A 72,089-nucleotide genomic window follows, 5' to 3' on the forward strand; every position below is an offset into this window, starting at 1 on the left:
GTTTTTGTTTAAAGTCTACTTTGATATAAGTATTGGTAATTCATCTTTCTTTTGATGTTCATTTGCATGGTAAATATTTCTCTGCTCTCTCTCTTTAACCTGCTGGTGCCTTTAGATCTAAAATGAATCTTGTAGGCAGCATATGGATGGATATTGCTTTTTATCCATTCTGACAACCTACAACTTTTTTTAAGAGAGCGCACAAGGGAAGGAGCAGAGAGAGACAGAGAGACAGAGAGAGAGAGAATCCAAGCAGGCTCTGAACCACTAGTACAGAGCCCAGTGTGGGGCTCAAAGTCATGACTGCAAGATTATGACCTGCGCTGAAGTCAGATGCTTAACCAACTGAGCCACCCAGACACACTTGACAGCCGATAGCTTTTGATTGGAGCATTTAGACCATTTACATTCAAAGTATTTTTTTAACTTTATTTATTTTGAGAGAGAGAAAGCATAAGTGGGAGAGGGGCAGAGAGAGGGAGAGGCAGAATCACAAACAGGCTCTGCAATGTTGGTGCAGAGCCAAACACAGAGCTCAAACTCACAACCTGTGAGATCATGACCTGAGCCAAGATCCAGAGTTGGATACTTAACCGACTGAGCCACCCAGGTGCCCCCAAAGTAAGTATTGATAGATAGATATTTAGTGCCATTTTATTAGTTTTTGTTGTTGCTGTTTCTGTAAATTTTCTCTGACCTTTTTTGTATTGATTACTTTGCTCTCTCCTTTCCACTCAAAGATTCCCCTTTAATATTTCTTGGAAGGCTGGTTTACTATTACAAACTCCTTTAGCTTTTGTTTGGGAAATTATCACTCTCAATTTTGAATGACACCTCTGTTGGATATAGTATTCTTGGCTGCAGCTTCTTCCTATTCAGCACTTTGAATATATCAACCCCTTTCTGGCTTCCCAAGTTTCTGTTGAGAAATCTCCAGCTAGACTTATTGGTCTTCCCTTGTAAGTTAAGGACTTCTTTTGTCTTGCTGCTTTGAAGATTTTTTTGTGTGTATGACTATATTTTGCAAATTTAATTACAGCATGTCTTTGTGTTGGCCTACTCTTATTGATTTTGATGGGAATTATCTGTGCCTCCTGGATTTAAATATCTGTTACTTTTCCCAGAGTAGGGAAGTTTTCAACTATTGTTTCTTCAAATACATTTTCTGACACCTTTTCTCTTCTTCTTCTTCTTCTGGAACGTGGATAAATACAAATGTTATTATGCTTGATAGAGTCACTGAGTTCCTAAGACTATTCTTATGTTCCATAATACTTTCTCTCTTTTGATCAGCTTTCTTATTTTCTATAATTTTGTCTTCTATATCAGTAATCCATTCTTCAGCTTCTTCCATCCTGTTGTTCAGTGCATCAAACCTGTTTCCAATCTCAGTTACTATATTATTCATTTGTGACTGATACTTTTAACTCTTATCTCTGTGGTAAGGATCCCCTTGATGTCCTCATTCTTTTCTCAAGTCTAATGTGTATCTTTCTGATTGTTGCTTTAAATTCTCCATCAGTCATATTACTTATACCTGTTTCACTTAGATCTCTGGCTATGACCTTATATTGTTCTTTAATTTGGAATGAATTCCTCCTATTGACATTTTGTCTAAGTCTGCATTCTTCTCTGCGTTAGAAAAGACAGTTATTTTTTCTACTCCTGAGAATAATGGCTTTATGAAGAAAATGTCATATAGTGTGCAGGGCCTGGAGCTTCTGGAAGTATTCCTGGTGAGTGCTGTGTGCACCCTGCTGTGGTGTTTTAGCTGCTTTATGCCTCAGGCCAGTTGTCTGCAGAGGATCTCTTGCCTGCAGTGGGCAGTGTTTGGTCCTTGGCTAGAATGTGGTGAGTTTTAACTCCAGGTATGCTCTAATCTGCTTGTTAAATGACAATTGTTAATACTTCCACAATAACTGAAGCCCTTAGAGCTCTCTGGTTGGTTATGTGGTGTGGATAGGTGTTTCTGCTGGTTTTCTGGGGAAGGGGACTGCTGAGCTGGGACTGACACAAAGTTGACTGAGAAGGGCAGTCCTGTCAGAGTGCAGGGGTTTGGGAGTGGGTGTAAGCAAGTTAGGCAGCCTATGTTGGTGCTATTCTGTTTCCTCCAGGCTGCTCTGAGTTTATGCTGGAGCAGCAGTGGGAGATGGTGCCAAGCAGCTCCTTCATCCTTGGAGAGGCATCTCAGTGAAAGCTGCCTCTAAAGGAAGCATTCTAAGAAGAGAAAATAACCTTCCTTCTGTGTGTTTCAGGCATTTTTCAGATCACTGTCTCCACATTATCTGTGGGTTATTTTCCTGCCTTATCTCCACAAACAGTGCAGTCCATCCAGGCCCTATACCAGCCAAGACTACTGACCTTCAAAACCCCAGGATTTAGAGATATGATGTGCTGGGTCTTCTGGTGGAGACCAGTCTCACTGAGACTGAGGCAAGCATGAGTAAGAAGGACAGTCCTTCCAGAGCACAAGAGTTGTAGGGCTTGGTGTCAACAAGTTAGGTAGCCAATGTAGGTGCTGTACTGTCTCACACAGGTGGCTCTATGTTTATGATGAGGGGAAGAGAAGGAAATGGTGCTATCCCTGGAGATGTGTCTCTGTGAATGCTGCCCCCAGGGACATGGTCCAAGAGTGAATAATCTCCCCCATGTGCCCAGGCACTTTTCAAATTCTATTTCCAGTCTGTCTGCCCCCAGATTGTTTGCCTGTCTTCTCCCCAGAAGCAGGGCATTGTTTTCCAGGCTCCATCCTAGCAAAGTTTGTTGACCTTTAAAACTCTAGGATTTAAGCACCACTAGTTACAGAAACTTACAAAAAAATCAGTATTTATAATTTTCCCAGCTAAAGCTTTGGAGAAATGTTCTCTTGTTCATTTCCCTATATGCTCAATTCTCTCTTGCCTTCACTGTGACCATGGCTTCCTCCTCTCTGCAAAAACTATGACCCATTTCTCCCATAAACCACATCTTCACACCTCCTATTTTCTTTGATGTGGCCTATTTTCTCCTCTTAGTTGTGGAGTTTCTTCTGTCAGTCTTCAGGTTGATTTCTGAGGTTTATACAGTGGTTTAATAGTAATCTGGTTGTGTCCACCAGACAAGAGTAGCCTAGGGTCCTCCTACTCAGATGCCATCTTCTCTTCCTTCTAAATGTCCATTTTTATGCCAATACCATACTGTTCTGATTATTATAACTGTATAATATATTTTCATATCAAGAAGTGTGATGTTTAGCTTTGTGTTTTTTAAGATTGCTTTGGCTATTCAGGGACTTTTGTAGTTCCATCCAAATTTCAAGATTGCCTTTTTATATCTGTAAAACTTCTCATGGTAACTTTAATAGATACTGGATTGAATGCATAGATGACTTTGGGTAGTATGACCATTTTAGCAATAACTTTTCTAGTTAATAAACATGAGTTATATTTGTATTCATTCGTGTCTTCTATTTATTCCATCAATGTGGTTAAATTATTCCTAAGTAAACTATGGATGAATGAATGAAGAAACTTGGTATATACAAAGGAATAACTTTTGGTCATAAAGAAGAACATTCTGCTCTTTGCAACATGGACTAAAATTGGAAGTATTCTGTTAAAAGGAAACCATAGGCTCCGAATTGCATCATTTAGACCAAGTCAACAAACTTGCCCCCAAAGGAAAGTGACCTCACCTGAAATATTTTTTTTCTATTTATGACTTCCTTGTCTTGCCTTTTTTTTTATAAAATGATTTCTTCTACTTAGCCCTTTAGAGCTCCATTTTTCTTGCTAGATGTGATGTTGCCTGATTCCTGAATAATTTAATAAACCATAGTAGATCTTCAAATTTACTCAGTTGAATTTTGTTTTTTAAAAGATTATGTCACACCACGATCTGAAGGGAACTTCCAGTAGCATTCAGATACAAAAAGAAACAAGGTGTAATTCCCTGTAAACACTCTGAGTTTACAGTCTTTCCCATTATTTGTGAGGGCTGTGAGTAAATTCTCTTCAATGCTGAGCTCCACTGTTTTTGCATTTGTGCTCCTGATCTAATTGGTTTTCCTTTACTAGGCAGAACGGTTTAAGCTGGTTGGATGGTTATGCACAGAGCCCAACTGAACTGGCATATTTGCCTGCATCCCAATTGGCTGGCATACTCACCCAGAATTCAATTGAGCTGGCCATTTTTTTCAGAGCCAAACTGAGCTGGCAGAATGGTCTGCCCAGAGCCAACCTCCTAGGCTTTCAGACCGTAATTCTCCTGGTGAAAAACAACACACTTTAGCTCTATCTCTGGCTTTAATGCTGAGGACTGTTAGTGGTACCTGCAGTTAGTTCTCCATCTTGTTTTCGATCAGCCCACAGTTTCTCAAATTCTCAGAAATTCTTTGAGAATTTCTGGCCCAACAACTACCTTTGTCCAAAGTTCCATGGGAATTATTGGTGATGTGTTCAAGCTCATCTTATGGACAAGACACATTAACATTTCTTACTGATGATACATTACAGCACACGTATTTGTTTGTATTGATTTGTATAGGTAAAGATAATTGCTAACAGATACCTCACAGGTCAAAAGGCTGCAAAAATTCGTGGGCATTAGCATGCATTTGGTGACTTTCAGAGTGTTCACCACCTCAAGAAGACTCCTGTAATAAAATAAGTTGGTCATGGAATGAGTTAGATTGACACTAGATTAACTGCCAACTTCAAAAAACTTCTGTGAAGCAAGGTACACTGTAAAACATGCATAAATCCTTAGCCAGAGGCACATCCTTTTTAGGTATTAGTTCAGCTCCAAGAAACCCAAATTTTTGATTAAGGAGACACTTAAATTCTAAAGAGTTGGGCATGCTACCTTCTGACACATCCACTTATTTTATGTCTGAGAACTAGTCTCAGAAGTTGCAGATCATCTAGTAAAAATGGCAAAAATCTTACCAAGAGTAATCTAGAATTACAATTGTCATTATGGGAACTGTTCTAATTAGATATCACTTAAGAAGTGCATTTGAAAGCAACAGTCTCTGAATTAAACATAATGGGATACTTGTTTCAATTGGCACAGATTACTCCAAAAGTTTTCAAAATTGCAAAATATTTTCATTGAAGAACTCATTGGAAAAGACTAATGAAAAATTAAAGATATAAGAAGTAACTAAAATAAACTGTTGTAACTGAACAACAAGAGTTCACTCCTTGGTGAATCAGAAACCATGTTGAGTTGTCACACAAAGAAAAGTTTACTTGCAGCAAATGAGATCACAGGAAATAGTTTCTAATGATGTGACTCCCCATGTAAGGGTAGAATGGACTTATTTTATTTAGGGTTAAGGTGAGTATTTAGATAGGGAAGCCTTGCATCCTATGTAGAGATCGGCATAAGGCTATGCATGCATTGGAAACATGCCTATACACACATTGTATGTTATGTAAATGAGGCCAGTGCTCCACCTTGGGTGGAGATTTTAGTATTATAATGAGGTAAATGTAGTTTTCAGTCATTCTAGAGGTAATTTCATAGTCCATCTGCATAGGCAGGATTCAAAGGTTAAGCTCAAACTGGTCTGGGTGGTCTGGTCTGGCTGTAGGTCTTGTCAAGATAGTGACTATCACTCCAAGGATGGTTTCACTTTCCACTTGCCTGAGTTAAGAGATAAGCTTAAGAAAAAATGTGGGACAAAGGTTTATGAGTACAAACAGGTGGGCAGTAAAGATCTGATCTTGGGGTCAAGCTGGTGACAAACTCTTAGTTACTCTTCCTTTGAGTACTCATTCTGGATTGATTTTTTTTTCCATGCTAAAAGTACTGCATAAACATTAAAAAAAAAAAAAAAAAGGTCCACCATGTTATTGGCCTTATAGACACTCCCACATCTATCTCCAAAAGAAGGCCCCCTTAGGACTCCTCTCAGAGTTAATGTAACAGAGATTTTCTGATAAACTGCTACATTATTCCCTTAAAGAGCTAAAGGTAAACTCTGATGGATACTAGAGCCTATAAAAGGGATCTTGAAAAAAGTGGTACAAGACAACAAAAGGTGTAAATCCCAGGAGTAACTATTATCCAGTGGTTATCTCATTTTAACTGGTCTTGGCTTTCTTCTTGCCTGAGGCAGCAGATTTTTTTGTTTGTTTTCTTGTTTTGGCTCTTATTGTAAGTGGCTTTAGAGACTTGAGAAGGTAGTATACTTTGCTCCCTCTTTGGGGCCCTCTCTTACACCCAAAAGATTTATTCAATGCTTCCAAAATATTTAAAATTACAACTATGGACTCAGAAGATATGCAATCTGAAGATGATGTAGGTTAATAGGTAGGCAACTTTTATTTCATTTAAATCATTGAAATCAACTGTTTTTATCTTACAAATCTTTTCAAAAATAAGAATGCAACTTTTAAGACAATTCTAAATTTACCAGTTTCTTTACCATTCCCAAAGCTATCCTGGACTATCTCAAACTGCCTGTAAATTATTGACCTTAGGAAACCAAGATCTTTCTTGGAGAAACTTGCACTCTTTCTCTGTCCCTTAAACTTATATATCTTATCATGTTTTTGATATATAAACATAGCCCACAATCACCTGAGACTGATGGAGAAAAAAAAAAAGGAAAAAGTACTGATTTTATTATATATGTAATATTATATATATAATATATAGTATTAATATATATAATTTATATATATAAATTATACTTATATATATTTATACATAATTTTTAAATAGTATTTTTCCATATATATATGGAATATACATATATATGTATATAGTATTTTAAATAGTATTTAGTATATATTTCTATATATTACATAGTTTAAATATATATTTATATATTATATGTATATATAGTTATATATAATGTATATATACATGTATATCATATGCATATAAATATATGTATATAGCATCTGTATATATTACATGTATATAATATATACATATAAAATATATAATATAAATTATATATATAATATATGTATATATTACATATATAATGGGATATCTTTATACTTTCAGATGGTATTCCTGAAATTAATTTGTAAAAGAGCTCTATGTAATTGGTTTAAGACCAAGTGCTTATAAGAATTAGGCATTCAGGGCACCTGGGTTGCTCGGTTGAGCGTCCGACTTTGGCTCAGGTCATGAACTCATGGATCGTGAGTTCTAGCCCCGCTTGGGGCTGTGTCCTGAGAGCTCAGAGCCTAGAGCCTGCTTTGGATCCTGTGTCTCCTTCTCTCTCTGTTGCTCCCCGGGTTTCTCTGTCTCTCTCTGTCTCTCTCTCTTTCTCTCTCTCAAAAATAAATACAGATTTTTTAAAAAAATTAAAAAAAAAGAATTGGGCAAATACTTAGAAAGATAGAAACAAACTCAAATATTTCTTACAAGTTTATGTGGTCTAGGAAAATATTTAATATAAAAGCTAGTTTAAGGTTGATGATTTAATTAAAACAGGCATGTCTTCCAAGTTATCAACATTAAATATAAAAGTTTTATTCTACCTAAGTTTACTAGCCAAATTAATTTTATGTAATCTCTTAGGAGATCTGTATAAAAAAATAGTAGTGTGGATAATGTCTGACTTTGTCTAATGTTTTATAAAATTTATTTTATTTCATCTAAACATAATTATTAAGAACAAGTGAATAACATATATATGATATAAAATTTTATAAGTAAACATTTCAACAATACTCATGTCGACTTAAATAGCTTTCACAAATCTTTTTGATACTCTTAAACTTTAAAGATTATCTAAATTAAATTAGATAATGGGTAGTCATTAAATATCCACATCATTTCTAAATAAGATACAATATTAAATCATTGATTATGCAACATAAGTTTATGTTATTACAGAGAATCTAAAAGATACCTGGATGTGTCAATGCTACAATGGAAAATTTTAAAAACCATGTTTTTAAAAGTTATAAAATTTATTCATAAATCTGCAAATCTAAAGAATGCTAAAAAATAAATGATACACAATTGCTTACTGATTAGTTTTCATTAGAAATTAAGGTTTCTTGGGGCACTTGGGTGGCTCAGTCAGTTAAGTGTCCACATTCAGCTCAGGTCATGATCTCATGGTTCATGAATTTGAGCCTAGTATCAGGTTCTGTGTGGAGCCTGGAGCCTACTTTGGATTGTGTCTCCCACTCTCTCTGCCCCTCCCCAACTTGCACTCCGTCTCTCTCTCTCTCTCAAAACTAAATAAACATTAATAAAAAAGAAATTAAGGTTTCTTGGGGGTGACTGAGTGGCTCAGTTGGCCGAGCATACAACTCTTGATTTCAGCTCAGGTCATGGTCTCAGTGTGGTGGGATTGAGCCCTGCATAGGGCTCCCCACTGAGCATGGAGACTGCTTGTGTTTCTCTCTCGTTCTCTGTCTCTCTGTCTCTCTCTCTCTCTCTGTTCTTCTCTCCCACTCACACACAATCTCTCTCTATCTCTGAAGTAAAAATTAAAAAAAATAAATTATGGTTTCTAAAGGTTAACAATTCTAATAAATGTAATTATAGGCAATAACCTCTATGGAAAAGGAATATTTAGAAAAAAATATTAGGTAGTCAAGCTGGGTTTCACACAACAGCAACAGCAACAGAATCTATAAAGATTGTGGTACATGTGAATGAAATCCATTCTGCTTCTGCAAAAAATGGCCCCTCATGGAAGGATTTTTGCCATCATGATGCCCTTTTAACATGACAACAGTCTGGAAGCAGAGAAATTAAGGTGAATAAACAACGCTTGTAAATTAAATAAACAGCTGGGATCAAAACATCCATTTGGTTCTTCCTTGCTTCTTGACAAACCCCATTTTCAACTTTTACATTTCTTTACCTAACATAAGGCACTTAAAATGATTCAAGTTATGAGTAGATATTGGTGGGGAGACTTCTATAAAATTGCCAAAAGAGTCTTCCAGAAATGTCTGACTTGACAGGTTGTTTACATTCTTATAAAAAGGGGGGAACTGTCACAAAGGAAACCACAGGACCAAAATGACATCATTTAGGCCAAGTCACCAAACTGGGGCTTGATATCTAACCTAATTGCACTTTCCACCATCCCCAGAAATTGATCAGGCATGAATTTTCTGGTTAGCATCAATAATCTGTCAGATGGGCCCACTTCATCCCCAAAAGGAAGATGTGATAATGCTCTAAGACCAGTTTGTCTCCAAAGGAAGGTGATCTCACCTTAAATAATCCTTTTTTTCCATTTATGAATTCTTTGTCCTGCTTTTAAAAACCTTTCCATTTCTGTAGCCCTTTGGAATTTCCCTTTACTTACCAGATGGAATGCTGTTCAATTCCTGAATGGTTTAATAAACCCAATTAGACCTTCAAGTTTACTCAGGTGAATTTTTTTTTTTTTTAGCAATTCTAAGTAAAGTAAGTCAGAGAAAGACAAATACAGTATGATCTCACTTAATGTGGAATCTAAAGCAAATGAACAAACAAACAAACACCAGCAACAGCAACAACAATAGCAAAAACTTCCTAGAAACAGAGAAGTTTGGTGCAGAGTAATGGCTAATAGTGACCAAAGTGTAAAACTTATAGTTATAAGATGAGTAAGTTCTAGGGGTCTAATGTATAGCTTGGTAACTATAATTAACAGTACTGTATTTTATAGTTGAGAACTGTTAACAGAGTAGAAATTAAAAGTTCCCACTTCAAAAAGGAAATAACTATAGCAATGTGAGGCAATGGATATGTTAACTTTATTGTAGTCATGTATTTTGTTATATATATATATATATATACATACATATATATGTCACATATACATTAAATCATTATGTTTTACACATTAAAATTATGAAATTATGTCAATTATATCTTAAAGAGAGAAAAATGTTAAAAAATTTAAATAAAATTTATTCTGACAATTATTCTGAGGTAGGACGTTTAAGATGGCAGAGGAGGAGGGTGACCCTAAGCTCATCTCTTCCTCCCAACAGCTTGATAAATATCAAATCATTCTGAACACCCAAGACATTGATCAGAAGTCTTAGAGAACAAAGCTCATATTTACACAACAGCCTGTGGAAGGTAGGAACTACAGAGTGCAGTTGTGGGAGAAAAGAGCCTCAGGTGCTGAGACAGGGAAAGAGAAAGAGTGGGGAAAAAAAATAGAGTGAAAACACACACAGGGACTGCACAGGAAAGCAGTTCTTCAAAACCATTGACAAGGAAAAAAGAGAGGATTTCAATACCACCATATTTTTAAATAAACAGTGGCAAGCAGAGTCTGAAGTTTCAGAGGTCAACACCTGGCAGTGCTCTCCTGAGGAAGCAGGGCAGAGCCCCAGTAGCAAGCAGCACAGTCTTAGGATTCCCTGGGTTGCATGGGGAGAAGCAGTTCCCCCACTTGGAGTACATTGGGTAGAGGTGATAAGGCCTCTCCACAGGCAAAAGACCCTGTGGGCACCATTGAGGTTACGCATTCACCAGTATAGGAATAAAGATGCTGGCTAACGTCAGCAAAGTCTGGCACCAACTGTGTGTTAGGATTTACCATAAACTCTGAGTTGCTGCCACGGCACAGTGACTGCTTCCTGTGACATGCTGGGACCAGCCACAGTGGAGTAAGACCCGCCTGCAGAGGATCAGTGCACATCTGAGCTGTGAGGGTCTCCGAAGTGGGTGGTTTTGAAACACGCACACACCTGTGATAAAACACACGAGTGCTGAGGCGCCTTCATGTGGATAGCTCGATCAAAGACAGGGTGAAAGTGGGGATCTGACAGAACCCGGGGACACAGGAAGGGTGATTGGGCAATTGTTAAGGCCCAAACTTCATGCTCCAGAGACTAGACAGTGGGGTGAAACAATTTTCACCCATAGCCCACCAGCATTGATGAACCTCAGTGAGTTAAACAGTGCCACCAAGTGGAAAATTGAGCCACTATAGCAAGCTTCACCCCCCTGCCCCCCACCAGGCACATATCCACTGGGGAAAATACACCAGAGAATCACAGCAGCAGGCACCTCCCCCAGAAGAGCAGCACAATCCCCTCCTATGCACTAAGTCTAGTGATCATAGAGTGCTGCAAATCTTCAGCACTAGGGGAAGCTGGATCTAGTCTCCTTTGTTTTGCTTTGTTTTTGTTTGTTTCTTTGTTTCTTTGTTTTGTTTCTGTTTCTGTTCCACCCCCCCCGAAACAGAAAGAGCAAATTTATATATATATATATTTTTTTTTTTTCTATCAAAAGTCTCTTAACAAGCAGACCAAAAAAAAAAAAAAAAAAAAAACACCTGGGCTCTAGCTTCTTTTATTTTTTAATTAAAAATTTTTATTTTATTATTATTTTCATCCAAAATGACAAGATGAAGGAATTCACCCTAAAAGAAAGAAAAGAAGGAAATGATGGCGAGAGATTTAATCCAAACAGATATAAGTAAGATGTCTGAAGTAGAATTGAAAAAAAAAAAACAATTATAAGGATTCTAGCTAGGCTTTAAAAAATAAAAACATAGAAGGCACTAGAAAATCCCTCACTGCGATGAAAAAAATAACTAAAATTTAGTCAGGCAGAAATTAAAAATGGTATAACTGAAATGCAAGTGTGAATGCTGCAATACAACAATAATGGATGGATTAAGCAAAGGAACAGATTAGTGACACAGAAGATACATTTATGGAAAATAATGAAACTGAAAAGAAGAGGATAATAAAGGTAACAGATCACAAAGGTAGACTTAGGGAAGTCAGAGGACTATTAAAATGGGATAATATTCCTGACACAGGAATCCCAGAAGATAAAGAGAGAAAAAAAGTGATGTGGGGAAACAAGGTTTAGTTGAGCAAATTATATCTGAAAACTTCCATAATCTGGGGAAGGAGGAAGACATCAAAATCTGAAAAGCACAGAAAACTCCCATAAATTCAACAAAAGCTGACCGATGCCAAGGCATTTCATATTTCAATTCACAAATTACATAATCAAGGAAATAATTCTTAAAGCAGCAAGGGAAAATAGTCCTTAACATACAAATAAAGACAGATAAAGTTCATAACAGATATGTCTACAGAAACTTGGCAGGCAGGAGGGAATGGCAGAATATATTCAACTTGCTGAATGGAAGACATCCCAGGACTCCTTAATATTCAATCTTGACATATAGTCAAGAATATTAAATCCAGCAAGGCTGTCATTCAGAATAGAAAGAGAGATAAACAGTTTGCCAGGAAAACAAATACTAAAGGAGTTTGTGACCATTAAACCAGCCCTGGATAAATGTTAAGGGGGACTCTTAAAGGGGAAAATAAAAGACTGAAAACAACAATATTATAAAGGAACAGAGAACATCATCAGAGACACCGATGTTACTGGTAACACAATGGCACTAAACTTATATCTTTCAATAAACACCTTAAATGTTGGGGCCCCTGGGTGGTGCAGTTGGTTAAGCATCCAACCCTTGAACTTGGCTCAGGTCATGATCTCACAATTTGTGAGTTCAAACCCCACATCAGGCTCTATGCTCATGATGCAGAGCCTGCTTGGGATAGTTTCCTTCTCCCTGACCCTCCCCTGCTTTTTCTCTCCTCTCTTGCTCTCGTGTTCTCTCTCGCTCTTTCAAAATAAATCAATAAAAACTTAAAAAAATAAACACCCTAAATGTAAATGGGCTAAGGGTTCCAATAAAAAGACATAGGGTATCAGAATGGATTAAAAACAATCCATCTATATACTGCCTACAAGAGACTCATTTTGGACCCAAAGACTTCAGCAGATTGAAAGCTAGAATCATCTATCATGATAATGGAGGTCAAAAGAAAAGCAGAGTAGCCATGCTTATGTCAGGCAAGCTACATTTTAAAATGAAGATTATAACAAGAGATGAATGAGGGCATTATATAATAATTAAGGGGTATATCTATTAAGATATAACAATTATAAATATTTATACCCCCAACTTGAAAACCAAGTGTGTATATATATATATCACAAACATAACAAAAACTTATTGATAATAATACAATAATAGTATGGGACTTTAATACTCTACCAACAGCAATGGACAGATCATCTAAGCAGAACATTAACAAGGAAACAAAGGCTTTGGATGACACACTGAACTTTATTGGACTTAACAGATATATTCAGAACATTTTGTCCTAAAGCAGCAGAATACACATTCTTTTTGAGTGCACACAGAACTCCAGAACAGATCACAGAATAGATCACATGCTGCATCACGAATCAGTACCCAACAAGTACAAAAAGATCAAGATCATACCATGAACATACATATTGTCACACCACAAAACATGCTTTGACAGTTGAAGTCAACTATAAGAAAAAAATTGGAAAGACCACAAGTGCATGGAGGTTAAAGAACATCCTACTAAACAACAAATGGGTTAACCAATAGATTAAAGATAAAATAAAAAGCTACATAGAAGCAAATGAAAATGAAAACATGACCATCCCAAACCTGTGGTATGCACCAAAGGCAGCCCTAAGAGGGAAGTACAGTGTATTGTGATACAGGGCTACTTTCAAAAGTAAGAAAGGTCTCACGTACACAATCTAACTTTACACCTAAAGTAGCTAGAAAAGGAGTCATAAATAAAGCTAGAATAAAATAGTAGTTATTTTAAGTAAATAATAAAATAGGAACAATAATACCAATAATAATATAAATAATAATAATAAGTAAAATAAATAAACACAAAAAACTAGAGCAGAAAAAATAGTAAACAAACAAACAAACAAAAACAGTAGAACAGATCAAGCAAAGTAAGATTTGATGGTTCTTTGAAAGATATGGTTTTTTGAAAGAATTGATACAATTGAGGAACCCGTAGCCAGATTTAGCAAGTAGAAAAGAGAAAGGACCCAAATAAATAAAATCATGAATGGAAGTGGATAGCTCATAACAAACACCACAGAAATAAAATTATAAGAGAATGCTATGAAAAATTATATGTGGACAAATTGGGCAATCTGGAAGAAATGGATAAATTCCTAGAAACATACAAACTATCAAAAACATACAAACTGTCAAAACTGAAACAGGAAGAAATAGAAAGTTTGAAAAGACCTATAATCACCAAAGAAATTTAATAAAAGTAATATAAAATCTCCCAACAAACTAAAGTCCAGTGTCAGATGGTTTCCAAGGGGGAATTCAAGCAGACAAAGAAGAGTTAGCACCTATTCTTCTCAAACTATTCCAAGATTTAGAAATGGAAGGAAAACTCCCAAACTGTCTATGAAGCTAGCATTACCTAGAGTCAAAACAGACAGTCTCCACTAAAAAGGAAAATTTCAAGTTAATATCCTGATGAAACTGGATGAGAAAAATTCTCAAAATGATACTAGCAAATTGAATTCAACAGTACACTTAAAGAAGTATTCACCATGGCCAACTTGGAATTATTTTGGGGCTGCAGGAATCCTTCAATTTTTTTTAATGTTTATTTATTTTTAGCAGAGTGAGAGAGACAGAGCATGAGTGGGAAAGGGGCAGAGAGAGAGGGAGACACAGAATCCGAAGCAGGCTCCAAGCTCTGAGTTGTCAGCACAGAGCATGACGCGGGGCTCAAACTCACAGACTGCGAGATCATGACCTGAGCCAAAGTCGGACGCTCAACCGACTGAGCCACCAAGGCATCCCAGGACTCCTTAATATTCAATCACTCAGTGCGATACACAACATTAATAAAAGAAAGAATTAGAACCATATAATCCTCTCAACAGATGCAGAAAAAGCATTTGACAAAATACAGTATCCTTCTTGATAAAAACCCTCAACAAAGTATGGGTACATGGAATACACCTCAACATCCTAAACGCCACAGATGAAAGACCCACAGCTAATATCATCCTCAATGGGGAAAACTGAGAGCCTTCCCCCTATGATCAAGAATAAGACAATGATGTCCACTCTCACCATCACTATTTAACATGGTACTAGAAGACTTAGCATCATCAATTAAACAACAAGAAATAAAAAGCATCCAAATCTGCAAAGAAGTCAAACTTTCACTATTTGCAGACAGAAGATGTCCTATGTAGAAAATCCAAAAACTTCCATCAAAAAATTGTTAGAACTTGGGCACCTGGTTGGCTCAGTCGGTTAAGCATCCAATTCTTGGTTTTGGCTCAGGTCATGATCTCCTGGTTGGTAGGTTCGAGCCCCAGGTTGAGTTCTGTGCTGACAGCATGAGCCTGCTTGGTATTCTGTCTCTCTCTCTCTCTGTCTCTCCTGTGCTCACTCACTGTCTCTCTCTCTCTCTCTCTCTCTCTCAAAAGTGAGTAAATAAACATTTAAAAAAATTGTTAGAACTAATACACGAATTCAGCAAAGTCTCAGGATATAAAATCAACATATAGAAATTTGTTGCATTTCTGTATATCAGTAACAAAGCAGCAGAAAAAAGAAACCAAAGACTCAATCCATTTTTCGACTGCGACAAAAATAATTAGATAACTAGGAATAAACCTAATCCAAGAGGTAAAAGGTCTGTAGCCTGAAAGCAATAAAACACATAAAGAAATTGTCTCAGTCGGTTAAGCATTTAGGCACGGGTCATGATCTCACAGTTCATGTGTTCAAGCCCTGCATTCGGCTCTGTGCTGACAGTACAGAGCCAGCTTGGGATTCTTTCTCTCCCTCTCCCTCTGTCCCTCACCTTCTCATGCTCACTCTCTCTCTCTTTCTCTCCCTCTCTCTCTCTCTAAGTAAATAAGCTTTAAATTTTTTAAAAAATAAAAAAATGAAAAATAATATCATGTTCATGGATTGGAAAAGCTTATATTTTAAAATGTCTATATTACCCATAGCAATATACACATTTAATGCAATCCCACTCAAAATACTCCACAATTTTTCACAGATAAAAAACAAGCAATCCTAAAATTTGTATGGAACCATAAAAGACCCTGAATAGCCAAAGCAATATTAACAAAGAAAAACAAAATTGGAGGCATAATGATTCTGAATTTCAAGCTATGTTGTAAAGATATAGTCATCAAGACCATATGGTACTGGTACAGAAACAGACAAATAGATCAATGGAACAGAATAGAAAACCCAGAAACTGACCCATAACTTTAAGGTTAACTAATCTTCAACAAAGCAGGAAATAATATCCAATGGAAAAAAAAAAGACAGTCTCTTCAGTAAATGGTGTTTGGAAAAATGGACAGCAACATGCAGAAAAAGTTAAACTAGAATACTTTCTTAAACTATACACAAAAATAAGTTAAAAACGGATTAAAGACTTAAATTTGAGACAGAAAACCATAAAAATTCCAGAGGAGAATACAGGTAGCAAATTCTTTGACTTTGGCTGGAGCAACTTCTTATTAGACATGTTGCCAGAGACAAGGGGAACAAAAGCAAACATGAACTTTTGGGACTTCATCAAGATTAAAAGCTTCTACACAACAAAGGAAACAGCAAAACTAAATGACAGCCAAGGGAATGAAAGAAGATAGTTGGAAATGACATATCTGAAAAAGGGTAGAATCCAAAGTCTATAAATAACTTATCAAACTTAACCCTCCCAAAAAATAACCCAGTTATGAAGTGATCAGAAGACATGAATAGACATTTCTCCAAAGAAGACATCCAGAAGGCTATTAAACATGTGAAAAGATGCTCAACATCCCTCATCATCAGGAAAATACAAATCAAAACCTTGATGAGATTCTACCTCACACCTGCCAGAATGGCAAAACTTAACAACACAAGAAACAACAGGTGTTGGCCAGGATGCTGAGCAAAAGGAAACCTCTTACACTATTGTTGGGAATGCCAAGTGGTGCAGCCACTCCAGAAAACAATATGGAGATTCCTTAAAAAGTTTAAAATAGGACACCCTATGATCCAGCAATCACACTAGTAAGTATTTACCAAAATGATACAAAAATATAGATTTAAAAGTGTACATATGCCCCAGTGATTATAGCAGCACTATCACCAATAGCCAAACTAAGGAGAGAAACCAAATGTCCATTGGAATGATAAGGAAGATACGGTATATCCATACAATGGAATATTACAGAGCCATCAAAAAAATTGCAATCTGCAATAGTGTGGATGGAGCTAGAGTGTATTATGTTAAGCAAACTGAGTCAGGGGCACCAGGATGGCTGGTCCAATTCTTGGTTTTGGCTTAGGTCATGATTTCATAGTCATGGGTTTGAACCTGCATTGGGCTCTGTGCTCACAGTGCAGAGCCTGCTTGGGATTCTCTTTCTCTCTCTCTCTCTCTGTCTCTCTTTCTCTTTCTTTCTCTCTCTCTGTGCCTCCTTGCTTGATCTTTCTCAAAAATAAAACATTAGGAAAAATAATAAGTGAGTCGAAGAAAGACAAATACCATATGATTTCACTCATATGTGGTATTTAAGAAACAAATCAGATGAACATATGGGAGGGGGGAAAGAGAGAGGGGAACTAATCACAAAAGGCTCTTAAAGTAAAGAACAAGCTGAGGGTTGATGAAGGTAGGTGGGTGGGGGATGGGCTAGATGGGTGATGGCTGTTAAGGAGGGCTCTTGTTATGATCAGCACTGTGTGTGGTATGTAAGTAATGAATCACTGAATTCTACTATATTGCTCTGTATGTTAGCTAACTATAATTCAAATAAAAATTTGGAAAAAATATTTTGATGTTTTATTTTTATGTTATTATAAATGGGATTATTATCTTTATTTCTTTTTATTGTTAGTATTTAGAAATGCAACTGAATTTTGTATTTTGACTTTGTACTCTGAGTTTACTATTTTTTTTTTAGTCTTGTTTTTTAGTGATGTCTTTTGGATTTCCCTATACAAGATTGTGACATCAATAAACTGAGACAATTTTACTTCTTTTCTGATTTTGATAACTTTTACTTCTTTTCCTTTTGTAATTGCTTCTGGCTAGCATCTCTGGTACTATATTGAGTAGGAGATGTGAGACTCGGTACATTTGGTTTGTTCCTGGTTTTAGATGGAAAACTTTAAACTTTCACTGTTGGACATGTTTGCAGTTATTATGTAGATGTATTATATTTCTTTAGTCAATTTATTATTGGGAGTTTATACCATGAATATTTTTTTTGGATTTGTCGAATGTTTTACTACATAAATTTAAGATTATTATATTAATTGTTTTATTTTATTCCATTAATGTGGTGTATTATATAGATTGGTTTTAGTATGTAAAATCACCTGTGAATAAAAGGTATAAATCCCCCTTAATCATGTTGTGTGATCATTTGAATATGCTGTTAAATTCAGTTTGGTAGGATCTTAACTGAGAATTTTCATGTGTATATTCTTTAGGCATATTGGCCTGTATTTTTATTTGATTATGATATTCTATTCTGGATTTTTTATATGGGCAGTGCCATTATTACAAAATTAGTTTGAGAGTGTTTCCTCCTATTCAAATTTTTGGAAGAGTTTGAGAAGATTAGGTATGAATTATTTTTCAAATGATTAATGCAACTGACACATGAGACTGATCCTTGACTTGGTTACTGATTCAATGTCCTTTGTTGTTACTTATCAGTTTACTTTTTTTTTTTCTTTCTTCATGGTTAAGATTTGGAAGGATGTATGTTTTAAGGAATGTATCCCTTTTATGTAGGTTATCCATTCGCTAACATGATTTTTCATAGTCGTCTTTTTATTGTATTTGTGTATCCATTGCAATGCTTCCTCTTTCATGCATAATTTTATTTACTTGGTTCCTCTCCTTTCATCTTGGTAACTCTAGCTAAAGTTTACTCAATTTTATTTTTTAAATTATTTTTCTGTTTGCTGTTTCAATTATTTCTGCTCTGATATTTGTTATTTCCTTTCTTCTGCCAACTTTGGGCTTAGTTTTTTCTTGTTTTTCAAATTCTATGAGGTGTGATGTTACATTGAATATTTAATATTTTGTTATTTATATTTTTTTGTTTTTTTTTTTAATTTTTTTTTTTTAACGTTTTTATTTATTTTTGGGACAGAGAGAGACAGAGCATGAACGGGGGAGGGGCAGAGAGAGAGGGAGACACAGAATCGGAAACAGGCTCCAGGCTCTGAGCCATCAGCCCAGAGCCTGACGCGGGGCTCGAACTCACGGACCGCGAGATCGTGACCTGGCTGAAGTCGGACACTTAACCGACTGCGCCACCCAGGCGCCCCTATTTTTTTGTTTTTTAAATGTGGGCATTTTGCTATGGTTTATAATTTTTATGCTGTGATTTCATTTTTAATTGTTTCAAAACTTTTCCTTTCCTTTTTTGATTTCATCTTTAAACCACTGGTCATTCAAGAGTGTGTTGTTTAATTTGCTCATATTAGTGAATTTTCCAGAATTCCTCCTTTTATTGATTATCAGTTTCATATATTTGTGGTCATAAATAACACTTGATATAATATCAACTTATTAAAATTTCCTGGGACTTGTTCTGCAACCTAACATATGACCTATCCTGGGGATTGTTTGTTGTGCCCTTGAGAAGAACGGATGAATTTTCTTTTTTTTTTTTATATGAAATTTATTGACAAATTGGTTTCCATACAACACCCAGTGCTCATCTCAAAAGGTGCCCTCCTCAATACCCATCATCCACCCTCTCCTCCCTCCCACCCCCCATCAACCCCCAGTTTGTTCTCAGTTTTCAACAGTCTCTTATGCTTTGGCTCTCTCGCACTCTAACCTCTTTTTTTTTTTTCTTCCCCTCCCCCATGGGTTCCTGTTTAAGTTTCTCAGGATCCACATAAGAGTGAAACCATATGGTATCTGTCTTTCTCTGTATGGCTTATTTCACTTAGCATCACACTCTCCAGTTCCATCCACGTTGCTACAAAAGGCCATATTTCATTTTTTCTCATTGCCACGTAATATTCCATTGTGTATATAAACCACAATTTCTTTATCCATTCATCAGTTGATGGACATTTAGGCTCTTTCCATAATTTGGCTATTGTTGAGAGTGCTGCTATGAACATTGGGGTACAAGTGCCCCTATGCATCAGCACTCCTGTATCCCTTGGATAAATTCCTAGCAGTGCTATTGCTGGGTCATAGGGTAGGTCTATTTTTAATTTTCTGAGGAACCTCCACACTGCTTTCCAGAGCGGCTGCACCAATTTGCATTCCCACCAACAGTGCAAGAGGGTTCCCGTTTCTCCACATCCTCTCCAGCATCTATAGTCTCCTGATTTGTTCATTTTGGCCACTCTGACTGGCATGAGGTGATATCTGAGTGTGGTTTTGATTTGTATTTCCCTGATAAGGAGCGATGCTGAACTTTTTTTCATGTGCCTGTTGGCCATCCGGATGTCTTCTTTAGAGAAGTGTCTATTCATGTTTTCTGCCCATTTCTTCACTGGGTTATTTGTTTTTCGGGTGTGGAGTTTGGTGAGCTCTTTATAGATTTTAGATACTAGCCCTTTTCCCATATGTCATTTGCGAATATCTTTTCCCATTCCGTTGGTTGCCTTTTAGTTTTGTTGGTTGTTTCCTTTGCTGTGCAGAAGCTTTTTATCTTCATAAGGTTCAAGTAATTCACTTTTGCTTTTAATTCCCTTGTCTTTGGGGATGTGTCGAGGAAGAGATTGCTACGGCTGAGGTCAGAGAGGTCTTTTCCTGCTTTCTCCTCTAAGGTTTTGATGGTTTCCTGTCTCACATTTAGGTCCTTTATCCATTTTGAGTTTATTTTTGTGAATGGTGTGAGAAAGTGGTCTAGTTTCAACCTTCTGCATGTTGCTGTCCAGTTCTCCCAGCACCATTTGTTAAAGAGACTGTCTTTTTTCCATTGGATAGTCTTTCCTACTTTGTCAAAGATGAGCTGGCCATACGTTTGTGGGTCTAGTTCTAGGGTTTCTATTCTATTCCATTTGTTTGTGTGTCTGTTTTTGTGCCAATACCATGCTGTCTTCATGATTACAGCTTTGTAGTAGAGGCTAAAGTCTGGGATTGTGATGCCTCCTGCTTTGGTCTTCTTCTTCAAAATTCCTTTGGCTATTCGGGGCCTTTTGTGGTTCCATATGAATTTTAGGATTGCTTGTTCTAGTTTGGAGAAGAATGCTGGTGCAATTTTGATTGGGATTGCATTGAATGTGTAGATAGCTTTGGGTAGTATTGACATTTTGACAATATTTATTTTTCCAATCCATGAGCAGGGAATGTCTTTCCATTTCTTTATATCTTCTTCAATTACCTTCATAAGCTTTCTATAGTTTTCAGCATACAGATCCTTTACATCTTTGGTTAGATTTATTCCTAGGTATTTTATGCTTCTTGGTGCAATTGTGAATGGGATCAGTTTCTTTATTTGTCTTTCTGTTGCTTCATTGTTAGTGTATAAGAATGCAACTGATTTCTGTACATTGATTTTGTATCCTGCAACTTTGCTGAATTCCTGTATCAGTTCTAGCAGACTTTTGGTGGAGTCTATCAGATTTTCCATGTATAATATCATGTCATCTGCAAAAAGAGAAAGCTTGACTTCATCTTTGCCAATTTTGATGCCTTTGATTTCCTTTTGTTGTCTGATTGCTGATGCTAGAACTTCCAGCACTATGTTAAACAACAGCGGTGAGAGTGGGCATCACTGTCGTGTTCCTGATCTCAGGGAAAAAGCTCTCAGTTTTTCCCCGTTGAGGATGATGTTAGCTGTGGGCTTTTCATAAATGGCTTTTATGATCTTTAAGTATGTTCCTTCTATCCCGACTTTCTCAAGGGTTTTTATTAAGAAAGGGTGCTGGATTTTGTCGAAGGCCTTTTCTGCATCGATTGACAGGATCATATGGTTCTTCTCTTCTCTTTTGTTGATGTGATGTATCACGTTGATTGATTTGCGAATGTTGAACCAGCCCTGCATCCCAGGAATGAATCCCACTTGATCATGATGAATAATTCTTTTTATATGCCGTTGAATTCGATTTGCTAGTATCTTATTGAGAATTTTTGCATCCATATTCATCAGGGATATTGGCCTGTAGTACAATGCACTTTAAAACAGAGTTCTCAGCAAGACAAAGGACACTATATAATAATAGGAAGGACAATTTGACAAGATTATATAACAACTGTAAATATATATACACCCACATGGGAACATCCAAATACATAAAACAGGTAATAGCAAACATAAAAGAACTAATTGATAGTAACACAATAATAGTTGAGGATTTTAACACTCCACTTACATTGATGGAGAGATCATCCAAACAGACAATAAAAGAAGGAAACAGTAGATTGAATGACACACTGGACCAAATGGATTGAACACAAATATTCATAACATTCCATGCTAAAATACTGGAATACACATTTCTTTCAAGTGCACATAAAACATTCTCCAAAATAGATTGCACATTAGGCCACTAAACAAGTCTCAACAAATTCAAAAACATTGAAGCAATTTCATGCATTTTTATGAACACAACAGTATGAAATCATAAATCAACCACCAGATAAATCTGTAAAGAACACAAAAACATGGAGGTTAAATAACATGTATTACTAAAAAATGAATGGATAAGCCAAGAAATAATAATAATAATAATAATTGTAATAATCAAAAAGTACGTAGCAACAAACACAAATGAAAACATTATGTTCCAAAAGCTTTGGGATGCAGCAAAAGCCATTCTAAGAAGGAAGTTTATAGCAAGGCAGGCCTATATCAAGAAGCAATAAAAAACTCAAGTAAGCAATCAAAACTTACACGTAAAGGAGGTATAAAAGAACAATAAACAAAGTCCAAAATCAGTAGAAGGCAGAAATACTAAAGCTTAGAGGAGAAAAAGAAAATAACATAGAAAGAAAAACAAAAACCATAAAGCAAAAAATAAAACATATCAAGGAAACCCGGATCTTGTTCATTGAAAAGATGAACAAAATTGATAAATCTCTAGCCAGACTCATCAAAAGAATGTATGTATAGAGAGAAGACTGAAATTAAAGAAAAAAAATCACCGGTGAAAGCATAAATAACCAACACCACAAAAATACAATGAAATGTACGATAAGAGGTTATGAAAATGTCTAAGCCAAAAAATTAGAATAAATGCATAAACTCTTAGAAGGATGTAACCTATCGCAACTAAAGTATAAATAAATAGAAAATTTGAACAAACGAATTACCAGCACTGAAATTGAATCAGTAATCAAAACATTCTCAACAAACAAAACCTACAACCAGATATCTTCACAGGGAATTTTCACCAAACATTTAAGGAAGAATTAGTAGCTGTTCTACTTAAACTATTCTACAAAATATTAGAAAGAAATCTTAAAAATTCATTGTATGAGATATCACTCTGATACCAAAGCCAGATAAATATACCACAAAAAAGGAGAAACATAGGTTAATAGACCTGATGAACACAGGTCCATAAAACATCAACATAACATTAGCAAGCCAAATTCAACAATACATTAAAAAAATCATTCACAGGACATGCTATGCTGGCAGCATGGAGACTGCTTAGGATTCTCTCTTTCCTCCTTTCCCTCTTCCTTTCCTCAACTCACTCTCTCTCTCTTTCAAAATACATAAATAAACTTGAGGAAACAAAGTCATTCACCACAAACAAGTGGTATTTATTTCTGAGTTACAAGTATGGTTCAATATTCACAAATCCATAAACATGATACATCACATCAATAAGAGGAAGGATGAAAATCATAAGACCATCTCAATAGATTTAGAAAAATCACTTGACTCGGGGCACCTGGGTGACTCAGTTGTGCATTAGACTCTGGCTCAGGTCATGATCTCACAGCTCATGGGTTTGAGCCCCGTGTCGGGCTCTGTGCTCAGAGCCTGGAGACTTCTTTGGATTCTGTGTCTCCCTCTCTCCCTGTCCCTCCCCCACTTGTGCTCTGTCTCTCTCTCAAAAATAAATAAATATTAAAAAGTTTAAGAAAAAAAGGAAAAAGCACTTGACAAAGTACAACACTCATTCATGGTAAAAGCCCTCACAAAATAGGTTCAGAAAGATCATTCATCAACATAATAAAAGTCCTATATGAAAAACCCACAGTGAGCATCATACTCATGAGGAAAACTGAGAGTTTAACCCGAAAGTTCTCATGACAAGGATATCCGCTCTCAGCACTTTTATTCAACATTGTACTGGAAGTGCTAGTCACACCAATAAAAAAAAGAGTGGCATCCCAATTGGTAAAAATCAAGTAAAACTTTCAAAAAATAAAGAAAAGGAAATAAAACTCACTTATTTGCATGTTACATGGTGCCATGTGTGTGTGTGTGTGTGTGTCACCCTAAAGAGTGTATCAAAAACTACTAGAACTGATAAATGAATTAAGTAATGTTGCAGGATACAAGATCAATGTTCAGAAATCTGTTGCATTCTATACTCTAATAATGAAGCTGCAGAAAGAGAAATTTAAAAAGAATTTCATTTATAATTATAAGATACTTATGAATAAACTTAAACAAAGAGGTGAAAAATTTGTACTCGAAAGCTACAAGACATTAGTGAAAGAAATAAAAGATGACACAAGGAAATGCTCATGGATTGGGAGAACAAATATGAAAATGTATATACTACCGAAAGCAATCTACACATTTTATTTAATCCCTATCAAAATACCAACAGAATTTTTCACAGAACTAGAACAGAGAATTCTAAAATTTATTTGGAACCACAATAGACCCTGAATAGCCAAAGGAACATTGAAGAAGAGCAAAACTGGAGGTATCACAATTCTTGAATTCAATTTATATTATAGTTGTAGTAATCAAAACAGTAAGGTACTGACACAAAAATGGTCTCATAGATCAATGGAACAGGATAGGGAACCCGTAAATATAGCCACAACTTTATTTTAAAATAATCTGCAACAAACCAGGAAATAATTTTCAATGGTAAAAGGACAATCTCTTCAACAACTGGTATGGGGAAAACTGGTCAGCTACATATGAAACAATGTAAATGGACTACTTCTTACACCATATACAAAAGTAAACTCAAAATGGATTAATGACCTAAGTGTGAGACCTGAAACCATAAAAATCTTAGAAGAGAACACAGAGAGTAATTTCTCACAGACATATTTCTAGATATGTCCCCTGAGACAAGAGAAATAAGAACAAAAATAAACTATGGACTATGAAAATTAAAAAACAAAACAAAACAACAAACTTCAGAACAGCAAAGTAAAAATGAACAACAAAAAAAGCAATGTACTGAATGGAAGAAGACATGTGCAAATGACATACCTGATAAAAAGGTTGGAATCCAAAATATGTAAAGAACTGTTACAAATCAAAACCCCCCAAAACAATCCAATTAAAAATAGGCAGAAAAATGAACAGATATTTCTCCAAGGAAGACATCTAGGTGACCAACAGGCCCATGTAAAGACGCTCACAGTACTCATCAACAGGGAAATGCAAATCAAAACTACAATGTGATTTCACTTCAAACCTGTAATAATCTAATATTAGTTTCAGCAGTAGAATTCAGTGATTCATCACTGACATATATCACATATTTAACATTTCATTTGCTGTTCGTGTATTTTTGTATTTTTTGTAAAGGTATTTAACTCATTGATTTTAAATAAAACTTAAATTATATACATATGCCCCTAGTCAAGTGCTTTTCCTAAATCTATTGAGATGGTATCTCTCTCTCCCTCTCTCTCTCTCTCTCTGTATATATATATATATATGTATGTATATATATATATATATATATATATATGTATATACACACACACATACACACACACACACAAATTTGAACCAAAAATATATATTTGTAAATACAATATAGGGGTGTCTGGTGGCTCAGTAGGCTAGGTGTCTGACTTCATTTCAGCTCAGTTCATAATCTCATGGACTGTGTGCTCACGTTCTGCATCATGCTTTGTGCTGATACTGCGGAGCCTGCTTGGGATTCTCTCTCTCCCTCTCTCTCTGTCTTTCACCCACTTGCTCTCTCTCTCTCAAAGTAAGTTAAAAACATAAATATAATCTATAATCATAATAAATATATATAACATATAATTTAATATACAAATATATTTAAAATATATATTATATATACATACATATATATATATATATATACACACACACACACACACATGTTCACAACTGCTGTCAATACCTATCACCCATTTAACACTGCAAACCTTGCCTCCAGAAACTCTTAGCTTGTTCTGTATAGTTAAGAGTCTGTTTCATGATTTGCTTCTCTCCTAAATAAATAAATAAATAAATAAACAAACAAACAATCAACAGATATGGACTTCTACTTCTGGCATCTAAAAACAAGTTAGAAAATTGTTCTTCCTTTTTAAATTTATTTATTTAAATTCAAGTTTCTTGACATACAGTGTAGTATTGGTTTCAGGATTAGAACCCAGTGATTCATCACTTAAATATAAAACTTGGTGCTCATCCCCAAAAGCACCCTCCTTAATGCCCATCACCCATTTAGCCCATCCCCTCACATCCCCTCTAGCAATGCCCAGTTTGTTCTCTGTATTTAAAAGTCTCTTATGGTATGTTTCCCCTTTGTTTTTATCTTATTTTTCCTTCACTTCCCTTATGTTTATCTGTTGAGTTTCTTAAATTCCACATGGGAGTGAAATCATACGTTTGTCTTTCTCTGACTTATTTCACTTATAATACTACAATCTAATTCTATCCACTTTGTTGAAGATGTCAGGATTTCATTCTTTTATCACCAAGTAATATTCCATTGTATATGTAAACCAACATTTTCTTCATCCATTTATCAGATGATGAACATTTGGACTCTTTCCATAATTTGACTATCATTGATAGCACTGCTATAAACATTGGCATGCATGTGCCATTTCAAATCAGCACTTTTGTATCCTTTGGATAAATACCTAGTAGTGCAATTTCTGGGTGGTAGCATAGTTCTATATTTAAGTTTTTGAGGCACCTCCAGACTGTTTTCCCGAGAAGTTGCACCAGTTTGCATCCCCACCAACAGTGCAAATTTTTCCCTTTTCTCCGCATCCTCAGCAACATCTGTGTGAGGTGGTATTTCAGTGTGGTTTTGATTTTTATTTCCCTGATGATGAGTCACATTGAATGTTTTTTCATGTGTCTGTTAGCCATCTGGATGTCTTCTTTAGAAAAGTGTCTATGTTTTTTTGCCCATTTCTTCAATGGATTATTTGGGTTCTTTTTTTGGGTGTTGAGTTTTATCAATTCTTTATAGATTTGGGATATTAACCCTTTATCCAATATGTCATATGCAAATATCTTCTCCCATTCTGTAAGTTGCCTTTAGTTTTGTTGATTGTTTCCCTTGCTGTGTGGAAGCTTTTTATCTTGATGAGGTCCCAATAGTTCATTTTGCTTTTAATTCCATTGCTTCCAGAGATGTGTCTAGTAAGAAGTTGCTGCAGCAGAGGTAAAAGAGGTTGCTGCCTGAGTTCTCTGAGGATTTTGATGGTTTCCTGTCTCACATTTAGATATTCCATCCATTTGAATTTATTTTTGTGTATGGTGTAAGAAAATGGTCTAGTTTCATTCTTCTGCATGTCACTGTCCAGTTTCCCCAGCACCATTTGTTGAAGAAACTTTCTTTCTTCTGTTGGATATTTTTTCCCTTTTTATCCCAGATTAGCAAGTCATACATCTGTGGGTCCATTTCTGGGTTCTACATTCTGTTGCATTGATCTATGTGTCTGTATTTGTGCCAGTACCATACTGTCTTGATGATTGTATATTTGTAATACAGTGTGAAGTCCAGAATAAAGTTGCCTCTAACTTTGGTTTTCCTTTTCAACATTATTTGACTATGCGGGGTCTTTTATGGTTCCATACAAAATTTAGGATTGTTCGTTAGATCTGTGAAGAATGCTGGTGTTGGGAGGAGCCAAGATGGCAGAACAGCATGGAAGATTTTTATGTGTCTCACATCCATGAAATACAGCCAGACCAACACTAAACCATCTTGCACACCTAGAAAACTGATCTGAAGATTAACACAAAAATCTGCACAACCTGAACCACAGAACTCAGCAAGTACACAGCACAGAGAGGTGAACTGGGGGAGTGAGAAGCTGTGGAGGGCAGGGAGCTGATTTTGCATGCAGGGAGAGGATGGAGATGGGGAGAGAGTATGGTAAAAGCACTCCCCTCCCAAAAGCAGCTGGAGAGAAAGTGGAAAAGAGGAAACAGCTGCAGGGATTGAACTAGAAAGGGAGAAAGGAAAGGGTTTAAATTCCATTAACTCTATAAACAGGAGGAGTACAGAGTCTAAAACTCCACAGCTCAATACCTGGTGGTGCTCTAGTGGGAAGGGTGAATCCTCTGGAGAAGAGCAGAGTCCAAAGGTCTTAGGGCCACACGGGGAGAGCTGGTTCCCCTGCTGGGAGGACACCTGGTAGAGGCTGTGTGGGTCCCACAAAGGCAAGGCCTAGTGGACCCAGGAGAACAACCACATTTGCTGGTGCTGGAACAAGGTCATTAAGGGTGAAGCCTGGTGCCAGATGTGTGCTGTTATTTTCCATAATCCTTGAAATGCTGCTGCTACACTATCTTGCAAAGTTTTTGTAGGGCGGGCTGGCACCTGAATGCAGTCTCTGGGCATTGGCAGCAGCACAGTCCAGCAAACATTCCTGGTTGTAGCCAGCACCCAGCCATTGCTTGGTGAGACTCTCCTGCAGAGGGGCAGAATAGGTCAAAGCTTCAGTCCCTCAGAAGTAAGAGGTAGGGAAAAACAGCCACATCTGAGACAAAACTGAGGATGGAAGTGCTGCCTGGACTGTGTAAAAGCAGGGAGTGGACAGAAGCCGAAGACAAAGGACGGGTGCTTGATTGCTGATCAGGGAGAAGAGAGTTCGGATACTAGAGACTGGGGAGATGGGGACGCCATTTTCAGCACTCCGGAATATTTCATCCTAAAGGAACGTAATATACATACTTCTCCAGTGCACATGGAACGTTCTCTAGAATAGACCACATAATAGGACACAAATCAGCCCTCAACAAGTACAAAAACCTGAGACAAAACATGCATATTTTAGGAGCACAACGCTATGAACTCAATATCAACCACAAGAAAAAAAATTGGACAGGTAGCAAATACTTGGAGACTACAGAACATTCTACTATAGAATGAGTGGGCTAAACAATAAATTTAAGAGGAAATTAAAAACCTCATGGAAGCCAATAAAAATGATAACACCACAACCCCAAACCTCAGGGATGCAGCAAAGGTGGTGAAAGGAGGGAAGTATATAGCAATCCAGGCCTTCCTAAAGAAGGAAGAAAGATCTTAGATGCACAACCTAACCTTACGCCTTTAAGAGCTGGAAAAAGTACAGCAAATGAAACCCAAAACCAGCAGAAGAGAGGAAGTAATAAAAATTAGAGCAGAAACTAATGCTATCAAAATAAAAAAAAAAAAACCAGTAGAACAGATCTATGAAACCAGAAGGTGATTCTTTGAAAGAATTAACAAAATTGACAAACCACTAGCCAGTTTGATCAAAAAGAAAAAGGAAAGGACCCAAATAAATAAAATCAAGAATGAAAGAGGAAGTGATCACAACCAACACAGCAGAAATGAAAACAATACTAAGAGAGTATTATGAGCAATTATATGCCAATAAAATGGGCAATCTGGAAGAAATGGACAAATTCCTAGAAAAATACACACTACTAAAACTGAAACAGGAAGAAATAGAAAATTTGAACAGACCCATAACCAGTAAGGAAATCGAATTAGTAATCAAAAATCTGCCAAAAAGCAAGAGTCCAAGACCAGATGAATTTATAGGGGAATTCTACTAAACAATTAAGGGAGAGTTAACACCTATTTTCTTGAATCTGTTCTACAAAATAGAAAAGGAAGGAAAACTTAAAAACTCCATGAAGCCAGCATTACCTTGATCCCCAAACCAGAAAGAGACCCCCTCAAAAGGAGAACTATAAACCAATTTCCCTGATGAACATGGATGCAGAAATCCTCAACAAGATATTAGCCAACAGGATCCAACAATACATTAAAAAATTATTCACCACAACCAAGTGGGATTTATACCTGGGATGCAGGGCTGGTTCAATATCCACAAAACAATTAACGTGTTTCATCACATCAATACAAAAAAGGACAAGAACCATATGATCCTCTCAATAGATGCAGAGAAAGCATTTGACAAAATACAGCATCCTTTCTTGATAAAAACCCTCAAGGGGCGCCTGGGTGGCTCAGTCGGTTAAGAGTCCGACTTCAGCTCAGGTCACGATCTCGCGGTCTGTGAGTTCGAGCCCCGCGTCGGGCTCTGTGCTGACAGCTCAGAGCCTGGAGCCTGTTTCAGATTCTGTGTCTCCCTCTCTCTGACCCTCCCCGTTCATGCTCTGTCTCTCTCTGTCTCAAAAATAAACAAACGTTAAAAAAAAAATAATAAGATAAAAACCCTCAAGGAAGTAGGGATAGAGGGAGCATACCTCGAGATCATAAAAGCCATATATGAACTACCCAACGCTAATATCATCCTCTATGGGGAAAAACTGAGAGCTTTCCCCCTAAGGTCAGGAAGAAGACAGGGATGTCCACTCTCGCCACTGTTATTCAACAGTGTGTTGGAAGTCGTAGCCTCTGCAATCAGACAACACAAAGAAATAAATGGAATCCAAATCGGCCAGGAGGTGGTCAAACTTTCACTCTTCGCACATGACATGATACTCTACATGGAAAACCCAAAAGATTCCACCAAAAACCTTCTAGAATTGATTCATGAAATCAGCAAAGTTGCAGGATATAAAATCAATGCACAGAAATCAGTTGCATTCCTATACACCAAAAATAAAATGACAGAAAGAGAAATCAAGGAATCGATCTCATTTACAGTTGCACAAAAAACCATAAAATACCTAGGAATGAATCTAACCAAAGAGGTGAAAAATCTATACGCTGAAAACTATAGAAAGCTTATGAAAGAAATTGAAGACACAAATAAATGGAAAAAGATCCCATGCTCCTTGGTAGGAAGAACAAATATTGTTAAAATGTCGACACTACCAAAGCAATCTACATATTCAATGCAATCCTTATCAAAATAACACCAGCATTCTTCACACAGAGCTAGAAAAAATAATCCTAAAATTTGTATGGAACCACAAAAGACCCCGAATAGCCAAAGAAATCTTGAAAAAGAAAACCAAAGCAGGAGGCATCACAATCCCAGACATCAAGCTGTACTACAAAGCTGTAATCATCAAGACAGTATGGTACCAGTACAAGAACAGACACTCAGATCAATGGAACAGAATAGAGAACCCAGAAGTGCACCCACAAACGTATGACCAACTAATCTTTGACAAAGCAGGAAAGAATATCCAATGAAATAAAGACAGTCTCTTCAGCTAGTGGTGCTGGGAAAACAGGACAGTGACATGCAGATGAATGAACCTGGACCACTTTCTTATGCCAAACACAAAAATAAACTCAAAATGGATGAAAGACTAAATGTAAGACAGGAAGCCATCAAAATCATTGAGGAGAAGGCAAGCAAAAACCTCTTTGATCTTGGCCGCAGCAACCTCTCACTCAACATGTCTCTGGAGGCAAGGGAAACAAAAGCAAAATGAACTATTGAGACCTCATCAAAATAAAAAGCCTCTGCACAGTGAAGAATACCATCAGGAAAACTAAAAGGCAAATGATAGAGGGGGAGAAGATATTTGCAAATGACATATCAGATAAAGGTTAGTAACCAAAATCTATAAAGAACATATCAAACTCAACACCCAAAAAACAACTAATCCAGTGAAGAAATGGGCAAAAGACATGAATAGACACTTCTCCAAAGAAGACATCCAGGTGGCCTATCAACGCATGAAAAAATGCTCGATATCACTCATCATCAGGGGAATACAAATCAAGACTACAATGAGATATCACCTTACTCCTGTGAGAATGGCTAACATTAACAACTGAGGCAACAACAGATGTTGGCTTGGATGCGAAGAAAGAGGATCTGTTTTGCATTGCTGGTGGGAATGAAAAATGCTGCAGCCACTCTGGAAAACAGTATGGAGGTTCGTCAAAAAATTAGGAATAAAACTACCCCATGACCCAGCAATTGAACTACTAGGTATTTACTCAAATAATTCAAAAGTTCTAATCCAATGGGTACATGCACCCTGATGCTTATAACAGCATTACCTATAATAGTCAAATTATGGAAATAGTTCAAGTGTCCATCAACTGCATAGTTAAACCAGAAGTAGTGTACATATTCAGTGGAATACTACTCAGGAATAAAATGAATGAAATCTTGCCATTTGCCATGAAATGTATGAAGCCAGAAGGATTTATGGTAAGTGAGATAGATCAAAGAAAGACAAATACCACATAATTTCAGTAATGTGGAATTAAAGAAACAAAAGAAATGAGCAAGGGGAAAACAGAGAGGCAAACCATAACACAGAACCTTAACTATAGAGATGAAACTGATTGTTACCAGAGGTGATGTGTGTGGGGGATGGGTTAAATAGGTAATGGGGACTAAATATACACTTATGACGAGCACTGGGTGTTGTTTGGAAGTTTTAAATCACTGTATTTTATACCAGAACCTAATTTTATAGTTTATATTAACTAACTGGAATTTAAATTAAAAATTTAAAAAAAATAATAGGAGAATTTAACATTTTACTTATATCAATGAATAGATCAAACAGAAAATTCACAAGAAAACAGTGGCTTTGAATGACATTTTGGAACAGATGAAACTAACAGATACATTCAGAATTTTTCATCTTCAAATAGCAGATTACACATTATTTTCAAGTGCACATAAAACATTCTCCAAAATAAAACATTTATTAAGCCACAGAACAAGATTAACAATCACAAGAATACTGAGGTCATACCATGCATCTCTTCTGACAACATCATTATGAAATTGGAAATCTGGAAGAGCACAAAAAAATCTGAACAAGAAAAATTTGAAAGAACACAAAACTATGAAGGTTAAACAATATGTTACTAAACAATGAAATCAAAGAGGAAATTAAAAAAATACTTGAAGATGATGAAAATAAAAACACAACAGTCCAAAATATTTGGTATGTAACAAAACATTTCTAAGTAAGAAGTGATAGGCAAAAAAAGATTTCAAAAAGCAAAAAAAAAATAATAATAATAAAGAAACTACCTAATGTTATGAAAAAAGAAGCTAGAAAAAGAAAGGCAAACAAAATCCAAAACCAGTAAAAGGAAGAAAATAATAAAGATTACAGCTGAAATGAACACATCAGAAAATAAAAACAAAAACAAAGAAAAAAACACAATAGAACATATCAATTAAATGCAAAGCTCATTCTCTGAATGACCTGCAGAACTGATAAACTCTTAGCCAAACTCATTATAAACAAGAGAGACAAGACTCAAAAACAAATCAGAAATGAAAGAAGAGAAATGACAATGAATAGCACACAAATGCAAAGAATTATAAAAGGGTAATTAGAAAAATTATATGCCAACAAAGTGGAAAATCCAGCAGAAATAAACAAATTCCTAGAAACACACAACCTTCCAAAATTAAATAAGGAAGAAATAGAAAACTTGAACACCCTCATTTCCAGCAATGAATTGAATCAGTAAAGAAAATATTACCAAAAAACAGAAGACCAGGACCAGATGACATCAAAGGTGAATTCTACCAAACGTTTAAGAAGAATTAATATCCATTCATCAGTTGATGGACATTTAGGCTCTTTCCATAATTTGGCTATTGTTGAAAGTGCTGCTATAAACATTGGGGTACAAGTGCCTCTATGCATCAGCACTCCTATATCCCTTGGGTAAATTCCTAGCAGTGCTATTACTGATTCATAGGGTAGGTCTATTTTCAATTTTTTTTGAATATGAAATTTATTGTCAAATTGGTTTCCATACAACACCCAGTGCTCATCCCAAAAGGTGCCCTCCTCAATACCCATCACCCCCCTACCCCCTACCCACCCCCATCTACCCTCAGTTTGTTCTCAGTTTTTAAGAGTCTCTTATGCTTTAGCTCTCCCCCTCTCTAACCTCTTTTTTTTTCCTTCCCCTCCCCCATGGTCTTCTGTTAAGTTTCTCAGGATCCACATAAGAGTGAAAACATACGGTATCTGTCTTTCTCTGTATGACTTATTTCATTTAGCATAACACTCTCCAGTTCCATCCACATTGCTACAAAGGCCACATTTCATTCTTTCTCATTGCCACACTGAGATATCACCTCACGCCAGTCAGAGTGGCTAAAATGAACAAATCAGGAGACTAGATGCAGGAGAGGATGTGGAGAAATGGGAACCCTCCTGCACTGTTGGTGGGAATGCAAACTGCTGCAGCCGCTCTGGAACAGTGTGGACGTTCCTCGAAAAATGAAAAATAGATCTACCCTATGAACCAGTAATAGCACTGCTAGGAATTTACCCAAGGGATACAGGAGTGATGATGCATAGGGGCACTTGTACCCCAATGTTTATAGCAGCACTCTCAACAATAGCCAAATTATGGAAAGAGCCAAAATGTCCATCAACTGATGAATAGATAAAGAAATTGTGGTTTATATACACAACGGAATACTATGTGGCAATGAGAAAGAATGAAATATTTTTAATTTTTTGAGGAACCTCCACACTGTTTTCCAGAGTGGCTGCACCAGTTTGCATTCCCACCAAGAGTGCAAGAGGGTTCCTGTTTCTCCACATCCTCTCCAGCATTTATAGTCTCTTAATTTGTTCATTTTAGCCACTCTGACTGGTGTGAGGTAATATCTCAGTGTGGATAAATAAATTATGGTTTATATACACAGTGGAATACTACTTGGCAATGAGAAAGAATGAAAGATGGCCTTCTGTAGCAACGTGGATGGAACTGGAGAGTGTTATGTTAAGTGAAATAAGTCATACAGAGAAAGACAGATACCATATGTTTTCACTCTTATGTGGATCCTGAGAAACTTAACAGAAGACCATGGGGGAGGGGAAGAAAAAAAAGTTAGAGAGGGAGGGAGGCAAACCATAAGAGACTCTTAAAAACTGAGAATAAACTGAGGGTTGATGGGGGTGGGAGGGAGGGGAAAGTGGGTGATGGGTATTGAGGAGGGCACTGGTTGGGATGAGCACTGGGTATTGTATGGAAACCAATTTAACAATAAATTTCATATTAAAAAATAAGAAGAGGTAATCCTATTCTTCTCAAACTCTTCAAAAAAAAATAAAGAGAGTTTCAAAATTCATTCTATGAGGCCAGCATTACCCAGATACCAACAAAATGAAAGATTACAAAAATAAAGAGACACGGTGTTGAGTATCCTTTAAGAATACAGATGCAAAAATTCTCTAGAAACAGTCGTTCAATATTTGCAAATCAATCAATGTGACATCATTCAACAAAAGAAAGATTTTTTTTTAATTACCATTTCCATTGATGCAGAAAAAGATTTCACCAAGTATAACATCCACTCATATTTTTTTTAAAAAGTAATTTAGTGGGAACATACCTCAACAAAATAAAAGTCATATATCAAAATTGATAGCTAATTTAATACTTAATGGCGAAGAACTGAGAGCTTTTCCCCTGAGATCTGGAAAAAGGCAAAGTCACTCTCATCACTTTTATTCAGCAAAGTAGTGGAAATCGCAGCCACAGCATTCTGAAAACAAAAAGAAATAAAAGGCATCCAAATTGGTAAGGAAGAAGGGAAATTTTCACTATTTGTAGATGACATGATACCATATACAGACAACTCTAAAGACTCCACCAAAAACCTACTAGATTTGCTAAATAAACTCAGTAAGGTCACAGTATACAAAATCAGTATGCAGAAATCTGTTGCATTTCTACAAACTATTAATCAGGTAACAGAAAGAAATTAGGAAGACAATCTCATTTACAATGGCACCAAAAATAACAAAATACCTAAGAATAAACTTAACCAAAGAGGTTGACATATCATTTAGTCCATGAGCTTCAGAGGCTGCATCATTGAAAGAGAACTATATCAATATCTCACACAATACTCTTGAAATGGAGTGAGGGTAGATATATACAATATAAGAAAAATATTTTATAATGTGAAAAAGGCTACTTATAAACTGTCCTCTATTTCACAGATAAGAGTTTATAGCTGATGGTGAAGTTTTAGATTATATTGGTTAAGATTTCCAGTTTATTAATAACAAAAGATTTTAAAAAGACATGAGAGACACAGAACAGTGCAACATAGATACCTATTACCTTTTGTGGTTGTTTTTCGGTCTCTTAATTGCATTCTTCTTCAAAGCTCCAGAAGGAATTTCTGCAATAGCAAAGTTCATCAACTCCCATGATGGGCATAATAAAACCAGGATAGACTCGCTTTCCTGTTTATCTTTATGCAGTTAACCATGGCCACACTCCATTACTCATATGGATAAAGGGTTGCAGCATCATTTGATGCTGAGTTCAATCATATAAAAAGAACTGCAAAAGCAAAAAGGTAATTATTGTTTTTGACTTGTTCTCCTTCTGATGCATACTATTAATTCTTGAACATATTTTCTCAACTTTTCCCCATCATCTATTTTTATGTAGAAAAGCAAATGCGTTTTTTAAATTCAAGTATAATTAATGTACAGTGTTATATTAGTTTCCATTGTACAATATATTGATTCAACAATTTATACATTTCTCAGTGCTCATCAGGATAAGTGTAATCTTAATTGCTCTTTTTTGATTGAATATTTAATATAACAATAACTTACTGCAACATGTTAAGAAACAGGCTTTTATTTCCATTATATAGGGACAAAAGACTACACATTCCTTCTATAATATTGGATGATGATTTTGTTTTCTTGAAGCTGAAATTTTACAGAATAACTAAGACTGACTCTTCTTTGAGTGGGAATTATTTCTGGGAGTTAAAAACTGAAACAAATGTCTCAACAATATTTATTTTATTAGATGAAACTAACAGTGAGGGGTTATTCCGAATTGTAGACTGTGGAAGGAAGATAGTATTTTAGAGAGCTAAGACAGCATTATAGGCTCTGAGCCCCAATATCTGAGTTGAGACACAAATCCTCCCTGAGATAAATTATGTTGTGCTAGGCAGATGCCCTAGGAATCTAAATTATTTAATTTGTAAAAGGAGAAAATAAGGTGAGGATGTACCTCAGTGACTCTTGGGGAAGATAAAACATCATAAAGCAAGAGAACAATTTCTGGGATGCTGTCACCTCAAATAAAGATTTGATGCTATTCTGTTACCACTATTAATAATTCTCCCAAATTAAATAGTGCACTGTTCTGTTTATATTAAACTAAAGAAATTGGATTCAGAAACGTAGGAATAGACATGGAGGCCAATTACCTTACATGGTACAGACGGCATTCTATTGTCTGTCTGGTGTGCCAGGTGGACTCTTCAGAGTGACTTGATCACAGTCACTATCATTTACCAAATTGCAATAAAGATTTATTTCACTTTGACCACAAATATTGACTCAGAAATCAGGTATATTTTGGGTCACCTGAGTGGTTCAGTAAGTTAAGTTTCCAACTTCGGCTCAGGTCATGATTTCACTGTTTGTGAGTTTGAGCCCCACTTTGGGCTCTGTGCTGACCTCTCAAAGCCTGAAGCCTGCTTCAGATTCTGTGTCTCCTTCTCCCTCTGCCTGTCCCCCTCTCATGCTCTGTTTGTCTCTCTCTCAAAAAGAAGTAAATATTTTAAAATATTTAAAAAAAAGAAAGCAGGTATATTTTGCTCCTATTGGGCTGTTTTTAATTTTACAGTTTCATCTGCCATTAGGTGTGGTTTTGGCAGATTATATTTTTAAATCTAATGTGTACCAGATTTTCTGGATATTTATTTAAGGTGTAAAATAATTTCCACTGTTGTCTACTGTTTTAGCACCCCAAAACTAGGAACTGTTAATAAGTTGAATATTGTAATTAGTCTTTGGAATCATAAGAGTATAGAATGCTTCGAAAGTTGGAGATTATTCCTGAAATATTCCTGTACCATAACCACTTCTCAACTTTTTCTGGAGAGAAGAAACAATATTCCTTTTTTTGTTGTTGGTGGTGAGTACTTTGAAAATTTAACATTTAACATGTCAGAAATTGAAAAGCTGCAAATGTTTATATTCATAAGAGAATATGGAAAATAATTTGTTAGTGATTCTATTAAGAAAGGAAAGATAGGGGCGCCTGGGTGGCGCAGTCGGTTGGGCGTCCGACTTCAGCCAGGTCACGATCTCGCGGTCTGTGAGTTCGAGCCCCGCGTCGGGCTCTGGGCTGATGGCTCAGAGCCTGGAGCCTGTTTCCGATTCTGTGTCTCCCTCTCTCTCTGCCCCTCCCCCGTTCATGCTCTGTCTCTCTCTGTCCCAAAAAAATAAATAAATAAAAACGTTGAAAAAAAATTTTAAAAAGAAAGGAAAGATATATTTTACTACTATTGTTCTTTCTTATTTTGAGCTATTTTAAAATTCTACTTTAAATCACACACACACTCACACTAACACACTCCCACACACACACATACACACACACAATAGTTTTGCCTGAGTAGATGGACTGTGACCTACTTCAGTGTAACCAATTTAAATTTTCTCTTATTTGTCTTTAGCATTTAACAAAGATGTAGGGTTTGAGTAGCCAGATATGAGGGGAAAGGAATTAGAGTTAGAAACAACTCAGTGTTGTTAAGTTTTTCTCCATGCATCTCAGCTTCTATGAAAAAATATGTTGCTATAGACAATAAGGTAGATAATGCTTATGGAAACAACTAAAGCCTAGTCTTGTAAATGGAAATGATCTCCTACATGCCAGAGCTTTCCTCCTTAAATTTAAAATAAATAGTAGGAACTTTAAATAAATGAAGCTGGATGAGTATATACTAGACAAAATTAAGGTAGGACTCCCCATAAAGATCTGTTGAACCAAAGTTAAAATAAGAAATACATATATGTAGTCTGGGACTATAGAAATTACCAAACCCCAATTCTTATGTGTATGAATAGATATTAAAATTAAGCAAACCAAAGAAATTCATCTTATATTATTAAACAAAAAATGATAACAACCATCTCTTACAGAGAATCTACACAATAATTATTGAAGATCTTAACTCTTTAACAATATATGGACTCATTAATCTGTAACTAGTAATGTCTAAGCACTTTTACTATTTTAATCTGGAATATACTTAAGATTTAACCTTATTATCCTCTTTTATGTAAAGTGGACAAAAGAATGGTAAGTAGAAGATAATCTGGACCTACAGTTATAGTCCAGACTCAAAGTGTTAGCTCCTAAATTGATGTCCCTATCATATCTTAGGGGTTGGCCATTGGTGAGGACTGTTCCTGTGGATGCATGGCTTACTCCACAGAACATCAGAGATCACATTCTGCCTGATTGTTCAGGCAAAGGGTATTCAAACTTTTGTTATAAGTATTCTCCAAATTATGTTTCAGTTATTTTCTAAATCTTGCTTATATGGAATGTATCTCTCAGAGTTTTTAAGATCCAGTTGGATACTTAAACCAGAGAAGTTGATTCCATTTTAACTTCTATAACAAAAAAAAAGTCTAGAAATAAGGGGTTTTATTCTTTAGGACAGTGATTCACTTTTTGTATTTTTGTAGGGAAGTGATTCTGCAAATTCCCATACTCATTGATAAACAACACTATGATCAGGAAATTTCAAAATACTGAGCTTAAGGAGGAAAAAAACCCACAAAAATGAAAGAAAAACACAATGTCATGGACTATATTTCTTATGCTTTGCCTTTATTCCTGTGACTTATTTATTCCATAACTAGAGGCCAGTATCTCCCATTCTTCTTCACCCATTTTGTCATTGGTACATCAGTTTCTTCTCTGGCAACCATCAGTTACTTCTCTGTATTTATAGGTCTGACTCTGCTTTTTAAAAATTTTTTTATGTTTATTCATTTTTGAAAGACAGAGAACGAGCACAAGCAGGGGTGGGGTGGAGAGAGAGGGGTCACAGGATCTGAAGCAAGCTCCAGGCTCTGAGCTATCAGCACAGAGCCCAATGTGGGGCTCTAACTCATGAACCGCGAGATCATGACCTGAGCAGAAGTCAGATGCTCAACCCACTGAGCTACCCAGGCGCCCCCACCCCTTTTTTGTTGTTTATTAATTTGTATTTTTCCATTCTACATATGGGATTGAAATCATGTGGTATTTGTCTTTCACAGCCAGATTTATTTCACTTAACATAGTACCATCTAGGCCCATCATGTTGTCAAAAAGGGCACAAACTTAAGGATTTTATAACTGCATAATATTCCATTGTGTGTGTGTGTGTTCTGTGCATATACACATACACACAATCATTCCTAAATTATGCACCCATATATTGACAGACACTCAAGTGCCCATGTCAAGATATGTAAATACATATCTTGGCTGTTGTAAATAATGCTGCCATAAGCATAAGGGTGTATATATAAATTTATAACGCAATATTACTCATGAAAAATAATAAAATCTTGCCATTTGCAGCGACATGTTTGGAGTTACAGAGTATTATGTTAAGCAAAAGATGTCAGTCAGAGAAAGACAAATACCATATGATTTCACCCATATGTGGATTTAAGAATGAAAACAAATGAGCAAAGGGAAAACAAGAGAGAGAGGCAAACCAAGAAACAGGCTCTTACTACTGAGAACAAACTGATGGTTACCGGAGGGGAGGTTGGTGGGAGATGGGTTAAATAAGTGATGGGGATTAAGGAGTGCACTTGTTATATGGAAGTATTTAATCACTATATTGTGCACCTGGGACTAATATTACACTATATGTTAACTAAGTGGAATTGAAAGAAAAACATGAAAAAATAAATGTCATAAAGATTTGAAAAAAATAATAAACCTAGAGGTGCATATATCTTTTTGATTTGTGTTTTTGTTATCTTTGGGGAACAAATATTTTTGATTCACATATGTGAATTCTTAGAATTCAATTAAATTTGTTCAATTACAGGTAATTTTTTATCCTAATATACACTAGCCCTTGGAAAGTCCCCTTATTACTATACTGGGTTGCCACCTGTAAACATAAACACACACACACACAAGCTCACTAAAAATTTATTTCAGGTGATCATATCCCATTAGTGATCTATTAACTCCATAGTTTTCCTTGGTGATCCGGGTGATATCCAATGGAGAACAACACTTGGGTGAACAACCATACTGGACAATCAGATTTTGACCTAGTGGGACTCTTCAGTCAATCCAAGCACCCAGCTCTCCTTTGTGTGGTCATTTTAGTGGATTTCCTGATGGCTTTGTCTGGAAACATCATCCTGATCCTTCTGATATACTTTGATGCTCACCTTCATAATACCATGTACTTTTTTTATCACCCAGTTGTCTCTCATGGATGTGATGTACATTTCTGTCACTGTGCCCAAGATGCTCATGGACCAGGTCATGGGTGTGAATAAGATCTCAGCCCCCGAATGTGGGATGCAGATGTTTCTCTATTTGACACTAGGAGGTTCAGAATTTTTCCTTCTAGCAGCTATGGCCTATGACCGCTATGTGGCTATCTGCCATCCACTCCGTTATCCTATCCTCATGAACAATAGGGTGTGTCTCCTCCTGGTGTCTTCTTCCTGGTTTCTGGGATCTGTGGATGGATTTATGATAACCCCCATCACCATGACCTTCCCCTTCTGCGGATCTCGGGAGATCTATCATTTCTTCTGTGAAGTTCCTGCTGTAATGAAACTTTCCTGCTCAGACACTTCCCTCTATGAGACATTCATGTACCTCTGTTGTGTCATCTCACTCCTCTTCCCTGTGACAGTCATTTCAAGCTCCTTTTCTTTCATCCTCTTCACCATCCACAGGATGAAGTCAGCAGAGGGGCGGAAGAAGGCCTTTGCCACTTGTTCTTCCCACATGACCGTGGTCGTCCTCTTCTATGGGGCTGCTGTCTACACCTACATGCTCCCCAACACCTACCACACCCCTGAGAAGGACATGATTGTATCTGTCTTTTACACCATACTCACTCCTGTTCTAAACCCTTTAATTTATAGTCTTAGGAATAAGGATGTTACAAGGGCTCTAAAAAAAATGTTGAATGTTAAGTCTGTCTCTCAGGAAAGTATAAAATAGGAAATATTTGTACTAACGTTTTTTTTCTTCACTGTACAGATTAAAAGTAGGATCCAATGCCAATGTTTTTCCTTAGATTCTCATACCATGATGTGTCATTACCTGTTCATCCTTTTTGGAGGCATCGTTTCCCTGTAATGGAATGCTCTTCATTTTTACACTTCTGCACTCAAATATTTGTACAATTGTATTGTATTCATGCTATATTTTTCTGTAGTTCATAGCTGCACTGGATTCTGTGGGAAAATATGCATATTCTTTGGAAATACATAATTAAATATTTAGAAACAAAGATCATAATGTGTGCAACTGATGAGAGAGAAAGGGAGAGAGATGGAGAGAGAGATGATAAAGCAAACGGGGTATAAAGTTAATAAGTGAATCTAGGCAAAGGGTGTATTAATTGTTTATTGTACTATTATTAATATTTATACGAATTTACTATTACCATTATTAATACTAATTTTCTGTAAATTTGAAATTATTTAAGAATAAAACGTAAAATATCAGACTTTTGTCTATTTTAAAAAGTTGTCTTTACTGCATGTTGGTCGTGTAAATAACAAATCTTAGAAATCATGCTCATGTTATCATGGCTTATCTTTACTACAACAATTCAGTTGTTGGAATGAATTTAATTAGGGCAAATTTATTCTTTAGCTCCCAAACCTGAAGCTATCTAGTGGTGAGTACCTCTCTAAAATCATTAGCACATTGTGGTAGGAGGTACTGTGGGAAAAATATTAACCCCAAGAAGGAGGACTTAGGGAAGCTTTCCAGCATAAGGTGGTTGGTACTGCCACCGAGATCTGGAGTATGTAACTTATCATACAAACAAGTAAAGTCCATCTAACATTCAATCCTTCACTTAGTCAAAAAACATGGTTTATTCTATATTAAAACGAAAATAATAACTAACAGCTAAGTGAATTTCATTTGTACATAACAAATGTCTACTGTCTCAAGGGAATTTTATCCATAGGTGTAATTTTTGCAAATAGTTGTAATAAACTACACAAACTGGTTTGAGACACATGTGGAAAAGGTACAACTCATAAGGACACACCAGTTCTACCTATGACATATAAGTTCAACCAAACAGAGTCTGAAAACAGACCCTAGACTCAGTGTTGAATGGTGACTAGATACTACCTTCATGAGTATAGGAGGCTGGGACACGGGATCTTCCTCAAAGACATGATGCCACATAAAAGGATCACTATGAACAAAGTTCAAGTGGTCGATCAAGAAGGAGAAGAATGCTCCAATGGCACCTCCTTTCTGGCTCACTTTATAGCCTCAATTCTTCTCCTTTTGCGACCCAGGTATTTACAAATGATAATAAAATGATGACACATGGATTTAAGAAGAGTGAAATTAGTGGGAACCAATTGGAGAAGAGCAACACTGGAGGTATGGAGACAAGTTGTGTGAGGACAATAAGACGAATAGTCTTGATGTAAGTGGAATGGACCATTCCAATTGGAATTATGGGGTTTGGGGTGTAAGCAGGGTCTTGTAAAATCTGTTCCATAAAACCAGAAACTTGGTTGCATGTGTACCAGTTTCCAATTAGCTGTGACAACTTGTGAAATATCAAGTGGTTTCAAAAGTAGAGATTCCCTTGGGGTGCCTGGGTGGCTCAGTCGGTTAAGCGTCTGACTTCGGCCCAGGTCATGATCTCACCGTCTGTGAGTTCAAGCCCCGCATCGGGCTCTGTGCTGACTGCTCAGAGCCTGGAGCCTGTTTCAGATTCTGTGTCTCCCTCTCTCTCTTACACTCCCCTGTTCATGCTCTGTCTCTCTCTGTCTCAAAAATAAATAAACATTAAAAAAATTTTTAAAAAAAGTAGAGATTCCCTTTTTCTCTTGATACTCTCAGTTCCTTCATGACTGTAAAATAGGTATCTTGCAGTATTTGGGGAAGTGAAGCTAGAAAATTTTTTTGCAATATTTTTGTTGCAAATGAAATACATAAAATATGCACACCCTTTAATTCCAAAATAACTGAGTAGTATATATGCCCCTTCCTTCAATTTGAACTGTAACACACACATTTAAAATTTAAAACACTGTAAACATGAGAAACAAAATTTAGTCAGACAAAACAAAATGTGTTATTGAATATTTTTTTTCAAAAATAGACTTTACTCTATCTCAAACAAAAAATAATGAGATTAAAATATTTTAGAATAATGAATTCTTTCCTAAATAAAGTGCTCAAAATACAATTTTTCATAGTTTATACTAATGATTTACAAGAACTGTGGAGTTAGAAAATATACCTAATATTCAGAGTTACTAGACATAGAGGAAATTTGCTGCTTCAATTTTTTGGTATCTAAAATGTAAGCAACAAGTGGAAAGAGTTTCTTGAACTCATATGCACTTGCTTACAGCGGTACATAAGTAGCTGTGCACTGAAGTAGTTTAAAATGTGCAACATGATTCCACCAGCATCTTGCCAGACAAATAATTTTTAACCCATGAAAACAAGCCCTCAGTGTTCCTGCACTTTCCAAAAGACATGAAATACAATGATTTAAATTATTACCAAATTTAGTAGTAAACCATGGATTAGGTGGAGAAGCTTGCATTGTTTTTCACAAATATTCTGCTTTTTATTTTTTTATGGCATATTGCATTTATTTGTTTGTTGTTGATTTTACACTGTGTGCCAGCCACTGTTCCAATGATGTTACATATATTAACTTATTTAAACCTTTTAAACTTCTTGAAGCAGATATATTTTGTTGTGGTGGTAATGGTGGTTAAATTTGTTTAACTGTGATAAGAACATCTATCATGAGATAAACTTTTCAACAATATTTTTAAGTGTACACTATAGTATTATTGACTATAAGGAAGGTGTTTTTATTATCTCCCTTTTACAGAGAAGGAAACTAAGGCACCAACAGGTTAAATATTTTGTTTGAGGCCATTAGGTAGTAATGTCCAAATGAATATTTGCTAATAAGCATGAACTCAGAGATAGTTGAGTAACTGGGCATTTCCACGGTGAAAAATGGTGTATTTCAGTTATAGTGACTTCCATCATCTTTGCTCTAGACTGAAAACTTGGTGGTATTAAGTTCTAGAGAAAATCATTTTCTTAGAATTCAATTTATTCATGGATACTGTACATTTTCTGAGAGAATATAGAAGATGTAACACATTGTTTTCAAATTATTTCTCAAATGTGAATAATTATACTTTAATTATGGTATGATTTTATAATGCTATAAACATAAATGCCACAAAGTTGCAATATAAAGGACAAAATAAGGCATTATTGTTATAAAATCATAACCACAGAAGTTTTTTTTTCCCATAGTTTTAGAAGGATTGGATATTCCCTCTATATAGATGTTAGCCTCCCAGGAAGTTCCGGTTGCTTGGTATAACAAGTTATTGCTAGATTATAGATTTCAAATTTGAGTTGTGAAAATATGTATACCACACATGCGCATATTAGAGATAATGATAAATATCAGTTAACATCTTAAGCAAAGCTCTGAATTGTCCAGCTAATAATTAATTTCACTGGTTAAATATTAAAGAACATCAACCCTAGGCTTTGAGCAGAAGATATCTGGTTAAAAGTGGTTCCCTAGATTGACTACAAGGTGTAAAATTCAGGCTGACTTATAAAATGGTAACTAGTTTCATTTGTGAATGGTAAATAATACTCTATAAGCAAGACAGAATGTTATATGAGTAATTAACTTGCATGCATTTCTATGTATATATGTACATATGTATACAAGCATATGTATGTTGACCTTGTATGTGCATATTTGTCTAGCTTTTTCATTTATTGAGGTTTACTGTGTACCAGGCACTGGGCTAAATACTTTCTAGATTTTTTTTTTTACTTTTTGTCAACTAATATTTTAAAAACTTATTTTAGTATATATAACATAAAATGTTACATTAGTTTTTCACGTACAACGTGGTGCTTTGACAAGTTTATACGTTATGCTATTGTCACTGCAACTGTAGCTGCCATTTGTCACCATACAACACTATTTAAATATAATTGACTATAGTCCTTATGCTGTGTCTTTTATTCCTATGACTTATTCATTACATAACTGGAAGACAGTATCTCCTGCTCTCTTTCACCCATTTTGTCTATTACTCCACCTGTTTCACCTCTGGCAACCATCAGTTTGTTCTTTGCATTCATAGGTCTGATTCTGCTTTTTGTTTATTCAAGTGTATTTTGAGATTCCAAATATGACTGAAATAATATGGTAGCTGTTTTAGTCAAATTTATTTCACTTAGGATAATGTCTTTCTGACTCATCTAAGTAATTGCAAATGGCAAAATGTCCTTACGTTTTAAGGCTGAATGATATTCCATTATATACCACATTCCATATTTTGCCACATTTTTTATTCATTCATTGGTTGATGGACATTTAATTTGTTTCCTTATTTTATCTACTGTAAATGATGAAACAATAAACATGGAAGTGCAGATACCTTATTGAGATCCACATTTCAATTAATTTAGATATACACCCAGAAATGGGGTTGTTGACTCTTGGGTGGCTCAATTGGATAAGCATTGGACTTTGCCTCAGGTCATGATCTCACAGTTCATGGATTCAAGCCCTACATTGGACTCTGTGCTCATGGCTCAGAGCCTGGAGCCTGCTTCAAATTCTGTCTCCCTCTCTGCCCACCCCCCAGTTGGGCTCTATATATCAAAAATAAATAAATAAACATTAAAAAAAGAAGTGGGGGTGCTGAATCCAATTGCAATTCTATTTTCTTTTTTTAAAAAAATGTTTTAATGCTTATTTATTTTTGAGAGAGAAAGAGAGAGAGAGAGAGACTGGGGGAGGGGCACAGAGAGAGAAAGACACAGAATCTGAAGCAGGCTCCGGGCTCTGAGCTGTCAGCACAGAGCCCAATGCTGGGTGCAAATTTGCAAACTGTGAAATCATGACCTGAGCTGAAGTTGGACACTTAACTGAGCCATTCAGACACCCCTAATTGTAATTGTATTTTCAAATTTTTGAGAATCCTACATATGCTTTTCAAGGTGACTACACAAGTTTAAATTCCCATAGTATACAAGGGTTACCTTTTCTGCACATTCTGACCAGCACTTCTTCTTCTTTGTTGTTATTAATAATAAGCATTCTAACAAGTGGGAGGTGATATCTATTGCAGTTTTGATTTGCATTTCCCTGATGATTAGTGATGCTTATCACAATTTTATATATCTGTTGACCGTGTGTCTCCTTTTGAGAAGTATCTACTCACTTCCTTTGCCTATTTTTAATTGAGTTGTTAGGGAACTTTTTTTTTGTTACTGAGTTATATGGGTTCCTTATATATTTTGGATATTAACAATTTGTCTAAAATGAGGTCTGCAGATATTTTCTCCCATTCCCTTGTTGCATTTTTATTTAATTGTTTCCTTTGCCATAAATAAGACTTTTAGGTTAATGTGACACTTAGCTACTGTAGCTTTTGTTACTTGGACTTTGGGTATTATACCAAGAATTCTTTGTCCAGTACAGTGTCCAGAATTTATGGTTTTAGAGCTTATGTTTAAGTATATTTTTTAGATATAATTGACATAACGTTATATACCTTCTGGTGTGGAACATAATCCTCAGTATTTGTATATATTGCAAAATGATCACAATAAGATTAGTTAACAAGAATTGCCATACATTGTAACAATATTTTTCTATTGATGAGAACTTGTAAGATCTACTACCTGAAAGCAACTTTCAAGTATGCAATACTGTGTACTAATAATAGTCACCAACAGTACATTTCATCTGAATGCTTTATTTTATAACTAGAAGTTTGTGCCTTAAGACTATCTTCACCCATTTCACCTTCCCGACTTTCCACTTCTGGTAACAAACAAAATGGTCTATGTATCTATGGGATTGATTTTTTTAATTCCACATATAAATGAGATAATTTTGCATTTTTCTCTTTTTATCTGACTTGATTTCACTTAGCATAAGATTCTCATGGCCTATCCATATTGTCAAAAATGAGTTTCTGTTTTCATGGCTGAATAACACTCCATTGTATGTATGTACGTTTATGTGTATGCATATGTTTGTGTATGTGTGTATTATAGTTTTAAAAATAATTCATTAATCTATGAACTCTCAGGTTGTTTCCTTTTTTTAAAGTTTATTTATTATGAGAGAGGGAGAGAGAGAGACAGGTTGAGAGAGAGAGAGAGTCAGAGAGAAATGGAGAGAGAGAGAGAATCCCAAGCAGGCTCTGCACTGTCAGTGAGGATCCTGATGCAGGGCTCAAACTCATGAGCTATGGGATCCTGACCTGAGCATACATATGACATTTAACTGAATGAGCCATCCAGGTGCCCCAGATTGTTTTCGTATCTTGGCTATTGTAAATAATACTTCAATAAGTATGGAGGTGTGTGTGTGTGTGTGTGTGTGTGTGTGTGTGTGTATACACATACATATATATATATACACATACATATGTATATATATACACATACATATGTGTGTGTGTGTGTGTGTGTGTGTATATATATATATATATATATATATATATATATATATATCTTTTTACTATAGCCATCCTCACAAGTTTGAGGTAATACCTCAGGGACATATTGATTTGTATTTCCTTTATTATTAGTGATATTGAGCACCTTTTCATGTTACCTGTTGGCTATCTCTATATCTTCTTCAGAAAAATGTCTACTCAGATCTGTTCATTTATAAATCAGATTGTATGGTTGTTGTTGTTGTTGTTGTTGTTGCTTACTTGTATGAGTTTGTTATATATTTTGGATATTAACTTCTTACCAGAAAAATAATTTGCAAACATTTTCTCCCATTTAGCAGTTGTCTTTTCATTTTGTTGATATTTTCCTTTGTTGTGAAGAAGCTTGTAAGTTTGATGTAGAGCCAATTATTTTTTTTTCTTTTTTTACCTTTGCTCTCAGTGTCAAATAAAAAAAATCATCACCAAGACTGATGACAAGGAGATTACTGCTTATTTTTTTCTCTTCTATGAATGGTAAGATTTCAGGTTTTACATTCAAATCTTTAATCTACCATGAGTTAAGTATTGTATATGGTGAAATATAGGAGTTATTTATTTTTTTAATGTTTATTTATTTTTGAGAGAGAGAGAGAGAGAGAGAGAGAGAGCATGAGCAGGGGAGGGGCAGAGACAGCAGGAGACACAGAATCCAAAGCAAGCTCCAGGCTCTGAGCTGTCAGCACAGAGCCCAACGTGGGGCTCGAACCCACGAACCATGAGATCATGACCTGAGCCAAAGTCAGACATTCAACTGACTGAGCCACCTAGATGCCCCTAGGAGTTATTTATTTATTTGTTTTGCAGTTGACTGGCCAGATTCCCTAACATTATTAATTGTAACTGTCTTTTCCCCATTGTATATTCATGGTTCTTTGTCATAAATTAATTTACTGTATATACATGGATTTATTTCTGGGTTCTCTATTATATTCCATTGAATGGTGTGTCTGTTTTCATGCTGATACCAAAATGTTTTGAGAACAGTGACTGTAATACAATTTGAAATCTGGGAACATGATATCTCGTTTTACTCTTCTTTCTCAAGATTGCTTATTCAGGACCTTTTGTTATTCCATAAAAATTTTAGGATTGTTCTCTTTCTGTGAAATTTATCATTGGAATTTTAGGAAGGATTTCTTTGAATGTATAGATTGCTTGACTTAGTGTGGGGATTTTAATATTAATTATTCTAACCAATAGAAATGGCATATTTTTCCATTTGTTAGTGTGTTCTTCCATTTCGTTCATAAATGTCTTATAGTTTGCAGTTCACAGCTGTTAAAACTGTTTAAATGTTTTCTTGGTATTTTGTTCTTTTTGATGCAATTATAAATGGATTTTTTTCTTAATTTCTCTTTCTGTTACCCTGCTAGTGAATAAACAGCAATATTTATTTGAGTATTTACTTTATATCCTGCAACTTTATGAATTCATTTATTAGTTCTAGTAGATATTTGGTACAATCTTTTTTTTTAAATTTTTTAAATGTGTTTTTATTTATTTTTGAGAGAGAAAGAGAGACAGAGCATGAGCAGGGAAGGGGCAGAGAGAGAGGGAGACACAGAATCTGAAGCAGGCTCCAGGCTCTGAGCTGTCAGCACAGAGCCTAATCAGGGGTTCGAACTCACGGACTGTGAGATCATGACCTGAGCTGAATTCGGACGCTTAACTGACTGAGCCACCCAGGCGCCCCTGGTGCAGTCTTTAGGGTTTTTTAAATGTAATATCATGCTGTCGGCTAATATTCATTGCTTTGCTTCTTCCTTACAAATTTGGAAAACTTATTTATTCTTCTTGCCTAGTTGCTATGGCTCATACTTCTAATACTATATTTAATAAAAGTCATGACAGAGAGCACCCTTATCTTGTTCCTGATTTTAGGGGAAAGCTCTTATCACCTCTTAATATAACGTGAGCTGTGATCTTGACATATGTGGCTTTTATTATGTTGAGACATATTTCCTCTATATCCATTTTGTTGAGAATTTTAGTCATAAATGGATGTTGAATTTTGTTAAATGATTTTTCTGCAACTATTGAGATGACAATGTTTTTTATATTTCATTTTTCTAATGTGACTTATCACATTGATTTGCAGATTCAACCATATCTTATCCCTGTAATAAATCCCACCCACTCATGGTGTATGATTTTTCTAATGTATCTTGATTCCTCTACTGTATCTTCTATGGTATTACTGAAATTGGTTTGCTCCTATCATGTTTCAGAATTTTGAACCTATGTTCACCAGAGATAATGACCTATAATTTTATTTTCTTGTGGTATCCTTGCCTGGTTTTGGTATCAAGATAATACTGTCCCCCTGAAGTGAATTTGGAAGTGATTCCTCCTCTTTTATATTTTGGAGGCTTCTAGAAGGATTGGCATTAATTCTTCTTTAAGTGGTAAAATTCACCAGGAAAGCCTTTTCATCCAGACTTTTATTTGTTGAGAAGTTTTGGTTACTGATTCAATGTCTTTATTAGTAATCATTCTTTTCAAATTTTCTATTTCATTTTTTAAAAATTTTAAATTTATTTGTTGGCACTGTGTAGTTTATTTTTTGTAGTTTCTAATTTTTATTTAAATTCCAGTTAGTTAACATACACTGTAATATTAGCTTCTGTTGCACAATATAATAATCCAACACTCCCATACAACACCTGGTGCTCATAACAACAAGTGCACTCCTTCATCCCAATTGCCTATTTAATCCATCCCTCTTCCCACCTCCTTATAGTAATCTGCGAATCACCAGTTTGTTCTCTATAGTTATGATCTGTGTATTGGTTTACCTCTCTCTCTCTCTTTTTTCCTTTTGCTCATTTGTTTTCTTTCTTAATTTTCACATATCAGTGAAATAATATTGTATTTGTCTTTTTATGACGGACTTATTTTGCTTAGAATAATACATAACTTTCTAGTTCCATCCCTGTTATAACAAATGACAAAATTTCATTTTTTTTTTATTTCTGAGTAATAATCCACTACTTATCCATTTTCTTATCCATTTTTCTGTCAGTGGACAATTGGGCTGCTTTCATATCTTAGCAATTATAAATAAGGATGCTATAAATATCAGGGAAAATGTATCCCTTTGAATTAATTTTTTTGAATATTTGGGTAAATACCCAATAATGTGATTACTGGATCTTGTGGTAGTTCTATTTTTAACTTTTTGAGTAACTTCCATAATGTCTTCCATAGTTGCTGCACCAGTTTGCATTCCCTCAACAGGGCACAAGTGTTCCTTTTTTTCCAAATTCTTGCCAGCACCTGTTGTTTCTTGTTTTTTTTTTGTTTTTTTTTGTTTTTTTTATTTTAGCCACTCTGACAGGTATGAGATGATAGGTGATTGTAGTTTTGATTTGCATTTCACTAATCATAAGTGATGATAAACATTTTTCCATGTGTCTGTTGGCCTTCTGTATGTCTTCTTCTAGAAAATGTATATTCAGGTACTCTGCCCATTTTTTAAAGTTTTTTAATGTTTATTTTTTCTTGAGAGAGACAGACACACAGAGCATGAGCGGGGGAGGGTCAGAGCAAAAGAAAGACACAGAATCTGAAGCAGGCTCCAAGCTCTGAGCTGTCAGCACAGAACCCAACATGAGGCTCAAACCCACAAGCCATGAGATTATGATCCGAGCCAAAGTTGGACGTTTAACCAACTGAGCCACCCAGGAGCCCTTGGTACTCTGCACATTTTTAAATTGAATCTTTTTTTTTTTTTTTTTTTTTTTTTGGTGTTGAGTTCTATGAGTTATTTCTATAGTTTGGACATGAACCCCTTATCTCATATATCATTTAAACAGATCTTTTCCCATTGAGTTTGTTGTGTTTTTATTTTGTTGATTATTTCCTTACTGTTCAGAAACGTATTTTATTATAGTCCCAATAGTTTATTTTTGATCTTGTTTCCCTTGCTTCAGCAGACACATGTAAATAAAAAAAAATGTTACTTTGATTGATGCAGAGAACTTAATACCTGTATTCCCTTCCAGGATTGTTATGATTTCAGGTCTCTCATTGACATCTTTAATCCATTTTGTGTTTGTTTGCATTGTGTTAGAAAGTAGTTTAGTTTCATTCTTTTACATAGAATGTCTAGATTTACTTCTTGCCTCCTATGTCACAGATAAACTGACCATAGAACTACAAGTTCTATGTGCCTACACTTGTGCTAGCTCCATATTGTTTTGAATACTACTGCTTTGTAGTAAATCTTGAAATCTGGAATTGTGGTATCTCCAGCTTTATTCTTATCCAGTATTGCTTTGGCTCTTTGAGGCCTTCTGTGATTCCATACAAATTTTAGTATTATGTGTTCTAGTTTTGTAAAAGTGCTGTTGGTATTTTGATAGTAATTGTATTGAATCTGTAGATTTCTTTGGTTATTATGGATATTGGGACAACATTAATTCTTTCAATCCATGAGCATGGAATATTTCTTTTTCATTAGTGTGTGTCACCTTCAATTTCTTTCATCATTTTTTTATAGTTTTCAGAGAACAGATCTTTCACTTCTTTGGCTAAGTTTGTTCCTAGGTATTTTATTCTAATTGTGCAATTGTGAAATTTTTAAATTTCTCTTTCTGTTACTTTCTTCTTATTGTATAGAAATGTTACCAATTTGGGGGTATTCATTGTATATACTGCAACTTTACTGGATTAGATGATTACCTCTAGTGTTTTTGTTTTCATGTGTGTGTGTGTGTGCGTGTGTGTGTGTGTGTGTGTAATATTTAGGATTTTATACGTATAGTATCATTTTACCTGTGAATAGCAAAAGTTTAATTTCTTTACCAATGTTTCTACCTCTTATTTATTTTTCTCATCTGATTGCTGTGGCTAAGATTTCTAGTACTACATTGAATAAAAGTATCAAGAGTTGATATTCTTCTCCTGTTCTTGACCTTAGAGGAAAAGCTCTCAACTTTCACCATTAAATATGATGATACCTGTGTTTTTTTTTTCATGTATGACCTTTATTATCGTGAGGTATGTTCTCACTAAACACATTTTATTGAGACTTTTTATCACAAATGGATGTATATTTGTCAAATATTTGTTTCTGGATCTATTTAATTATCATGTGGTTTTTAATCCTTCATTTTGTTTACATGGTGTATGATGTCAATTGATATTTGAACATTGAACTGCCCTTGAAACCCAGGAATAAATCCTACCTTATCATGGTGAATGATCTTTCAAATGTATTATTGTATGTGATTTGCTAATATTTGTTGTGAAATTTTGCATCTGTGCTCATCAGGGTTATGGTCTGTGGTGTGTGTGCGTGTGTGTGTGTGTCAGTGTCTGTGTGTGTGGTGTTCTTGGTTTTATAGCAGGATAATGCTAACCTTCTAGAATGTATTTGGAAGCTTTCCTTTCTCATATTTTTTGGAATATTTTTTTACATTGTGCAAATAGTTTGCATTTATTTCTTTTTCAATGTTTATTTATTTTGGGGACAGAGAGAGACAGAGCATGAACGGGGGAGGGACAGAGAGAGAGGGAGACACAGAATCGGAAACAGGCTCCAGGCTCTCAGCCATCAGCCCAGAGCCTGATGCGGGGCTCGAACTCACGGCCCGCGAGATCGTGACCTGAGCTGAAGTCGGACGCTTAACCGACTGCGCCACCCAGGCGCCCCTGCATTTATTTTTTTAATTTAATTTTTAAAAAATTTTTTAAATACATCAAAATTAGCATACACTGCAACAATGATTTCAGGAGTAGACTCTTAGTGCCCCTTACCCATTTAGCTCATCCTTGCTCCCACAACACCTCCTGTAAAACTCAGTTTTCTTCCAAATTTATGAGTCGCTTCTGTTTTACCCACCTCCTTGTTTTTATATTATTTTGTTTCCCTTCCCTTATGTTCACCTGTTTTGTCCTTAAAGTCCTCATATGCGTGAAATCATATAATATTTGTGATTCTCTGACAAATTTCACTCAGCATAATACCCTCCAGTTCCATCCATGTAGTTGCAAATGGCAAGATTTCATTCTTTTTGATTGCCGAGTAATACTCCTATATGGGAGTATTGCTATACTTTGGTTATAGTTGACACTGCTGCTATAAACATGGGGGTGCATGTGTCCCTTCGAAACAGCACACCTGTATCCCGTGGATAAATGCCTAGTAGTGCAATTGCTGGGTCATAGGGTAGTTCTATTTTTAGTTATCTGAGGAACCTCCATAGTGTTTTCCACAGTGGCTGCACCAGCTTGCATTGCCACCAACGATGCAAAACAGATCCTCTTTCTCCACATCCAAGCCAACATCTGTTGTTGCCTGAGTTGTTAATGTTAGCCATTCTGACAGGTGTAAGATGGTATCTTACTGTGGTCTTGATTTGTATTTCTGTGATAATGAGTGATGTTGAGCATTTTTTCATGTGTCAGTTGGCCATCTGGATGTCTTCCTTGGAGAGGTGTCTATTCATGTCTTTTGCCCATTTCTTCACTGGATTAGTTGTTTTTTGGGTGTTGAGTTTGATAAGTGCTTTATAGATTTTGGATACTAAGCCTTTATCTGATATGTCATTTGCAGATATCTTCTTCCATGCTGTCGGTTGCCTTTTAGTTTTGCTGATTGCTTCCTTTGCTGTGCAGAAGCTTTTTATTTTGATGAGGTCCCAGAAGTTCATTTTTGCTTTTGTTTCCCTTGCCTCTGGAGACGTGTTGAGGAAGCAGTTGCTGTGGCCAAGATCAAAGAGGCGTTTGCCTGCTTTCTCCTTGAGTATTTGATGGCTTCCGGTCTTTCATCCATTTTATTTTTGTGTAGGGTGTAAGAAAGTGGTCCAGGTTCATTCTTCTGCCTGTCGCTGTCCAGTTTTCCCAGCACCACTTGCTGAACACTGTCTTTATGACATTGGATATTCTTTCCTGCTTTGCCAAAGATTAGTTGGCCACACGTTTGTGGGTCCGTTTCTGGGTTCTCTAGTCTGTTCCATCGATCAGAGTGTCTGTTCTTGTACTGGTACCATACTGTCTTGATGATTACAACTTTGTAGCACAGCTTGATGTCTGGGATTGTGATGCCTCCTGCTTTGGTTTTCTTTTTCAAGATCGCTTTGGCTATTCGGGGTCTTTTCTGGTTCCATACAAATTTTAGGATTATTTACTCTAGCCCTGTGAAGAATGCTGGTGTTATTTTGATAGGGATTGCATTGAATACGTAGATGGCTTTGAGTAGTATTGACATTTTAACAAAATTTGTTCTTCCTATCCAGAAGCATGGAATCTTTTTCCATTTTTTTTTCTGTGTATTCTTCAGTTTCTTTCATAAGCTTTCTATAGTTTTCAGTGTATAGATTTTTCACCTCTTTGGTTAGATTCATTCCTAGGTATTTTATGGTTTTTTTGTGCAACTGTAAATGGGATCGATTCCTGGATTTCTCTTTCTGTCACTTCATTGTTGGTGTATAGGAATGCAACTGGTTTCTGTGCATTGATCTTATATCCTGCAACTTTGCTGAATTCATGAATCAATTCTAGCAGTTTTTTTGGTGGAATCTTTTGGGTTTTCCATGTAGAGTATCATGCCATGTGCGAAGAGCGAAAGTTTGACCACCTCCTGGCCGATTTGGATTCCATTTATTTATTTGTGTTGTCTGATTGCAGAGGCTACGACTTCCAACACACTGTTGAATAACAGTGGCGAGAGTGGATATCCCTGTCTTGTTCCTCACCTTAGGGGGAAAGCTCTCAGTTTTTCCCCATTGAGGATGATATTAGCGTTGGGTCATTCATATATGGCTTTTATGATCTCGAGGTATGCTCCTTCTATCCCTACTTTCTTGAAGGTTTTTTTTTTTTTATCAAGAAAGGATGCTGTATTTTGTCAAATGCTTTCTCTGCATCTATTGAGAGGATCATATGGTTCTTGTCCTTTCTTGTATTGATGTGATGAAACACGTTAATTGTTTTGTGGATATTGAACCAGCCCTGCATCCCAGGTATAAATCCCACTTGGTCGTGGTGAATGATTTTCTTAATGTATTGTTGGATCTGGTTGATTAATATCTTGTTGAGGATTTCTGCATCCATGTTCATCAGGGAAATTGGTCTATAGTTCTCCTTTTGAGTGGGGTCTCTGTCTGGTTTTGGAATCAAGGTAATGGTGGCTTCATAGAAAGGGTTTGGAAGTTTTCCTTCCTTTTCTATTTTTTGGAACAGCTTCAAGAGAATAGGTGTTGCCTCTTCCTTACATGTTTGGTAGAATTCCCCTGGAAAGCCATCTGGCCCCGGACTCTTGTTTTTTGGAAGATTTTTGATTACTAATTCAATTTCCTTACTGGTTATGGGTCTCTTCAAATTTTCTGTTTCTTCCTGTTCCAGTTTTGGTAGTGTATATGTTTCTAGGAATTTGACCATTTCTTCCAGATTGCCCATTTTATTGGCATATAATTGCTCATAATACTCTCTTAGTATTGTTTTTATTTCTGCTGTGTGGTTGTGATCTCTCCTCTTTCATTCTTGATTTTATTTGGGTCCTTTCCTTTTTCTTTTTGATCAAACTGGCTAGTGGTTTATCAATTTTGTTAATTCTTTCAAAGAACCAGCTTCTGGTTTCATGGGTCTGTTCTACTGCTTATTTATTTTTTATTTTTGGTTTCGATAGCATTAATTCCTGCTCTAATTTTTATTATTTCCTGTCTTCTGCTGGTTTGGGGTTTTATTTGCTGTCCTTTTTCCAGCTCCTTAAGGCGTAAGGCTAGGTTGTGTATCTGAGATCTTTCTTCCTTCTTTAGGAAGGCCTGGATTGCTATACACTTCCCTCTATTGATCACCTTTGTTGTGTCCCAGAGGTTTGGGGTTGTGGTGTCATCATTTTCATTGACTTGCATATACTTTTTAATTTCCTCTTTAACTTCTTGCTTAGCCCATTCATTTTTTTTAGTAGGATGTTCTTCAGGCTCCAAGTATTTGTTACCTTTCCAAATTTTTTCTGGTGGTTGATTTTGCATGTCATAGCATTGTGGTCTCAAAATAGGCACAGTATGATCTCAATCTTTTTATACTTACTTAAGGCTGATTTGTGTCCCAGTATAGGCTCTATTCTGGAGAACATTCCATGTGCACTGGAGATGAATGTATATTCTGCTGCTTTAGGATGAAATGTTCTGAATATATCTCTTAAGTCCATCTGGTCCAGTGAGTCATTCAAAGCCATTGCTTCCTTGTTGATTTGTTGATTAGATGCTCTGTCCATTGTTGTGAGTGGGGTGTTGAAGTCTCCTACTATCATGGTATTAGTATCGATGAGTTTCTTTATGTTTGTGATTACTTGATTTATATATTTGGGTGCTGCCACATTTGGCGCACAAATGTTTACAATTGTTAGGTCTTCTTGATGGATAGACCCCTTGGATTATGATATAATGCCCATCTGCATCTCTTGATACAGTCTTTATTTTAAAGTCTAGATTGTCTGATATAAGTATGGCTTCTCCAGCTTTGTTTTGTTGACCATTAGCATGATAGATGTTCCTCCATCCCCTTATTTTCAAACTGAAGTTGTCTTTAGGTCTAAAGTGGGTCTCTTGTAAACAGCAGATAGATGGATCTTGTTTACTCATCCACTCTGTTGCCCTATGTCTTTTGATTGGAGCATTGAGCCCATGGACGTTTAGAGTGAGTACTGAAAGATATAAATGTATTGTCATTATGTTTCTTGTAGAGTTGGACTTTCTGGTAGTGTTCTCTGGTCCTTTCTAGTCTTTGTTGTTTTTGGTCTTTTTTTTTTCCTTTTTTCATCTATTCTCCCCTCAGAGAGTCCCCCTTAAAATTTCTTGCAGGGCTGGTTTAGTGGTCACAAACTCCTTTAATTTTTGTTTGTCTGGGAAACTTTTTATCTCTCCTTCTATTTTGAATGACAGCCGTGCTCTATAAAGAATTCTTGGAGGCATATTATTCTGATTCAGCACACTGAATATATCCCGCCACTCCTTTCTGGCCTGCCAAGTTTCTGTGGATAGGTCTGCTGCAAACCTGATCTGTCTTCCCTTTTAGGTTAGGGACTGATTTTCCCTTGCTGCTTTCATGATTCTCTCCTTGCCTGAGTATTTTGTGAATTTGACTATGATATGCCCTGTTGATGGTCAGTTTTTGTTGAATCGAATGGGGGTCCTCTGTGCTTCCTGGATTTTGCTGTCTGTGTCTTTCCCCAGGTTAGGAAAATTTTCTGCTATGATTTGCTCACATAACTCTTCTACCCTTATTTCTCTCTCTTCCTCTTCTGGGACCCCTCTGATTCTGATGTTGTTCCTTTTAGTGAGTCACTGATTTCTCTAATTCTTAAATCATGCTCTTTTGCCTTCATCTCCCTCTTTTTTTTTTCTGCTTCATTATTCTCTTTAAATTTGTCCTCTATATCACTGATTCTCTGTTCTGCCTCATCCATCCTTGCTGCTGCGGCATCCATCCATGATTGCAGCTCAGTTACAACATTTTTTTATTTCATTCTGACTAGTTTTTACTTCTTTTATCTCTGCAGAAAGGGATTCTAATCTATTTTTGACTCCAGGTAGTATTCTTATCGTGATTCTAAATTCTGATTCAGACATCTTGCTTGTACCTGTGTTGGTTAAATCCCTGACTGTCGTTTCTTCATGATCTTTCTTTTGGGGTGAATTCCTTCGTTTTGTCATTTTGAATGGAGAAAAGGAATTAATGAGATAGAAAAATCAAAATTACAAAAATATTAAAATTGAAATTAAAAAATTAAACACACACACACACACACACACACACACACACAAATCGAAGAAATGATGCTCGATCCTTGGTGTGTTTTGGTCTGGGTGTTGAAAGTGGTTGGACAGATTAGAGAAAAAAAGGGGGGGAAGGAAATCGTTTGAGAATTTGAAAAAATGAATACACTGAAAAATGAGATGATGGGAGTAAAATAGAATTTGAAAAAAATCACACAAAAGTAACGGATATAGTAGAAAAAATTAAAGAAAAATATTTTAATTAAAATGAAAAATAAAAATGATTTTCATCTTTTCCACATTCAAGAAAAAGAAAAGACATGAAAAATAGAAAAAGAAAAGAAAAAGGAAATCATTTGAAAATTTGAAAAAGTGAGTACTCTGTAGTAGACTAAAATAAAATGATGGATGTAAAATATAATTTGAAAAAATTTACACAGATATAAAAAATATTGTAAAAAATTAAAGAAAAATAGTTTTAATAGAGATTGAAAGTAAAAATGATTTTTTCTCTTTCTGCATTCAAGAAAAAGAAAAGAAACGAAACAAAGAAAAAAGAAAAAGGAAAAAAGGAAATCATTAGAAAATTTGAAAAAGTGAACACACTGAAGTAGACGAAAATAAAATGATGGAAGTAAAATAGAATTTGATAAAATTTACGCAAAAGTAAAAAATATAGTAAAAAAATTAAAGGAAAATATTTTTAATAAACATTTAAAATAAGCATGAATTTTTTCTATTACTGTATTCAGGAAAAAGAAAAGAAATGAAAAAGACAAAAAAAAGAAAGAAAGAAAATTGAATAGATGGACCTGCTAACAGATTGAAATAGAACTGAAATTACTTCATTTTTCCCCTAGAAGTCAGACTATGAGTGCTTTATAGTCCATAAACCAAGCAGGTGGTGAGACTTGTGTTCTTGAAGAGCAAGGTTGGCCCAGTTGGGCGGGGCTCAGTGTAACAGCTCCATTCTCCACTACATGGCGCTGCTAGCCTACTGGGGTGGAGTGTTGTGGCGCTCTTAGGTGCATATGCCCATGCGCAGGAGTGGTAAAAATGGCGTCACCCAGCTACACAGTCTCTAGTATCGGAACTCTGTTCTCCCCGATCAGCAATCGTGCGCCCATCCTCTGTCTTCAGCTTTCGTCCACTCCCCGCTTTTTCACTGTCTGTGACCAAACCCCAGGCAGTACCTCTCTCCCGAGTTTTGTCTCAGATGTGGCTGTTTTCCCTGGCCCTTTACTTCAGAAGGACTGTGGCTTTGACTCGTTCTGCTCCTCTGTGGGAGGGTCTCACCGAGCAATGTCAGAATGAGCAATGGGCCGAATGTCGGCTGCACCCAGAAACACTTTCTGGACCCTGCTGCTGCCGGTGCCCCGAGACTGCAGTCAGGTGCCAGCCTGCCCCAGAAAAAGTTCACGAGATAGTGTACCAGCAGCTTTTCAGGGATTATGGAAAATCACAACACACATCAGGCACTAGGCTTCACCCTTAACGACCTTGTTCCAGCACCAAAGAATGTGGCTGTTTTCTGGGGTCTGCTGGGACCAGGTGGCTTCAACAGTCTCTACCAAATGTCCTTCCAGCAGTGGAACGGCTTTTCCCTGTGTGGCCTGAGAACCTCCCGGACCCCACTCTGTTCCTGGGGATTCGCCCTTACCACCAGAGCACCGCCAGGTATGGAGCTGCAGAGTTGCAGACTTTGTGCTTCCCTTGTTTGCAGTCTTAATGGAATTTAATCCCTCTCCTTTCTCCTTTCTCCTTTCTCCCTTTTTAGTTTAGTCCCTGCAGCTGTTTCCAATTTTCCACTTTCTCTCCAGCTGCTTTTGGGAAGGAGTGCTTTTCCCATATTCTCCCCCCACCCCCGTCTCTGTCCTCTCTCCACCCGCAAAAGCACCTCCCTTTCCGCAACTTCTCGCTCCCCAAGGTCACCTCTCCATGCCATGTACCTGCTGAATTCTGTGGTTCAGGCTGTGCAGATTGTTGTGTTAATGCTCCAGTTTTCTATGTGTTCTGGAATGCTTTAGTGTTGATCTGGCTGTATTTCATGGACGTGAGACACAAAAAACTTCCATGCCATTCCGCCATCTTGGTTCCTCCTGGAATATTTTCATGAGAATATATATTAACTCCTTTTAATGTTAGAATTTACTTGTGAATCTCTCTGGTCCTGGTCATTTATTTTTGACAGGTTTTGATTACCAATTCAATTTCATTATTTTTAATCATTGTATTTAGAATATCTATTCCTTCCTGGTTCAATATTGGAATATTGAAATTTTCTAAGGATTTATCCCTTTCTTTAGGTTGTCCAGTTGTTGGTATATACTTTTTCCTAATATTTTTATAATCATTTGTATTTTGGTGGTAGCAGTAATTATTTCATCTCTCTCATTTCTGGTGTTATTTATTTTTGTCCTTTTTTTTCACTTGATGAATCTTGCTAAATGTCAATTTTGTTTGTTGTTTGTAGAACTTACTTTTGGTTTCAATGAGTCTCTGATTTTGTGTCTACATTTTTTAATTTATTTTTCTCTTGTCCTCATTATTTCCTTTCTGCTACTCCCCTTGGGCTTTGTTCTTCTTTTTATAGTTCCTTTAGGTTTAAGATTAGATTGTTTATTTGATGTTTTGTTTGTTTTTTGAAGTAAGTTTATATTGCTCTATACTTCCTATCTTGAACTGTTTCCACAGTCCAAGAGATTTGAAACATTGTGATTTCTTTTCACTTTTCTGTATGTATTTTTGTATTTTTGTTTGCATTTTTTGACCCATTGTTTGTTTAGTATTATGTTGTTTTTCCTCCACGTTTTGCATTTTCAATGTTTTTTCTTGTGATTTATTTCTAGGTTCATAGCATTGTGGTTGGAAAGATGCATGGTTTGATTTTAATCACCTTAACTTTATTGGGGCCTGTTTTATGACCTAATATGTGATCTATTGTGGAGAATATTCCATGGGAATTTGAAAAGAATATGTATTCTGTTAGTGTTGGATAGAATGTTCTGCATATCTGTAATGCCCATCTAGTCCAATGTGTCATCCAAAGATAGTATTTCCTTATTGATTTTCTGTCTGGATGATGTATCCTTTGTTGAAAGTGGATACTACTATTATTGTATTACCATCAGTTTTTCTCTTGATGTCTGTTAACTGTTTTATGTATTTAGATGCTTCAATTTGGGATGCATAGATATTACAATTGGTATATCTTTTTGATGGATTAATTCCTCTATCATTATGTAATGTCCGTCTTTATTTCTTGTTACAGTCTTTATTTTAAATTATATTTCATGTAATATAAGTATTGCTATACTGGCTTTTTTTGGGGTGGGGGCGCCCTTTTGCATGATGAATGTATTTCCATACCCTCACTTTCAGTCTGTGTGACCATCAGAGGTGAGTTTCTTGTATGCAGCCTATAGATCTGTCCCAGTTTTGTATCTATCCTGCCACTCTGTATATTTTGATTGAAACATTGGTCATTTACATTTAAGGTTATCATTGATAGGTATGTACTAGTTGCCATTGTTAAAATTTGTTTCGTGGTTGTTTTTGTAGTGATTTGTTCCTTTCTTTTCTTGTTCTCTTTCTTTTTATTCAATTAGTATCTATATAATTTTGGTTTTTTCTCTTTATTTTTTGTTTTTCCATTATAAGTCTTGAGTTGGTGGTTACTATGAAATTGATATATAACATCCTAAATAACTAATATTTCATATTAATTATTAATTTGATGACCATTTAAGTTCAAACATATTCTGAAAAAAAGAAAAAAATTATTTTCTTTCCTTTTTTTCCCTCTCTTCTTAGCATTTTATATATTTATTGACTTATTTTATCTTTTTTCAAATGTTTATTTTTGAGAGAGAGAAAGAGACAAAGTGAGTGGGGCAGGGGCAAAGAGAAAGGGAGACATAGAATCTGTAGCAGGCTCGAGGCTCTGAGCTGTCAGAGCCCAATGTAGGGCTCAAACTCACAGACCACGAGATCATGGCCTGAGCCAAGTCAGACGCTTAACTGATTGAGGCACCGAGGTACCCCTGACTTATTTTTTTTTTTATTTATATTTTTCTAATATTTAATTATAGCCCTTTATTTTCCATTATAAGAAATCCCTTTAAAATTTCTTCAAGTCTGATTTAGTGGTAATAAAATTCTGTATATTTTGTTTGTCTGGGAAACTCCTTATCTCCTTCACATCTGATTTATAATTTTGCTGGGTAGAGTTTTTTGGTTGTAGGTTTTTATTTTGTTTTATTTTGTTTTGTTTTCATTTCAGCACTTTGAATACAGCATGCCACTCACTTCTGTCTTAAAAAGTTTCTGCTGAAACAGTAGCTGATACTTATAAATTTTCTCTTGTAGATAATTTAGATTCTCTCTTGCTGCTTTAATATTCTCTTTATTTTTAATTTTGACATTTCAATTATTATATATCATGGTGTGGGTCTCCTTGGGTTCATTTTGTTTATAATTCTCTGTGATTCTCTGTGATCTATTCCCCTCCTTAGGTTAGGTAAGTTTTAAGTTACTATTTCTTCAAATAAGTTTTCTATGTCTTACATTCTCTCTTCTTCTCCTGGGACCCCTATAATGTAAATGTATGTTCACTTAGTATTGTCCAAGTGATTTCTTAATTTATTTTCATTTTGACAAATGATTTTCTCATTTTACAGTTCAATTTCTGTGTTTTCCACTACTGTGTCATCCAGATTACTGATATGTTCTACATCGTCTAATCTATCGTTGATTCCTGCTAGTGTATTTTTTAATTTCAGTTATTTATTTACCCAGTTATTTATTATTCAGTTCTGATTGATTCATTTTATTATTTTTTATCTCTTTATTAAAATTCTCACTGAGTTCTTCCATTCTTTTTCCAGCCCCTGAGTATTTTTATGATCATTCCTTTAAATTCTTTATCAGGAATATTACTTATCTCTGTTATACTTAATTCTATTTCTGAGGTTTTTCTTGTTTTTTATTATGGATAACATTCCTGTGTCTCCTATTTTGCTTGATTTTCTATGTTCTTCTCCCCTTATGGATTAGGGGAAATGGCTACTTCTCAAGTTTAAGGAGTGGTTTTATGTATACTCTTCATTGTGTAGACTATGAGTGCTTGGTTCCTTTTGCTGGCTGACTGAAACTGTGGTTGTATATGCTAGTTATTCTTTTAAACTTTGTCTATTCACAGAGAGAAAAGAAAACAATAGTAAATTTGAAAAGAAAATTTATAAAATAAGGAAAAGGAGAAGTCATTTAAAAAGAAAAGAAAAAGAAAACAAAGAAAAAAGAGAACTTGAAAGAAAGAACAAAACCAATAAGAAACAAAACAAAACAAGAGAAGACAAATTAAATATATATATACGAAACATATTTATATCTGAAATATATATACATATATATATATATACATACATATACACATATATATGTAAATAAAGATGAAATAAAAATTAATTTTTTAGATGCAATATGATGGCTTGTTTTCTGTGTCCCAGCAGCACAGGGTGGCTAGCACAAGGTTGTGGACCCTGGTCTGGCTAAGGTTGTAAGCTCACTCTGAGTTGGACTTTGCTCCAGATATGCTTTCAAGGGGGAGGGGGAGAAAGTGTTGTCACAGTTCCTCAGTCCTGTTAAAGCATAGATTTTTTTCTATGCCCCAGTACATCTAGGGTTTTTGTGGGCTTGTGGAAACTGGGCTTGCTGAAGTCACAAATTCATTGAGGTGGCCTGACCTGTCCATTATGGTGTCTGGACTCTGGTCTAGTCTAGACTTCTAAGGTGGGGTGAGACTATAAACCATGTTGTTCTCTGATCCCTCTGACCTGAAGAGCTTTCCTGCAGCTTTTCCACCACTTGGTAGTGTTCTAAATTGCTTTTCAACCCATGAGTTTTCTTCTTTTCTGTGTCCAAGGGCAGGATTTGTTCTTGGTCCCTCAGCACTATCCCTCCACATTGCTGTCTACCAGTTTTGAGGTGGTATTTCCTTTTGTTGCCATGTCTCCATCTCTCTTACTATTCTCTTGCTGTTCTGTCTTTAATAGCTTTCAGTCAGCCCCCAGTTCTTCTTCAGGAGAAATTCTTCTATTAAGAAGTCTAATTTGCTGTATTCCTGGAGGAAGTGTGTTTAGAGTCTTCCTGCATATCCATCTTGAACTGGAACTCTAAGATAAAGTTTCACTTTCATTCTTTTCTATGTGGATATCCAGTTTCTAACACGATTTATAGAAAATTATCCTTTTCTAATTGTGTATTCTTGGTTTCTGTGTCAAATATTACTTGAACATGCACATGGGTTTATTTCTGGGCTGTTAATTCTGTTCCACTTATTTATGCATCTGTTTTATTCCAGGTTCATACTATTTTGAATTTATCATAGACTGTAATATAGATTGAAATTGAAAAGCAGAATGCTTTGGGGAACCTGGATTAAGCATTCAACTCTTGCTTTGAGTTCAGGTCATGACTTCATAGTTGGCAAGTTCAAGCCCCACATTGCACTCTGCACTGACAGTGCAGACACTGTTTGGGATTCTCTCTCTCTCACTCTCTCCCCCTCCCGCTCTCTTTAGAGGTGCTCAAAGCAGCAGCACACCTAAAACTGCACCCTCTCAGGGTAATCAAGGTACACGAAGAGCTCTATTTACAGGAACTGAGTGTTGCTTTTGTAGTAGGACTTACCGTCTTCCTTTCTGATACACACCAGCCAGGTGACCCAGATGGAGGTGCCACTAGCTTCATTTCATTGTAAATGTCGTCCAAGAATTTTAGGAGCTCAGGATAAATCTTGATGAGCTTATCTGGATCAATCATATCAGGGGAGGTTGTTTTATTCATTTATTTTTTCCAGGGGAGGTTTTTAAAAGTATATTAATGATTTGGCACCAAATTACTCTCCATTATCAACATCTCCTACACTTCCCGTATCTGCTAGTCTGACTGGACCCCATTGTTGATGAATGCCCAGAGTCAGGACACAGCCACAATGCGGGTGGCTGAGGCCATCTTTTCCACATGCCAGTGAATATTGGGGAGAGAGATGTCCTTTGTCACAGTGTCGAGGTAGTGGTGAAAATACCATCAGGAGTCGACAATTGGTTTTGCACTCAGCAGCACCTGCAACAGGGAAGAGAACATCAGGCACATCTGTGGTCTCCAGCCAGTTGGAGGCAGCTCCTGAGGACCTATAACAGATGTGGCAGCATTTCTCCCAGTGCAGGGCCTGCATGGGTAACCACCACATTGAACCACGAAAGCACTGTGGAGTGGTCAGTCCAGTGGTGGTATGATGCCACCAGCTACTCTGTGAGTTGACCCAAGTACTCTCAGTAGAGATCTCTGCTTCCAGTGGCATCCTGCATGGTGGCCAGCACATCCATGGTATCCTGAACCTTGTCACCGAGGCCCATGACACCAAGAGAGCTATTATGGTCACCAGCAACTCCATGACTTGCATGGTGGACCCTGTGCAGTCTTCCTGATACAAGAAAACTGAAGTCCCCACACAGAGAAGAAGGTGCTGCCTGTAAAGGTGGTTTTCAGACCTTTGCCAGATTTGGGACTGGGCCTGTTCTGCAATGATGACCTTCAGGTGGGGCTTGAGGCCCTCTGTTGGGCAGCCTCAGGTGCTGGAAGCAAGAACCAGGAGCCTGGAGTGGCAGGGTGACTTCTTCAGTGCAGACAAGATCAGCTTCAGAAACGCTTCTAGGCTGATGAACACCCTGAACAGCTCTGTGGATATGGTACAAGTTTCTCACCACTGCCCTCTTGTGGTTGGCACAGGTCTGGTGCAGGGTTCTGAGGGTGACCGACAGGTGCTGCATGATGTGGTCTTCCGCAAGGAGAAATAGCAGCACTGACAGCAGCTGCACAGCCTTCTCCCTGAAGTAATACTTAAAACTTGTCACTTTAAACCCAGCTACCATTATGCCTGGACCTGACCATCATACATCTATGTTGAAACATGACTGCTCAGAGATTATTGATCTTATTTATTGTGACCAGATTTAAAAAAAATACCCCTATTGAAAATGCAGATGATAATTGGTTTACTGATGGCAGTAGCTTCGTGGATAACGGAGAGAGAAAAAGCTGGATATGTTATAGTTTAATTAAGATCATTGAGGCAAAAGCCCTCCCAATAAATACTTCTACTCAAAAGGTTGAATTAATAGTACTTACCCGTGTTCTTCAACTGGCAAAAAAAAGCCTAAAAAATAGTATTTATACTAACTCCAAGCATGCTTTTCTGTTGCTACATGCTCATGGAGCAATTTAGAAAGAAACGGGATTGCTATCAAGCCATAATTCTCCAATTAAATGTGAGCCTGAAATTATTCTTCTGGAGGCCATACACCTACCTACAGGAGTAACTATAATTCACCTCAAAGGACACCAAAAGAATATGACTTTAGAATCTAAAGGAAACAATTTGGCAAACTTTGCAGCCAAACAGGCAGGACAAAATAAATATTAAGTCTTATACCAGTCTTAATTCCAATACAGTCCATAACTCTAGTCTATTCAGACCATGAAATTTGAAACAAGGATATTAAAAAAATGTGCAGGACTGTTTTTTTAAAAATGAGGAAAAAAATCTTTTTTTTCTTTAAGTTTATTTATTTATTTATTTATTTATTTTGATGGGGTCCCTGGTGGCTCAGTTGGTTAAGCATCCGACATTGCCTCAGGTAATGATTTCATGGCTTGTGAGTTCAAGCACCGCATTGGGCTCTGTGCTGAGAGGTAAGAGCCTGGAACTTCTCTGTGTCCAGGATTCTGTGTCTCCTTCTCTCTCTACCCCGAACCCACTTGCATTCTGTCTCTCTCAAAAATAAATACACATTAAATGTTTTTAAGTTAATTTATTTATTTTTGAGAGAGTGAGGGGGGCAGGGCAGAGAGAGACAAGAGAGAGAGTATCTAGCAGGCTTCTTGCTGTCAGCACAGAGTTCAATGCGGGGCTCACTCTCATCAACCATAAGATGGTGACCTGGGGTGAAATCAAGATCCAGACGCTAAACTGACTGAGAAACCTAGGCACCTCATGGGAAAAATCTTTATGTCCCCAAATAACCAATTGAAGATAATAAAGGTTTTATGCCAGGGTACTCACTTGGGCAAAAATTCTTTAAAAAATTTAATTAAAAATATATTTGATGGAGTAAATTTAACAGCTACAATAAAACAGGTCTACTGATCCTGTATTGTTTGTGCACAAGTAAATCCAGAAGGTGCACTTCACCCTCCCCCTTTAAAACCAGTCCAAAAACATGGAACATATCCAGAAGACTGGCAGCTTGATATCCCACAAATGTCTCCTTACAAAGGCTATAAGTTCCTACTAGAGTTTGTACTTTCATTGAGTGGATCCAACCCTTTCCATATAAAACTGAAAGAGGTAAGGAAGTAACCAAAGTTCTGTTGTGAGAAATTATTCCTATTTTGCCTTTTCACGATACTTCATCACCCTGGCATCCAAAATCCTCTGGGAAGGTGGAGAAAGCTCATCAAACTTTAATACAACATTTTCTAAATTTAGTCTAGAGACCCAGGAAATCTGGGTCACTTTCTAACCAGTAGAACTCCTCTGAATAAGAACTGCTTTAAAACAATCTCTAGGACTCAGGCCTTTTGAGTTTCTGTATAGAAGATCATTCCGTACAATGGACCTGTTTTTAGATGAATACTGTAATACTTTATTAATTTTTTCACCAGAGGCTGGTTTAATTCATAAGTTACTTAATGAATATACTTATCACATGATCCCAAACCTGATTTAACTATAACTGAAAGTCCACCACATGTAACTCCTGGGTATATGGTTTACTTAAAAGATTTGAAGTCAAAGAGTGCCCAGGTAGTTCGATCTGTTAAGAGTCCAATTCTTGATTTCAGCTCAAGTCAAGATCCCAAGTTCATGGGATTAAGCTCTGTATCGGAATCTGCACTGAGGATGGCTCCTGCTTAGAAGTCAAATATAGCAGGAGACTTAAATCCAAAATGGAAAGGTTTATATCAGGTCATATTAATATGTACTCCCACTGCAATAAAATGACAAGGGTACCCTTCAATGGACTCATATATCTAAAATAAGCTTACCTTATTCACAGGAAACCAATGAGCAAACTATTTTATTGTGCCTTCTTACTCCTGTGAACCTATAGAAGATCTCAAAATCCTCTTAAAACAACGATGAAGGTTGTATGTACAAGTACCATTATTAAAATGGAAGTCTATGTATACACTTCAGGAGATAACAAACATGTCAGAGGGCTATTAAAAGATATGAAAACCGAAGATGGTGGAACAGCATGGAAGTTTTTTGTGTCTCACGTCCATGAAATACAGCCGAAACATATGGAAAACTGGAGCATTAACACAACAATCTGCACAGCCTGAACCACAGAATTCAGCAGGTACATGGCATGGAGAGGTGACCTTGGGGAGCGAGAAGTTGCGGAAAGGGAGGTGCTTTTGCGGGTGGAGAGAGGACAGAGACGGGGGTGGGGGGAGAATATGGGAAAAGCACTCCTTCCCAAAAGCAGCTGGAGAGAAAGTGGAAAATTGGAAACAGCTGCAGGGACTAAACTAAAAAGGGAGAAAGGAGAAAGGAGAAAGGAGAGGGATTAAATTCCATTAAGACTGCAAACAAGGGAAGCACAAAGTCTGCAACTCTGCAGCTCCATACCTGGCGGTGCTCTGGTGGTAAGGGCGAATCCCCAGGAACAGAGTGGGGTCCGGGAGGTTCTCAGGCCACACAGGGAAAAGCCGTTCCACTGCTGGAAGGACATTTGGTAGAGACTGTTGAAGCCACCTGGTCCCAGCAGACCCCAGAAAACAGCCACATTCTTTGGTGCTGGAACAAGGTCGTTAAGGGTGAAGCCTAGTGCCTGATGTGTGTTGTGATTTTCCATAATCCCTGAAAAGCTGCTGGTACACTATCTCGTGAACTTTTTCTGGGGCAGGCTGGCACCTGACTGCAGTCTCGGGGCACCGGCAGCAGCAGGGTCCAGAAAGTGTTTCTGGGTGCAGCCGACATTCGGCCCATTGCTCATTCTGACATTGCTCGGTGAGACCCTCCCACAGAGGAGCAGAACGAGTCAAAGCCACAGTCCTTCTGAAGTAAAGGGCCAGGGAAAACAGCCACATCTGAGACAAAACTCGGGAGAGAGGTACTGCCTGGGGTTTGGTCACAGACAGTGAAAAAGCGGGGAGTGGACGAAAGCTGAAGACAGAGGATGGGTGCACGATTGCTGATCGGGGAGAACAGAGTTCCGATACTAGAGACTGTGTAGCTGGGTGACGCCATTTTTACCACTCCTGCGCATGGGCATATGCACCTAAGAGCGCCACAACACTCCACCCCAGTAGGCTAGCAGCGCCATGTAGTGGAGAATGGAGCTGTTACACTGAGCCCCGCCCAACTGGGCCAACCTTGCTCTTCAAGAACACAAGTCTCACCACCTGCTTGGTTTATGGACTATAAAGCACTCATAGTCTGACTTCTAGGGGAAAAACGAAGTAATTTCAGTTCTATTTCAATCTGTTAGCAGGTCCGTCTATTCAATTTTCTTTCTTTCTTTTTTTTGTCTTTTTCATTTCTTTTCTTTTTCCTGAATACAGTAATAGAAAAAATTCATGCTTATTTTAAATGTTTATTAAAAATATTTTCCTTTAATTTTTTTACTATATTTTTTACTTTTGCGTAAATTTTATCAAATTCTATTTTACTTCCATCATTTTATTTTCGTCTACTTCAGTGTGTTCACTTTTTCAAATTTTCTAATGATTTCCTTTTTTCCTTTTTCTTTTTTCTTTGTTTCGTTTCTTTTCTTTTTCTTGAATGCAGAAAGAGAAAAAATCATTTTTACTTTCAATCTCTATTAAAACTATTTTTCTTTAATTTTTTACAATATTTTTTATATCTGTGTAAATTTTTTCAAATTATATTTTACATCCATCATTTTATTTTAGTCTACTACAGAGTACTCACTTTTTCAAATTTTCAAATGATTTCCTTTTTCTTTTCTTTTTCTATTTTTCATGTCTTTTCTTTTTCTTGAATGTGGAAAAGATGAAAATCATTTTTATTTTTCATTTTAATTAAAATATTTTTCTTTAATTTTTTCTACTATATCCGTTACTTTTGTGTGATTTTTTTCAAATTCTATTTTACTCCCATCATCTCATTTTTCAGTGTATTCATTTTTTCAAATTCTCAAACGATTTCCTTCCCCCCCTTTTTTTCTCTAATCTGTCCAACCACTTTCAACACCCAGACCAAAACACACCAAGGATCGAGCATCATTTCTTCGATTTGTGTGTGTGTGTGTGTGTGTGTGTGTGTGTGTGTTTAATTTTTTAATTTCAATTTTAATATTTTTGTAATTTTGATTTTTCTATCTCATTAATTCCTTTTCTCCATTCAAAATGACAAAACGAAGGAATTCACCCCAAAAGAAAGATCATGAAGAAACGACAGTCAGGGATTTAACCAACACAGGTACAAGCAAGATGTCTGAATCAGAATTTAGAATCACGATAAGAATACTACCTGGAGTCAAAAATAGATTAGAATCCCTTTCTGCAGAGATAAAAGAAGTAAAAACTAGTCAGAATGAAATAAAAAAATGTTGTAACTGAGCTGCAATCATGGATGGATGCCGCAGCAGCAAG

At 36.3% G+C, this 72,089-nt stretch overlaps 2 pseudogenes; one reads left to right on the plus strand and one right to left on the minus strand.

Moving 5' to 3' along the window:
- Positions 1-41,148: 41,148 nt before the first annotated feature.
- On the plus strand, positions 41,149-42,112 carry LOC125168803 (olfactory receptor 2T29-like; annotated as a pseudogene).
- A 23,894-nt stretch (positions 42,113-66,006) lies between these two features.
- LOC125163810 (dynein axonemal assembly factor 5-like) lies at positions 66,007-67,336 on the minus strand (annotated as a pseudogene).
- Positions 67,337-72,089: the final 4,753 nt, after the last annotated feature.

The sequence above is a fragment of the Prionailurus viverrinus genome, chromosome A1 (genome assembly GCF_022837055.1).
Source record: "Prionailurus viverrinus isolate Anna chromosome A1, UM_Priviv_1.0, whole genome shotgun sequence".
Classification (NCBI taxonomy): Eukaryota; Metazoa; Chordata; class Mammalia; order Carnivora; family Felidae; genus Prionailurus; species Prionailurus viverrinus.